Source organism: Mauremys mutica, chromosome 10, assembly GCF_020497125.1.
Source record: "Mauremys mutica isolate MM-2020 ecotype Southern chromosome 10, ASM2049712v1, whole genome shotgun sequence".
NCBI lineage: Eukaryota > Metazoa > Chordata > Testudines > Geoemydidae > Mauremys > Mauremys mutica.
In genome coordinates, this window is record NC_059081.1 from 63,693,220 (window position 1) to 63,757,985 (window position 64,766).

Consider the following 64,766-nt stretch of genomic DNA (forward strand, 5'->3'; position numbering starts at 1 on the left):
GGGAGTGCGTTCGGAGTTCGAACTACCGCGTCTAGATTACACGCGATAGTTCGAACTCCGAGAAGTTGAACTCTACACGTCGACCCGGCAGGTAAGTATAGACCTACCCTTAGTCTTTAAGGTGCCACTGGACTCCTCATTGTTTTTGTGGATACAGACTAACACAGCTACCTCTCTGATACTGTTTTTCTGAGGACATTATTGTGGGAAAATGTCTCATTTCTTGGGGCTTGTCTACACAGGGACTCTCAGTAAACATTAATCTGAATTAATTAAAGGTTTGAATTTAAAATGGATTAGTTAAACCCCTTTGCAGACTGTTATTCAGAATAAAAGTGGACTCTGGAAGTGAATTAAACTCAATCAAATTAAGGCCACATGAATGCTGAATAAGAGTGTCCACACAGGGGTTTAATGCAGTTTAACTAGTTCACTTTAAAAATTCATATGGATTAACGTTCCCAAGTGTCCCTGGGTAGGGGAAGCTCTTAGAGTGGGTAATGGATTTAAGGTACAGATGATATTCCCAGTATTTAAAAAAGCACATATCAAGAACATTACTTATGAGAACAGGAGTCTAGTTCCATTTATTTCTTCAGCTGATCTGCTATGATATATTACTACATGATGACCATGCTTTACTCTTCTTTCAGGAGTGAATGAGCCCATGGCTTTCCCCAGTGCTTGACATAGGAAATAACTGTATCATCTCTCATACCAAGGTTGGCAAATGATGAATTCAGTGTTAACACAGTAATGTGCTCAGGTCAAAATTACTGTGATGCTAAACAGCTTGAAGATCAGTAGTTTGTTCTTGGTTTCCAATTTGTCTTTTTGTTTGTTTGGTTTTTGCTTTATAATTAACTCTGCAGGAATTAATTTTGCTTGACTTAATTTTGTTCTGAACTGTGTATGCAGTTATTTTGATTTTCAGCTGTATTTTACACCTACTTGTTGTGTAGCTAGTAATCTAAGGATCAGCTATGTAAACTCCAGATTTTCCTTACAATAATAGCAATAATTATTTATATAGCAACGTACATGTTCATGGCCTTGAATCAGATGAGCTTTCCTTATGTGAGTCTGAAAGATATTTTTACCCAGGTGGGATTGATAATTTTTAGTCACCCAGATCTACTCGCTATACATTATAGACCTGTTTTCTTCTGGGAGCCTGTACCTATGAATAAATTGGACAAAATATTTAAGGTTGGGATTTTCAAAGACGTCTAAAGGCTTCTGTGTACAAACACTTAGTTTTCAGTGAGAGGGGATGTAAATCTGTCATGCACTAGCTGTTTGTGTGGACACTGCTGATGTGCACTAACGGTTCATTAGTGTGCTTTGATCTAGTCCCATTTCAAAGCAAGGTAGATCAAAGCACGGTAACAAACTGTTAATACCAGACGTGAAAGTAAGCTGGTCTGGTCCGGTACAGCGTACTGGCAAGAGCCGATACTCTGTGCCAGACTGGACCGGCTTCTCTGACAGTGCTTTAAAGGCCCCAGGGCTCTAGCTGCTGCGGGGAGCCCCAGACACTTGAAATCATGAAAGTCCTCGCCTCGTCTAGTTGAGGCCCCGCCTCTTCTGGTTGAGGCCCCGCCCCCTGCTCAGGACTCCGGCGTACCGGTAAGTCCTTTAAATTACTTTCACCCTGGTTAATACACATTAGCAGGATCCACATGGACAGCCTAGTGTAGGGTGGATTAACACCCCATATTGCCGCGAACTAACCCTTCCTGTTGACACGCCCCACGGGAGTTAGGCATGCAATGCCCGCTGAAATTCAGTGAGAGCTGAGCACCTAAATCTTCTTTGAAAACCCCTGACCCACCTCTGATCTTTTGCATGTCCGGTAGGCCAGATTCTCTGTTGTCCTGCACTTCATGTAGCCATGTTTATGGTGCTCAGTGAGAGCAGAATGGGCATAAAATGCTTCCTTTCAGACCCACTTTGCCGTGCTATGAATGACCGTACAAGGCCTCTGGGGATGGAGAATGAGGCCCACTGGGTGGACTGAGGTGCTAAGGAAGGCTCTGATCCTGCAGCTGGATGTGGAAAAGCTCCTTTTATATTTATTTATTTATATATCTATATCTGAAATATTTTGCCCCCCCTCTTTTCAAATTTCTGACATCATTATAAGGGTGGAACTAGATTGGCACAGTGCTTTTCTCTGACAGAAGTTTTTGCTGTTAAAAAGCAAAATGTCTTGTTTAATAAAAATTGATTTAGTGTTAAACAGCTTTGGCTTGACTCCCAGATCAGGTAGTTCTACTTGTGGAAACCACCTGTTACGGTAGGGTTTTTTTTTTTGTTTTTACTCTTCAGAGCACGTGGTTGTCTGACAAAGAAGGATTTGCACTGTCAGGAAAATTGGGAATGGTAACTACTTTAACATAGGACATCAATTTAAAAAAATGCAGCTTATGTGTTTGACTATAAGAATATTATTTCCCTGTAGTTAAGTCTGTATTTCCATTATAAAGGCCTATAGAATCTCCAGGGATTATAGGATAATAAAATCTTGGCAGTAAAAAAAATATGTGCTGTGAGTTGGAAGTTGGCTTCAAATGTGTCAGCTGGGGATGGGATTTTTTTTTTTTAACCACATTTTAAAAAAATCAGTTTGCTTATTTTTAGGTTATGTGAGATTTAAAAAAAGAAAAGCACAGTTGATTGTTTTCAGATTGATCTCTGTGCTGCAAAAGCTGGCATTCTGAAAGGGGAAAAGGAATTTCTGTGCTGTGCCTTGTTCAGGTAAAATCAATTGTTTACAGTGTAGAATTTTCAAAAGTGACTTAGGGCCTTAAAGGCCAGATTTTTTAAAAAGTATTTAGGCATCTAAAGATGCAGTCTTCATTGCACTGATTCCAGTGGGAGTATGGAGCCTAAGAAAGAAAGCTAATGTGCCAATATTTAATTGGTATCTGCAGGCACTACTAAAAAATACAGGCAGTGCTATGGGTAATGGTGACACCTTAGCTCTAAATATTGTATAAATTCTAAAGCTATATGTGACATCTTCATGGAGGATAGGTTCATCAATGGCTGTCAGCCAGGATGGGCAGGGATGGTGTCCCTCGCCTCTGTTTGCCAGAAGCTGGGAATGAGCGACGGGATGGATCACTTGATGCTTACCTGTTCTGTTCATTCCCCCTGGGGCACCTGGCGTTGGCCGCTGTCGGATAGGGTGACCAGACGTCCCAATTGTGAGGAGTTTGTCCCGCGTCCCGACCAGAGTATAGTCGGGACGCCATTTGTCCCGATATTTTGTTTCCTGTTCTTTGGCGACAATTCGGCAGAAAGTTCTTCAGTCGCGGACGGTCTTTGGCAGTATTTTGTTGGCAGGTGCTTCTTTCTTTGGCGGCAAGGTTTATTACTCGCCGCTGAAATACCGCCGAAGACCGTCCACAACTGAAGGGCTCTTTGATGAATTGCCGCCGAACTCCCGGACGGGTGAGTGTAAAAAAAAAAAAAAAAAAGCCCCCCCCCGCACGGCAGTCCCAATATTTTCCTCTTAACATCTGGTCACCCTACTGTCAGAAGACAGGATACTGGGCTAGCTGGACCTTTGGTCTGACCCAGTATGACCATTCATATGTTCAGAAGTTTTTTCCACTGGCATTTACTGTAATGCTAAAAGTAACAAATGTATTGCACTCAGTAAAAGTGCTTTTGTATGTACATTCAGCTGGACTTGCCTTTGAGTCTAATGATACTGTAAACAGCTTAACTAGAGTAACATTTCATCCAGATATTTCTTCAGTTGCCAAACTACAGCTGATGTTTTGCTACACATTTAGGGACATTAATTATTCATTCTTTGTGAGATGGAAATGTTTGTTTGACTACCTGTTTATTCCTTGTGCAGCTAAAAGTGAGAAATAACTAAATGTGTTCCATTTTCCCTCTGTTTTATAGTTTGTTAATGTGAGGATTGGTGGGGTTTTAAAAGGATAAAACCCTACTACATCTTTGTTGCTAATCAAAAAGCAGGAGCGATTCCATTTGACAATCAATAGTTAAAAGATTATCTCAACTGCTGTTTTCTCCCTTATTTGCTTAACGATTTTCTATTGCGACTCAAACATCAAATGTTTTATGGAAATCCCAGACAAACCACTATTCAGGGTGTTTTATGGAGCTGTTGATTGTCTTTATTTGGAGTCCTTAAATATATTCCCAATCCCCTAGGCAGGAGCTGTGTGCCTGGGCAAATAGCCAAGAGTTTAAAATCTACAAATATGTTTACGAGCAGAAGAATAAGACCTACAAAACTGCCAGGTATGCAACCCAAAGTTGAAAGAACACTTATTTTTCAAAGAGATACTAGTTATATTTGATTCTGTGCCTTGACGCTTGGCCTTTTCTGAATGGCAGTCCATGGAGTCAGTTCTCAATCTTGCTAAGTGGCATAACTCTTACAGTAGATGAGAAAGTAATGTATTTCCTGAGAAGGAAACTGGAACACAGTTGTTAGTCATAAATCAATAAGTTTGTTCTTTTTTAAAAGACTGGAAAACAGAGCAGCTTGTATGTCAAGTGAGAGAGAAAGTTGTTAATCCTTCTGAAGAGCCTTCTGGTGGTGAGGAAAACAACATAGATTGTAGAGAAGAAATAAAAAAAAAATCCATAATGATTTGCCCAGCTGAGAAGGCATGAAAAGGAAATAAATGAGGAGAGGTAATGGGGGCTGTCAGGACAGTCAGGAAGCTGAGACAATGGAGAAGAAAAACATTTTGGAGTTCAACAGCTAATTTAGGACAGAAGGACACCAAGGGCATTTCTGCTTGGAAATTCAGCAATGGTACTGTAAAGTGGTTTTGATGTGCCCGGGTGCAGTTTTCATTCCTGGTTTAATATTGCAGAGTTTGAAGAGATTGCTTAGCTCCAAAAACCAGAAGAAACTCTCGTGAGCCAAAACAAGAAAAAGCAAATGTTATCCGATGGAATTCCAACTGTGCAGAGATTCCGATCGATCAGCCCACTGTCTTTCAATGAGACTTACATGCCTAAGTGACTTTTGAAAATGAGACTTCTGCTCTTAAGTCACTTGGTCACTTTAAAATGTTAGTTGCAAAATTATTTGTATTACAGTAACCATTATAGGCTCCATCCAAGATTTGAGGCTCACTGAATTAGGCATTGAACAAACACATAGTAAGATACGGTTGCTGTTCTAAAGAACTTAAAATCTAACCAGAGCATGGAAGGGGAAACGGGCACAGACTTGCACAAAGTCACACAGCAGGTGTTTATATAATGCTGCTATATAAATCCATGGTGTGCCCACACCTTGAAGGCTACGTCCAGGCCTGGTCGCTCCATGTCTAAAAGGAGATAGTGGAACTAGGAAAGGTTCAAAGAAGGGCAACAAAGTTGATCAGGAGTATGGAATGGCTTCCTTATGAAGAGAGACTCAAAATATTAGGGTTCTTCAGCTAAGAAAAGAGACAACTGAGGGCAGATATGACTGGTCTATAACATCATGACTGGTGTGGTGAAAGTGAATAGGGAAGTGTTATTTACTCCTCATAACCCAAGAACCAGGGGTCACCCAGTGAAATGAATAGGCAGCAGGTTTAAAACAAACACAAGGAAGTACTTCTTCACACAACGCACAGTCAACCTGTGAAACTTGTTGCCAGGAGATGTTGTGAAAGTCAAAACTGTAACTGTGTTCAAAAAAGAACTAGATAGGTTCATAGAGGGTAGGTCCATCAATGGCTATTAGTCAAGATTGTCAGGTTTGCAATCCTATGGTTAGGGTGACCATAAACCTCTGACCGCCAGAAGGGGAAGACCGAGATGGATCCCTCCAACTGCCCTGTTCTGTATACTCCACTGAAGCTCTGGAACTGCTCACTGTCAGAAGATAGGATACTGGGCTAGATGGACCATTGGTCTGAGCCAGTGTGGCTGTTCTTATGTTATGAACAGGTCAGAGGCAGAGCTACGAATAGATCTGCTGACTCCTGGTCCAGTGTTATACTCACCACACTATCTCTGTGACTGATGTGCTTTCCATTGCCTGATAACCCAGGACTTGCCTGTCCAACGGCATCTTTGCTGAGAGTGTAGCTGCCTTGAAGGATCATGGAAGGTAGCCTCTGAGTTAGCCTGGTCCAGTCCATTAACGGCCTGACTCTCTAAAGGGCAGAGCACCTAGAGTTTTTACTGACATCCCCTTTGAAAAATCAGGCAGTTAGAGACTCATAGATTAGGGAGAGAACTCTGAACCCTTCTCAAAGCAAATACGGTACCAGGTGTGATGTGTTCATATCAGCCTTTGTGGCTAACAAGGCATGATACTGTGTGCTGTCCCAGCTGCTCACCATACCATATCATACTCTAGCTGAAGTTTAATCCTTGCAGCATGTGTTCTTCTGAAAAATCAGACTTTTCTTACCTAAGAACCTATCAGATATTTTGCTGGCAGGATCACTCCATCTTTTTCACACTCTCTTCCCATTTTCCTCTCTCTCCCCTCCCCCTTTCTCTCTCTTCCCTGCAATGTTCATTATTTCTTTTCTCTCCCTTTTAGTCTCATCAGTTGAATCTCGCCCCTTCCTGTCATTCCCACAGGGACGTGAGCCATAGCGCGCTGCGGCAGTCGCTTGAAAAGAGAGGCCAGCCTCAGTAATAAATGATGCTCATTACCTTAAGTGTGTCCGACAGCAGTGAACACCCAACGAGAATGCTTAATATTCTAACATACCCTCGATTGGGCCAAAATCATTTTTTAATTTAAATTGTTTTGTATTTTCTGTTTGTGTGAGGGGAGAGGTTTTTTCCCTTTCAAGCTTTTACATTCAGTTTTCTGGATCTTGGACGGTGTATGCTGCTTGACATCCTGAGAGGTGCTAAATGCCTGCAGGCAGGGATTTTCAGTACAAACCAGGCCAGCTTGATATTTAGATTTTAGGGGAAAAAATACTAGCAGAGAGACAGCTGTGCTTTAATCCCCTTGTCCTTGTTTTTATGGCAGCATAAGCTGGATGGGAAACCATGTGATTTTTTTCTAAGGGGAGGGTTAGTAAGACTCTAAGAAGTTATCTAGATGTCAGGGTTTTTTAATAACTAAATCGATTTAGTTGCCCAAGTGCAATCACCCAGTGTGGTTGTGTGGTGACTGCCATTTTGGCCGAAACACTGGGGATGGAAGATGAGATCCTCAGAACCAAAAGTGTGAGTCTCCATCAGCCTTTGTGGAATAGGCGGTGAGGAGTGATGTGTAACATACACTGACCAGTGAGGTAAAGATGTATTTAAACACTTTAAATGGCATTTAAAACTGGATTAACAAAATCTGATAATTTTTACCAAATTAAACCAAATCAGTATAAATCCAGTTTACACTGGGTTAGGTGCATTTACATTGGGAGTGGGGGCTTTGTATCAGTGTAACAAAAGCAAAGTAGTTACTCTAGTACAAGTTTTCTACCATGGACAAGCTCTGAGGATACAAAAGGTGGTCTAGGGGATAGGTACCTGAGTGGGCCTCAGGAGACCTGCGTTCAATTCTTGCCAGAGACAGCCTGTGTGCAAGTCATTTAATCTACCCTGTTCCTCAGTTTTCCCATCTATAAAATGGAGATAATGCTTCCCTACCTCCCAGGGCTATTGTGAGGATAAGATCCATTAGTGATTGTGAGGTACGTGGGGCCAGATTTTTAAAGGGATTTAGGCACTTAAAGATGCAGTAGGTGCCTACTAGGATTTTCAAAGCTCCTAGGCACCTAACTCCTATTGATATCAATCTGCGTCTTTTGGTGCTTAAATGCACTTACAAATTTGGCCCTCTGATATGATGGTGATTAAGTATCTAAGTACCTAGATAAAGGGTCAGAACCTAAGCTAGAGTAAATCAGCCTTAAAGTCAGTGGATCAGTAATTGACAACAGCTGGGTATCTGACCCTTCTTCTTTTAGGATCATGATGGTGCCTTCCAGTGCCAGTATAGCTCAAGTGGCATCAACGTTTCTATTCCAAACCTGTATATAGTTTTTAGAGGTGCATGACTTGGACATGGATAAAAACCCAAACAAACCTCTTAGGTCAGTCTGAAATTTGGAGTTCACGGGTTGAAAGAAAAAGTGATTTGAAGCAAAACTTGACATGAACCCAACATCAGAACAGACTTCTCAAAGAGTACTGCAAGGCAGCTAACATTACAAGTAGTGAGTGCAAAAGAAATGGTGTGATACCGCTGCTAACTGAAAGGATGAGCAGTGGTTGTGCCAGCGATTTGATTGGGAGACCACAGATGAGGCCAGCTCAAAATAAACGTGACCAGAAGTCTGAAAAATGTGGAGTGCAAAACACACACCATCAAAATGGAGCAATTAAAAAGGACTTTACTTACAAACACCTGTTCTAAGTGCTTTGGATAAAATGATGATTGTCGCTGTATGCAAACCTAAGAAAGACAGCTAGACAAAACCCCATGGGTTTCACATACATATCCTGCCCAAACAATGCAGTAGGCTTGATACAGTGTTCTTATAAAAGTGCTTGTTTACTGCTATCTTCTGGTGGCATGTATGGGGACTGTATGCTGTATTTAAATGCTGTTCTCTCTCTTCATATAGTAATTCTCATTTTAGAATGGAAAGGAGAGCCAGGGTCAGATTCTCTGATGTCTGTTTTGATCCAATCCTTTCCCTTTATGTAAGAGGAAGCCTTTGGAGGTGCATCCTACTCTGCTTTCCTCTCAACCCCTCGAACTAGGAGTGTTCCTGGGACAAAAGGTGTAGCGTGGGCATCCTTCAGCACCACCACTCCCCAGCTGTTGGAATGGCCCCTTAGGACTGTTTATAATTTATCAAAAATTAGAGCAGCCCTTAGGTTGCTCTGATTTACACTAGGAACTGGATTGGCGCACTGGCAATCCCCCTGATAGGGGAATGTAAAGATGGTTTAAAGCTGCCTTTGCCCCCCTTCCCTTGTCCTACACTGAGCCTCAAATGTTTAAGGTATCTATTTTATAATAAATGATAATTAGCCTTAATGTTATACTAATATACAATATGGTATAAATACACATAAGGAAGAAATAGGATATACCAATATTATTTCTAGTCTCAAAAGGTATCTCAGGGACAGAAAGCAGGAAGACTGTCAACACCAGTTGATGGTGAATTCAATATAATTGCCAAAGTGATAACACAAGGAATGAAATTCTATCCCCCCAGAGAGTGTAATATTAATAGAAAGCTACTCGTGTTTACAAAGTTTTCAGGTAGAGCCTCCATTTAAGCCCTTGATCTTATATGACAGTGAAAGTGGGAGCATTTTATAAGGCAAATCAAGATCTCAGGGGATCGGCATCAAGGGTAGTATTTCAAAAGAGAAAATAAAGATACTAACAACTCCAAGTCTACATGGTTTTGTGAACAGAAAGCATATTAAATGAAAGCTCCACTGCAATTTGAATGTGAGTTACTCTTTGCTGCTTCACAGCTCTGGATTGTAGAGAGTATTTGCGCAGTTTGCTATGCAAAATCTAGGCTATCACTTAAAACACAGATGGAACAGAGGCATTTGTCTTTGATGGACAAATTTCGAAAGCAGTATCCTGAGAGTTTTTGCGTTCTCATTATCTAAATGTAAATTCTTCTGTCTGTGGCAATATGATCTTCTCATTTCTGATAAATATCATATGATGGCAGTCATTGTACAGAAAACTGAGGAATGCCTGAACTGTATAAGTTAACCCGTGTGGAATTGCCTTATGTATATCTGCTTTCCTTTCGTGCTACAGTGTATGCAGTAAAGTCTACTTGTAAAGTTTTGAGCACATCTTTGCTTTTTGACTGGGTGGATCTGCATTATGGGAGACGCTCTAACCATGAACTAGAGCTGGTTAATTTCCGTGAATTGTTTTCACCATTTTTGTCTTTGTTTTCCTTCAAAATTCAGGATGTTGCCCATTTTTTTCCAGCTTAAAGCTCACTGAACTTTTATTGCTGATCAGAAAACGTTAAAAAAATCATGAAAACTAGTGGGGCTTTGGTCAAAATTAGAAATTTCATGAAAAATGTTGCCCTCCAAAATAGAATTTCTAAAAATAGTGACCAGTTCCGCTCTGCAGAGTGAGGGGGAGAGAGAGACCTTTTCTGCTCACCTTTGATCCCACAATGGATCCAGGTAAAGTTATCTGAGGTCAGGGAAATTGATACGTCTTTGAAAAAGAAAACTAGTTTGTGATACTTTCCTAACCTATAAACAATGGCTTGTATTACTTTTTGAGGCCAGTGGCATGCCCATTTAGATACCTTAGTGACGGCTCGGAGCAGGCCACCAAAGAATTCCCACCTTCATTTCCCACTTGGTTGCACTTGATGCATATATTGTAGCACAAGGACACAGACCTTAGTGAACATGTTACTGAACCACCCCAGGAGCATCCCACAGAATGAATTATGGCTCCTTCCCTGCTCTACCCCCCCCCCCCCGCTTGCTTCAGGGTAGTAATTATCTTCTGGCCCATAGTAATTTATTGTTAGTATTGCCTGTGTTCTGGCTCAGCTCTGTTGACTGATGCATTGGAGGCTGGTGCCAAGGCTCTGTGCCCATCCCACTCCTTTCCTGGTCCACGTCTGCCTATCAAGGTGCTTTAACCCATGCAGGGATTTAAGGTGGGGGCTTTTACTCCCCTTAGTGTCCCTGTGCAAACACACAGTCCAGGTCACAATCGAGCCCTTTGTCAGGGGGCATGTGATAGGCCTATGCTGTTGCAAAGGAGCCAAATGGCATTATTAAAAACAATGGCATAATGCAATGTAGTCCCAGTAATTGTCCTTCAGTGTCATGTACTGTCAGTGAGGCAGCAACTTGTGAAATAGTCTGTTTCCTTCTTGCCATGACCTAACCAGAAACTGAACCACTTTATTCAATGCACTTTTTCCCAAGGGCAATTACCAACTGTGGGCATTCTGCCTAATGTAATAAGAACAGAAGAAAATGTTGTTTACTCTCTACAGGCTGAGTAGACAGCAGTGAAGGCTTTTATTTCTTGAACAACAAATTGTATCACTATGTTTAAAATTCCCCTTTTCTTCTCAAACCGCTGTGCTCACAGAAATATCTTAATTATTTAAATTGTTCTCTCTTAACCAGTTGTTTAAACTTTACCATTCAATATAATTTGTCTTTGGAAGTAGCACATCAAAGGTTCAGACACCTCTCCCGTCAGTTGTGAAACATAAAACTCGTGCTTACTCACTGAAATACTCTCCCTAAAAAGGCAACTTGAAAGTATCTTGGTAGCTGGGGTGTGACTACATTAGCCAATTGACTTATGGATGTGTCAGTTTGGACTTCAAAGAGGCAAAAAGCTAATGTATTCACTTTTTAAAATAACGGAACAATGTCAAAATGTTTCAAATGAACAAGTTTTTTGACAAAAGATGGCCATTTTGGTAATTTAAACTTTTAGTTTCTGTCCAGTGTTGTTTGTCAGTTTTTCTTTAAAAAAAAAAAGTTTTGGATTTCATTCTATTGTCATAAAATCCAAATTTCTACAAAATTTAGGAAAAAACAACTTTTTTCAAACTTTTAAAAATTTCCATAGAAAGTACTTACTATTTTCCAGCCCAAAGAACTTATTAGAGCACTGCATTAGTGAGGCCAACTAGCCTTTTACTTTTTTCTTAAAAAAAAACAAAAAACAAAAAAAAAACCCTACATAGAGCTGCTGTTCGTTCCACATTCCCACCAGCCATCAATCTGAGTCATCTCTTCCAGGTCTGTATCTACTTCTGGCAGGGCCAGTCCAGACAGGCCTGCCATGCCCGCAGACGTAGGTGGTTCCCAGGTCATGAAGCCTCCACCGATTCAAGTGTGCTATTTATTTCTCACGCTCTAGCGCTGTGTGGTGTAGTGCAGGAGCTGCTTCGTGCTCACAGAGAGCTCTATCGAAATGATTTTCACTGGTTTAGGTTCTGACAATCAGTCTAGCTCTGTTGTGGGTCAGGCCCAATACCTTGAGCTCCCTCGGGATTCGAGATATCTCCCTCGTTACACCGGCCTTGGCAGAGACACATTGCCAGTCCCCATGTTTAACGGGACACCTGTGGGCACTGTTCCCCCTAAATACACAAATACTAACAGCAATTCTGCACATATTTCTTATCCTCTCTCCTCTCTATCCCCCATCCACTCATCTCCCACACTTTGCATGGCAAGGCACTCACTGAAATGTGCGTCTTCCATATGTGGCCTCTAACGAAGGTGACCAGATGTCCCAATTTTATAGGGACAGTCCCGATATTTGGTGCTTCGTCTTATATAGGCTCCTATTACCCCCACCCCTGTCCTGATTTTTTTGTTGTCTGGTCACCCTACCTCCAACTGAGGGACTTTGTACGTAACTGTAGATTGATTTAAACAGCCCTGAATGCTGATGTTCCACTGCAATTTTTCCAAATTTAGGGGAAAATCTTGCTCTTGGGTTTGCAGGGCAGAACTCCGTTGCACATTATGGGATAGGTCCCCCCCAATGGATGTAGTGTATAACATTCAAGAGAGATGGCCCCAGTATGCATAAGAGATCCATACTCTGTACCTGACTGCGGGATTTAGTCTTTTTCTATTGGAGGAATGATCAGTGTAGAATTCCCAAGGAATGAGATTAATACTTCAGCTTTAGATCCCATTTTGAGTAGAAATGGGCCAAAATTAGTACCATAGTGCCATTTGTTCTCTCCCTTGCCCCCAGATCTTGGTAGCTGGATAAAAATGGTCCTGGTCTGAATCACCCCTTAATTTCAGCTTGGCAAGCCAGAAAGTAAGAGAGAGAGAGAGAGAGAGAGAGAGAGAGAGTGTGTGTGTACAACATGTCCAAATAATACACACAGGTAAGTTTATATATTACATACCTGTGTTTACATGTATATAGAGGTTGGATTGCTAATTTTTCACTTAAAATTCCAAATTTTGGGTTTTTTTATTTAGGCCGCATTCCAGCAAAATTAAGGACTACTCAGAGCTTAAAATTAAGCACAAGCTCAGGTGCTTTGATGGGTGTTGGCACTTTACTTAACTGACAAGGGTTCTGTTTCTTATGCAATAGCTGATGACCTCAGTAGCTCTTAAAACTGTGAAAGGAATATAGAGATCTGCTTCATTGTAACTGAATGATGCCATTAAGTATGTAGGAGAAATTCAGAGCCCTGGACTCAGTTCTTGGCATATAAAAAGGTTTTTGGATCAGTTTAACATAAGATGTCATGGTTACTGTCATTTAACATTGATGAGATCTTCTGTTACCTGTAACACAGTTATATCTCTGGTATTGTCAATATGACTTACCTTAAACATCTTAAAGAACCTTCTCCTTTTAAGAATACAAACAATAAAAAATCATGCACTGTCAGTATTATACAGTTTGTAAGTGACATTTAGGTGCCAAAGTGATAGATGTCTTAGAAGAAATACTTTTAAAAACATTTTTTCTTTCAGTTTAATGATGTAACTTTTTAAGGGACTGATGATCTAAGGATACGTTTTTCAAAAGCACCTAAATGATTTAGGTGCTGAAGCCCCAGTCACTTTCCCAGTGACTCAGGGTAAAATTTTGAAAAACACCTATCTACAAAACTGTTCTAATGGCGCCATTGACTCTAACTCTGCTATGTATCCTCTGGCTAACTGCCATATCAACAAAGATCTGACAAAGAAATCTTTTAGCAAAATGGATTCCCTCTATGCCGAGGCCCACATGTTTAGCAGCTCTCTTGTAAAAAAGTTCTTGTTATAGCAGATTACCACATAATTAAGGCGCTTCAGAGATTGACAGGGAAGAAATAGCTGAATGATTTAAAGTGTTACATGAACATGAATCACTGCACTACACATTTCTGACTGATAAAGGAAAAGGTATCAATTCAGAGTTACCAGATGTTAGGAAAGTTAGAGATAATTTCAAATGTGTGTTTCATTTTTAAAAGAGAGTAATAGAAACTGCGATCATGATTTATCTCCACTTGGGGGCAAAATTGTAAATAGTTTTTGCAATTAATTTTTCATTCAGAGAAAATAGAAATTATGTTCAGGAATGAGAAGAATGTTCCCAGTTGTTTTTTGATAAGCCATTGCTTGTCCATATTACACACTGTATCCCTAATTCCTACTAGATACATGTACTATCAGGTTGAGAAGATGAGAGTACTTTTTAAGTTACCGAGTAGAGAGAGATACAACTGTGCAGGAAAAACTTGGATAAAGTGATCAGTAAAGAAAGCAGGTCACCTTTTGGTTGTGGTCCTCCAGGCATGTTTCACTGTCCCCCCATTTTTTCTCTTATCTGTGACCAGGGCCGGCCCACAACAGTTTGGCACCTGAGGCGGGGAGTTCAAATGACGCTCCCATGCCCCCTCGCTTGGGCCAAAACTTTGAAAGGTCTCAATTCTGCCATCCTCCAGCACAGCACTCCACCATCTCTATGCATCTAGAGCAGAGAAGATACATATGCACTAGCAACAGATACAGTTTTCTACACTCTGGGTAGTAGCGCCCCCCACCCCAGTTTGGCACCTGAGGCGGCTGCCTCTGTTCGCCTCATGGTAAGGCCAGCCCTGTCTGTGGCCTATGGCCATGTAACAGCCTCCCTAGGTATGCCAGATGTATGGCTGAAGGTTTTGTGCTATGGTATGCATTTCTACATCATCTAAAACATTGTTTCCATAAATCAACTGATCTGATGTTCTGCTTGAGTGATATTATAATTGCCATGATATGTCTATTGTTAGAGAGCCCCAACATGTATCTAGATCAGATGCACTATGGGTAATTAAATCTGATCAGTGCCTTCAGTTTCCATTACTCGATGGGTCCGGCAGACAATCAAAGTGCTTGGTGGTGGTGAAGCCTTTTCATACTAGGGGTCTTTTCTTCTTTTGACTGGTGCTCCTTCCAGTATAGTTTCTCTCTGGACAGACTTACCCAGTTACAATTCAGTTACTCTCACTGTCATGACGATTGCCTTTAAGTTAGGGAGCACAAAATAAGTGCTACCCATATTTATCAGCTTGATGAATCTGTGTATGTAACTATAACTGAACTTAGTTTAATAGTTATCCAGTGAGTTTTGTTTTGTTTTGTTTTTTGCCTGGCTATTTACTCTGTTGGACTCTCTTTTTGGTCAAGTACAGGATTGCCCTGCTTGGAGTAATCAGGAGTTCAGTGAAATAGCTGTTCACTGAGTGTCTACAGAATGACAGCAGAGAAAGAACTTGTCGCTATTCAGTTTATCACATCTAGCCTGTCTAAGGGCTAGAATTGGCAGGTGTTGCTTGGGAGAGAGAGCGTGATATTGTGATCAGCTCCCAAGGAGAGGCATCCGTACATCAGAGATATTGGACTGTGCATCTTTGTAACTTGAAACTCTTGAGATCAAATGTTGCCAGTGATAACTGGAAAAAAAAAACCTATAGAAAAACATGTCTAGTCATTTCATCCACTCTGCAACGTGCTCACCGCCCATTGTTATAACACCAGGCTTGCAAGTCTGGTAGCGATTTTGAAAGCAGTAAAGGAATGTTTGAAGAGCCAGACTACACTTGTCTATAATGCAGTTGGAAGACTGTCCAGAGTCACATGATATGGGGAAAGGTATTTGAAAACTGTAGGAGGAAGGAGGTACTAATCTAGTACTAATGGAGATGGGAGTGGCTGGTAATTACACACTGGGAAGTTGAATTTCCATCTGAGGGAGAAGTCTGGGGTAATATTACTAGGGATGAGAAAGGAGTGGCCCAGATGGAAACAGATGCTTAGGCTCTTGGCAGCATGAGCTCATTCTGGATAGATTTGGTCAAACAAATCTGAAAATGGGAATTAAACATATTGATGAAGGCCAGGCAGTAGGCCGTCACTCACCTGGATTTACCTGGGAGAGGAAGAAAAACTGAAAAAAATAAAAACCGTGTCAGTGCAAACAGGTAGCTCTAGAGTTTGGTGGTAGGAAGAGGCCAGAAAATCATCATTAAGAACGATAAGGCCCAGATGCTCAAAGGTATTTAGGTGCCTAACTCCCATTGAAATCAAATGCTGTTGAGCAATGTTTCCCAAACTGGGGTCGCCGCTTGTGCAGGGAAAGCCCCTGGCAGGCTGGGCCGGTTTGTTTACCTGCCGCATCTATAGGTCCGGCCGATCACGGCTCCCACTGGCCGCGGTTCACTGCTCCGGGCCAATGGGGGCTGCTGGAAGTGGTGTGGGCCGAGGGACATACTGGACGCCGCTTCCAGCAGCTCCCATTGGCCAGTGGGGGCCGCGATCGGCCGGACCTGCGGATGGGGCACACCGGCCTGGCCCGCCATGGGCTTTCCTTACACAAGTGGCGACCCCAGTTTGAGAAACACTGCTGTTGAGGATCTGGGCCTAAATCCCTATCTGCATGATTATTTGCTTGTAAGCTAATTGTAAGACAGGAAGGATAGTTGATAAAGTTGAGGGCACAGTCCCATTGCAATAACATTAAAATAAAGTTTCATGCCGCAGTCATATTGCTGAGCCCTATTTCTAGAGCAGTTCATCTTGGCTTACAAGTCAGTGCAGGTGAACAGCTGACTCAGTTACATGTATCAAAGTTTCAGCCTCAAAACTGAAGGGGGGAGGGATAGCTCAGTGGTTTGAGCATTGGCCTGCTAAACCCACGGTTTGGGAGTTCAATCCTTGAAGAGGCCACTTAGGGAGCTGGGGCAAAAATTGGTCCTGCTAGTGAAGGCAGGGAGCTGGACTCCATGACCTTTCAAGCTCCCTTCCAGTTCTAGGAGATAGGTATATCTCCAATTAAAATTAATAAAAACAATGTAGAGCTAAATTTTCAGGTTTGGGTGCATAAATATAAGTATCTGTATCAATATTTAGGGTCCTAAATAGCTGTTTTTGGCACCTGACAGATGATTTGGACACCCAAATGAGAGTTTAGGTGCCTATTACAGTTGTTTAGATGCCTCAGTTTAGGTACCTCCAACTTGTAGACTTAAGTCATCAGTAGTGCTCAGATACGTAGCATTTATCTGTACTCGGTGAAGAAGATTACAACTTTGAGTACGGACTTTGCAATGAAATAAACAATAGAACCTTCCTTCTCTTTTTGTGTCATCCCCCATGGCATTATGTTAATAATAATCTTGCTGGTGTTTTTTCACTACTGTTACTTGCTGAAACCTACAATTACAGTAGATCCCATGATAGATAAGGGGCATCAAACTTTTAATGAGATGAACAAAATATTTTCTTATTTACATGGTGTCAACATAAGCAGTACAGTGACACGCTTCACATTTGTTTGATTCAATGTGCACTGGAAGCTATAAGCAACTATGTGCAGTGTAGACATGATTTGGCCTTCTGAAAGAGATGTTGACCACCCAAAACCACCACTGAAGAGCAAAACCTCAGAGTTATCCAGAGTACGGGATTTTAAAATAGAAATCCATTCTGTCAGCCTGTGTTTAAAAGTCAAATTAAGGGGCCAAATGCTCAGCTGAGGTAAATCAGCACAGCGCAGCACTGATTTACATCAGCTGAGGAACTAGATCAATATCATTTTTCGCACTCTAGAAGTGTCTGTTGTGTTTCGGTGGGACTAGGAGTATTATGATTGCGACAGTGTTGAGTAACTACATGGTAGTTCCAGAATACTTGGTTATGGATGCTTAAAATTTCCAAGTTGTTTTATTTTAAAAGTATCTTTAGCACAGCTTGATCAAGTAAAGCTCCTCCCATTTATTTAATCAGTAATTGGAGAGGGAAAGGGTTAAAAATTGAACAATTTATAGCTTTCCAATAAACCATGTGCTCTTTGACATGGCTGCTGTTATGTAATCACTTCAAATTGCCTCAGCCTGTGTGCGTCTTTCGTCCCTCTGCCCTCTTGGGTGAGTGCCATTTGTCCTGTCAGAAGACCTATGTCCTGAATCAATAAATCTTCTATAATTTCTGTAATTATAGTCTAATTTTGTTAATATTGCAGTTACATATGCTGCTTCTAAGCCCTTTCACCCCAAACCCATTAAAAGATATACTTCCAAAGAGATTATTCTGCATGGCCTGTACAAGAAACTGAAAGTGTTATGTACCATTGCAAGTAAAATGCTGTATTCCATAATTTGTATGCAACACTCCATTTTCCTTTGTTAGGGACCGAGACCTCAGTCTTGCAAGCTGATATGCCTCATTGAAGCCAAAGGGATTGCTAGTGTGAGTAAGGACTTTTTTCATGGGTAAAGGTTTGCAGGGTCTGGGCCGAATTTGTTTTACTCATAAAATGGATAATTGTTTCAGTGGTTAGCTTAGGACTTTAGGGTAAAATTTTCAAAAGCACCTAATATAGGTGCCTAACTCTCATTAAAATTATTCACCTTGTCTCATTAAAATACAATGGCAGTTCCATGCTGGATTCCCCAGGTGCCTTTGAAAATGTCACCTTTAAAAAGTAGGAAGAATTAACTCATAAATTTGTCATTTCCAAATACACCAAAGCAAAGTCTTCATACCTGTAACCATAAAACAGTATTTTGAATCCTGAGGAGAGAGTACTACCGGGAGAGTCCATTCAAAACCACCCATTATGTCATGGATTGATTGACACCCTTTTAACAAAAGGTGTTTCCTTCCTTGTTCTCTGTATTGTATCTTCTTTCAAGTATTATTTCTGAATGAGGTATTTTTAAAAAATGGATTGGCAGTTGCCTGCACATTAAAAGTTTTAATATCTAGTAAATCAGCTTTCAAATGATTTCATAACCAGATTTGAACTAGTTTGCCTTTTTGTTGTATGTGAGTGGTTATTGGCTGCGTACGCTCTGAAGGCCTAATTATGCATTCCAAACACCCCAACTTAACTCTAACCCTCCGCAAAATTTGTAATAGGCTGTTATCTGTCGCACCATTCCTTTTCATTCATGATCCTTTTAGCCACTGAACATCATGAACAGTTTTTTTCAGATAAAAAATGGATTCTCTTATTAAAACGGTTAATTAAAAATTAAGCTTCCATTTTCTTAATGAACTCAAAGTCGTATCACCTTCCACATAGGCTTCAGGATGGCAGCGAAATAGCTTGGGTAACCAGTCAGCACCAATGACAGGGACAGTGCCTCCTCTCTCATATTATTGTGTAAAATGTTATACATGGATCCCTAATGCACAGACCTCTGTGGTGCCTGTATAATATATTACACACCCACAACCTACATTAAAAGAACATTTTTAAGGTTACAAAGTCAAACACTCAGAAGTTAGGAACCGCCAGAATTATAGTTGCCTGTGCAAGCTTAATTCAATCCCTGTGTGTGTATTATGAGACAGTCTTTAATTACGTGAGCACAGACTGTTTCTAACACAGGACCCTGACTTCATTCAGTGCACAGAATGGACAGTGCTCACTTAGGCCTGGTCTACACTAAGAATGGGGGTCGAACTAGGGTACGCAAATTCAGCTACGTGAATAGCGTAGCTGAATTCGAACTACCCTAGTTCGAACTACGTACCCGTCCAGACGCCGCGGAACCGAACTCCGCGGCTCCAAGGTCGACTCTGCTAACTCCAGCTGCCGAGGTGGAGTACCGGAGTTCGAACTAGCGCTTCCGGAGTTCGAACTATCGCGTCTAGATCAGACGCGATAGTTCGAACTCCGGAAAGTCGAACTCACCGCGTCGACCCGCGCGGTAAGTGTAGACTAGCCCTAAGTGAGCAGCTATACTATATTTTGTTTTCTCCTTTGTTGTCTGGTGTGTGCTTTATTTATTGCTTACTATTCAAACCCTGCTGTGGAGACTGAATTACTAATTTCTGCACAGGCTTTTCTATGGCACTCATATTATAGAATCCAAGTGCTTCACAAATATTAATGAATTTATTTTTACAACACCGCTGTGAGGTGAGTGGGTGGTATTATTCCCATTTCACAGAGAGCAATCTGAGTCAGAGAGATTAAGGTTAAAAGTACATAATAATTTTGGGTGCCTAATTTGAGATGCCCAGGACCTGGTTTTGCAGAATTCTTAGCATTAGCTAGCACTTTATATGTTCAAGCACTGTCCCCTTTGACTTAGTGATGAGTACATCTGTAAATCAGACCGCAGGGTCTCAAGTGACTACCTGTGAAAAGTTTGGTTTAAGTGACTTGCCTAGCATCATATAGGAACTTGGTGACACAGGCAGGGATAGAAACTGGTTCTCAAGGGCACCGTTACTATTGCCTTGATCATCCTTCTTCCTGCAATCCCCTTTCTCGTTTACTTTATACCTTGCAACTCGGAACCACTGGTGCCTCTCCCCAGCTAAGGAGGAGGGCCTTTAGTTATGAGCGGGCTTGGGCCTGCTGTTTTCCCTGGATCTACAATAGGTAAACACCTTGCAACATCTGCAACAAATGAGGCAGGTGTCCTGCAGGCAACAGTCTCCTTCAGTACACAGACCTGATTCATCCCCAGAACAGGTCCATCCTGTGCACTGAATGAGGCCGGGGCCCTGTGGAAAAAATATTATGTGATTGTGAAATTAAAGACTATCATAATGCATACGCAGAAGGCATTTCCTAACTTTTGAGTGCTTGACTTTACAATCTTAATATGTTTTAATGTAGTTTTTGTAGCTTTTTAGTAGGTTTTATGATTTTTATATATACATACACACACTCCTAAATGCAGAATTTTAATATTTCAGTATTTGTGGGTGTAAATTTCATTTGTTAGGTAAAATAATATGTTTTGCTTTGTGTGTCTGGAAGCAATTTGTTTTAAGACTAACACTTGAAGAAAGAGATTTGAGTTTTAATTTTTAATGGTCATTGGATACTTAAGTATAGATATATAAAAATGTTGAGTAGCCTTGGAAGGAATTCTATTTTTCATGTTTTTATAATTTTGAGAACTAACATTGATGTTTATATGTAATCATTTAAAAAGATATTTATTTAAATGTTCACAGTTGCGAGAAATTGGGTGGGGGAAGTTCAGACAGTAAGTGTTTAATACCGGCATTATGACACATTTTATACACAATAAGATGAGACTTGAATAAGTTGTCAAGCAGAATTTTTTGTATTTGCCTATGTACACATTTCAGTTATTATGGATTGGAAATATTTTTTTGTAGATTTGTGTGCCTACAGTGAAATCAACGCTTACTGACATTTATGAATAAAAATCGAATCCTTCCATGCCTACCTATAAGCAAGTGTCTGCTATATTCATGCAGATACATTGAGATGATCTTCCAGATCTCTCCACTGAGCTCAGTTCTGACCTGAAAGGAAAATGTCTCCAGGAGTATCTCACTTACAACTTCATCATGAACAGAGCATCATGCCTTAGAGTTTTCAAGCCAGGCTACCACTGAACAGGACAATCAGATATTTTGATTGCAATGCACAATTGATGATACTTTTATGCCTCCCATTTGCTAACATGTAGTGTTTTGCATTTGTTTTAAATCTATTTTTAATTATGTCGGCTGAAGGGCAAAATGCTTCCAACTTGTTAATTGTACATTGCAAATCTGCCAGGATAATTTATTTACAAAAAAATTAATTCAAAAGATGTACGTCGTCTGTTAAGAGAAAATCATGTGCCATTAATTATTTGCTGATCACCAACAATGTGTTCTCCATTGTACAAAGCAGATATATCAAGTCAGACAGTGCTCCAAAAAGCGTATGGCCTAGTATATATTCTTTTCCTTTTATCTTTATTAGCCCAGAACAGAAAAAATCTCAAATCCAAAAACCTGTCTTGTTAGTAGGAAGCCATCCTGTTTAATGCAATACAGTCAGAGCCAGCTCTACCATTTTTGCTGCCCCCAAAAAAGGCTGCTCGGACTGCTGCCCAAACTGCTGAAGCCAAAAAAAAAAAAAAGCCGCCTGGACTGTGCCGCCCCAAGAATGGACGGAATACCGCCCCTTAGCATGTGCTGCCCCAGGCATGTGCTTCCTCCGCTAGTGCCTGGAGCCGGCCCTGAATACAATATTTAAACGAATGACTGACTGAAAAAATACATTGATTGGGGCAGAAGTAGTACAGTGCTGCTTTGCCAGCTCCTAGAGATTAGGACTAAATTCTCAGCTGGTGTAAATCAGCATAACACCATGGAAGTCATGGAGCTTCACCCGGATTCAGGATTGGTAATGTTTCAGGACCTGATTTTGCAGCTCTAATCTAGGCAACAAGGTCATTCACAAGGGTCAGGAAGAGTTTTTCCTTCCAGTTATAGCACTACACAATTGGCTGGGTGCATCTCTGTGTGTGAATGGGTGCTGGGTTCACTTTCAGAGGACAAATTAACTCTTGGTTACTGCCGGAAGCTTGATATTGGACTGCACAGGCCAATGATTTATTCCAGCCACTGTTAAAAAGTCAGTATTTGCCAAGAGGTACCCCAGATTTCCTTTGTTTAGAATACATGTTAACTGTGGGAAAACTGTGTGGCTTCCACTGGCAAATGTCCTTTTTAGTGTGCTGTATGTTCCTGTTGTATGATGCATGGTTCAAAATGCACTTAAAGTTCGGGAATGTCTAGAAAGGCAGTGTTTGTCATGGTGGTCGAGATTCCTATTCACCTATTTTGGAGAGAGACACCCCACTGGAGTCTTTTAGGCTTGTAATGTGACCAGAAGCTAACTTGAATAATTTCATTAAGAAGAAAGCATTTCCCAGACTAATCCTTCACATTTGTGGCATTTAGAAACTTTATGGAAAGCAATGGATCTCCAGTTTGGAAACCTCTAACTGGACCTCATTCTTTAAAATGGAGTCGTTTGGCTCTTCCTTTGTTTCTGGGTTGCTTTAGTCTAGTTTTGCTTGATATAGTTCCATAATTTGGCAGTTGCCTAAAGGAAATGGCTTAAGGTAGTTGGTAACAATTTTTTCTCAACCATTAGGCCCTTAATTGGGGCCAGGGTTACTGACCTTGAAAGGTTGTGCAGCTCTTTTGTGGATTTTTTTTTTTAATAAGTGCCTTTAGCATCATTTTGCTGAACTCTGGAGCAAAATTCCGTTTGATTCAGAGGTCACTGGGATATAGGTTATGATTGCTAGCGATCTGAGGGCCTGATGGTATAAGGCTCAAACCAAATGGATGAGAGGCAGAGTGATCCTCTCAGCAAGAAAGGCGCAGTATTATTATTTTTAAGAATTTTGTCACAGCCATTGGGGAAATATTGAATAGGAGGAAGATCTGGACTTCCAACATGTAAGAAAGAGCTTGCCTGTTTCCTACATTAGTGCCTTTAGGGAGTGAGAAATCCCCAAAACATTTAAGGGACTTGTGCTCACTCCAGACAGAGGATTTCCTATTGTAATGCACCATTGTATCCCTGTCCGGGGTCCTTCGTTCCACAGCATGTTGCACAGGGCAGGGGGGAGAAAGGAGAAGTAAAGCCGTGTGGAAAAACGTCCCTTGCCAAGGGTCTCAGATGAATCGAGCATTTTTGAGTTCTTAAAAGGCCTGTGAGTGCTTTAGCTATAACTTAATTAAGCAAGTGAGGTAACTCTCTGCCTGAGAAGGCTGTAAAATGTAGGGCATCCCTCCTTGCAGGGCACAGGGTTGTGTACTTCTGCCAGCCAAGATGGGGAGACAAGGGGAAATTGCAGCTTGAAGGGAATGTTCTATCAGTGTTAGGGGATTTTTTTGAGAGCAGACCAATTGTAGTTCCTGTTGAGATAACAATATTGCCCTTTAATGTGAAACAAAATAAGGGTTGGATTTTCACTTCATTCCTAACTTCATTTTTGCTTAGATCACCTGTAAGGCCAGAATCAGTTTGTCTCCTTTGAGTATCCAAATAGCATCCAGCACACTCATGAGTAGCTCTCTTTCTTCTGTAGAGGAGGAAGGATGGTCCAGTTAGGGCACTGCCCTGGAACCAGGGCCGGTGCAACCATTTAGGTGAGCTAGGCAGTTGCCTAGGGCGCTGGCATTTGGGGGGCGCCATTTTCTTCGGCAGCGACCGCGGCGGCTGGATCTTTGGCCGTCCCAGTTGCCTCTGGCATTTAGGCGGAGAGAGCTGGGGCAGGGGAGCGCAGGGAGGGCCGCCTGCAGCAAGTGGGGGCGGGGCGGCATGCAGGGGAACTCCACGCCCCAGCTCACCCCTGCCCCGCCTGCTCCCCGAGCACACCATGGCCGCTTCACTTCTCCTGCCTCCCAGGCTTGCGGTGCCTAAGCTGATTGGCACCGCAAGCCTGGGAGGCAGGAGAAGTCAGTGATGAGCTGCCAAAATCATAACAACCAGTTCCCTCCTCACCCCAGGAGGAATCATGCCCCCCCCCGCCGAGTCCTGCCCCAACCAACCCCCCGCGTTCTTTGATGCCCCCCCCAGGGACCCCTGCCCCATCCACGCCCCTTCCCTGTACCCTGAGTGCCCTCCGCCGCCCCATCCAACCCCTCCTCTCATTCCTGATGGACCCCCAGGACCCCTGCCCCATCCAACCACCCCTTCTCTCTGTCCCCTGACTGCCCCTGGAACCCTTGCCCCTGACTGCCTCCCACAGCCCCATCCAACCCCTGATCCTTTCTGACTGCCCCACCAGGACCCTGGCCCCCGTTCAATCCCCCTGTTCCCTGCCCTCTGACCCCCCACCCCCAAACTCCCCTACCCTCTCTCCAACACCCCCTCCCTGCCCCCTTACCGCGCTGCCTGGACGTGGCTGGGCCAGGACAGGAGTCGCGCGGCCGGAGCCGGAGGATGTGGCGGGAGCCCGGCGGCCGGAGCAAGGTGGCTGGCCGGGTGGAGCGAGGGAGGGCTGCGGCCAGAGCTGGAGCCGGGCAGCCGGGGCCGCCGCCATGCCCAGACCCGCGCTGCCGGAGCCCGGCCCCCTGGCAAAACAGCAGGGGCGGCTGGAGCCACAGGGCCAGGCCGGGCCGGAGGTGGGGGTCCGTGTCCAGAGCCGGGCATCCCGGTAGGTGGGGGCACGGCAGGGCCGGGGGGGGTGTGCGGCCGGGGGGGTCGGGAGAGGTTCGGGGGGGTCACGGCCGGGGACGGGGGAGGGGACGCGGGGCCGTGCCGCGGCCGGTGAGGGTCGGGCGGGGGGGGGGACGGGGGGGGACGGGTGGCCGGGCAGGGTCGCGGCCGGGAACGCGGGGCCGGGAACGCAGGGGGGGGACGCGGCCGGGGAGGGTCGGGCGGGGACCCGGGGACTGGGGTGGGGGGGCTGCGGCCGGGGACGGGGAGGGTCGGGCGGGGACCCGGGGACGGGGTGGGCCGGGTGGCCGGGCAGGGTCGCGGCCGGGAATGCGATGCCGGGAACGCGGGGGGGGGGGGGGCGCGGGGAGGGTCGTTGCAGGGACGGGGAGGGTCGGGGACGGGCGGGGACCCGGGGACGGGGGTGGGGGCGGGGCCGGGTGGCCGGGCAGGGTCGCGGCTGGGAACGCAGAGGGGGACGCGGCCGTGGCCGGGGAGGGTCGGGTGGGGAGGGGGGGGCGCGGCTGGGTGGCCGGGGTGGTCGGGGACGCGGAGCCAGAGCCGGGCAGCCGGGGACGGGCCGCGGCACGGGACCAGCCGGGGCACACGGCCCCCCCTAGTTTCCTACCTCAGCGTCGTCTTCCTGGGCCAGGGAAGCCTGCTTGCTTCTCAGCCCTCCCAGGCTTCCCGCGAGAACAGCTGATTCGCGGGAAGACGTGGGGGAGGAGATGCAGGGAGGAGCGTTCATGGCAGGAGGTGGAGGCAGAGCTGAGGTGAGCTGGGCGGCAGCAGGGAGGGAGCGCTTGTTAAATTTAAATACCCTTTTAGAACCAGTTTGTCCCACGGGGAACAACCGGTTCTAAAGGGGGCTTCTAAATTTAACAACCGGTTCGCGCGATCCGGTGCGAACCGGCTGCAGCTCACCACTGGGAGAAGTGAAGCAGCCGTGGCGTGCTCGGGGTGGAGGCGGGGCAGGAGTGAGCTGCTTCATTTCTCCCACCTCCCAGGCTTGCAGTGCCAGTCAGCTTAGGCGCTGCAAGCCTGGGAGGCGGGAGAAGTGAAGCAGCCACAGCGTGCTTGGGGTGCTCGTGCGCAGAGCAGGGGTGAGCTGGAGCAGGGGAGGAGGGGTGCCTCAGGGTGGGGGCTGGGGAGCTGCCACAAGGGGGGCGCCTCAGGGTGGAGGGGGGGAGCTGCCATGGGGGGGGGGCGTCTCAGGGTGGAGGGGGGGAGCTGCTGTGGGGGGAGTACACAACCCTGTGCCCTGCAAGGAGGGAAGCCCTACATTTTACAGCCTTCTCAGGGTGGGGGCGCGGGGGGGAGGGCCAAGGTGGAAGTTTCACCTATGGCGCAAAACATCCTTGCACCGGCCCTGCCTGGCACATAGACGTCCTGTGTGACCTGGGGGAAGTCACTTATGTTCAGATCCTCAAAGGTATTTAGGTGTCTGATTCCTATTGATTTCACTGGGGTTATGTGACTAGATCTGGGCTTTCGTCTCTCTATGCCTCAGGTAACCATCTATAAATGGGGATAATGAGTAACAGTAGGGGGAAATTAGTATGGGGGAAATTAGGTTTAGATTTTGTAATCTCCCTGGTCACTCAATAACAGACCTAAAGAGGCAATTCTTCAAAAATGGACTCCAACGTGAAACTGCAGAACTGGAATTAATTTGCAAACTGGACACCATCAAATTAGGCCTGAATAAAGACTGGGAGTGGTTGGGTTGTTACGAAACCTAAACCTAATTTCCCCCATACTAATTTCCCCCTACTGTTACTCACACCTTCTTGTCAGCTCTTTGAAATGGGCCACTCTCATTACCATTGCAAAAGTGATTTTTCCTCCCTTGGTATCCTACTATTAATTGAATTGTCTTGTTAGACTGACCTTCCACTTGGTAAAGCAACTCCCATCCTTTCATGTGCTGTGAATTTATACCTGCTACTGTATTTTCCACTCCATGCATCTGATGAAGTGGGTTCTAGCCCACGAATGCTTATGCCCAAATAAATTTGTTAGTCTCTAAGGTGCTACAAGAACTCCTCGTTGTTTTTGCTGGTACAGACTAACACGGCTATCACTCTGAAACCTGTCACCATGCAAGGTAGAACAGGAGTAAAAACTTGTATTTTTTCTCACTGTAGTCAGTAGTTAGCACCTTCAGTACATACAGGGAGCAGATCTATTGAGTTAGAAAGTGTCATTGTTACATACTGCATGCACTTTTCCAAGGGATACTTCATTCATTTAATTGCTTGATGGTGTATATCCTTTAAGAGGCACGGTTCCCATTGCAGTCAATAGCAAAACTGCCACTGATTTTAAGGGTGCTGGATCAGGCCTTGTGAATATCTATAAGGAATCTCAAATAATTATTTTTGATACAATCCAATAATTCAGTTTTTGCAAAAAGAAACCAAAGATACATTTCAAACATCCTTTTCATTACCCCAGAACTAAGAACAACCTGTTTCATTGCATGGTGCATTGTGGTAAACATATGAGTCAGATCCACAGCTGGCTTAAATTATGTAGCTTGCCTCCTGGACTTCACTGGAGCTATGCTGATGTCTACTAACTGGACTCCTTGCCTTTAATATTTTATCTTGTGAAAGAGAAAATAGGTTCCAGTGAGTTCTGTAAGTCTCATCATTGAAAGTTGCACATCACATTTTGGATTGTAATAAAACTAGTAGTTTAATAGCATCATTGGGTCCTGTTTCATAACTAGGGCTCCTAGATGTTACAGTCATATGTACTGACATTCCACTTTCCCTGGGGGTGCTTGACCCCTGCCCCACCCCAGGCCCCGCCCCCACTCCATCCCTTCCTCCAGGGCTCCTGCCCTGCCTCTTCCTGCCCCCATTCCCCCCCCAAGCGTGCCCCACCCTCGCTCCCGCTCTTAGCCCCCAGTGCCTCTTGCACGCCACTAAAGAGCTGATCTGTGATGGGCGGGAGGTGCTGGGAGGGAGGGAGTGGGGCTGATTGGTGGGGCCACCGGCAGGCCGGAGGGCTGGGGGGTGGTGGTGGTTAATCAGTGGGACCGCTGTGGATGCTCCAGTCCTGGAGTACCTACGGAGTTGGTGCCTATGGTTACAGTAATACAAATAATAAATAATATCTGCATCTGTAAATGGATATGTATTGTATCTGTGGCCTTACTCTTAGAACAATTTAACAGAAAATTGAACCCTCTAGAAGTGGAATATTAGAAAAAGAATAAAGAAAACTACAAATGAAAGGAGTTGATGAATAAAACATTGTCAATAGCTTTTTTCTGATGTGCTAAAATCAAACCTGTGTGTGGCACAAACTTTCTTCTGTTCACCAAAACAATGCAGATGCAAATATGACTTGAAAATTATATAGACAAGTAATATATTTAGAGGACCTGATGCTGATCTTAATTTCACCAGTGTAAATCCAGAGTAATGTCATTAAAATAGGGAGAGTTACAAGGGAGCACATTCCATGCAAATAAGAACAGAATGTTTATGTAGGGTGAGATTTCCAAAAGTGCTTAGCGTTGGCCTAACTCTGCTCCAATTATAGTCAGTGGGAGTTTTACCATTGACTTCAATGAAAGCAGAATTAGGGCGACACTGATCACGCTTGAGAATTTTTAAAAGAGTAATCTGGAAATCATAGAAAGTTTTAAACAAAGAGGCAGTAGAGCTTTCTTACTGACAACTTACTGTGTGAAAACTTACAGATCATGTGAATTCCTTTCCCTAAAACTGAGAGATTAATGTTTAGGAAGTAAATTTTCAGTATAGCATACAGGAAACCAAACTCTGAGCTCCTATTAACAATATAATGTTGTGCGTCTAATCTGTTTTGCACTTCAGGGAAAATGCTCCAAATATCTGTCATGTTACTCGGTTCCTTCAACGCAGAGCTATGCTGTTACAGATTGTTCCTTATGTGCGGACAATCCAAATTGTTTTGTAACATTCTTCACAACCTGTAAAAGTTTGAGGGACTCAGAGAGGCTAATGAAAGTATTGAGGTAGTTGAGAATATCTTTCCCCCAAACAGATATAAAGTTGTGCTCCCAAGGAAATTCTGGTTTAAAAAAGTAACAGAAGATGCATTTTTTTTTCCCACATAGAACTCTGTCTGTGTCTGGCTGTCACAATGGGCTTCAGACATGAACCTTGTGAATTAGCCTTGTGTATTTTCTGGGAAAGGGCATTTTGAGTACATTCTTTCCTCATTCCACTTTGTTGTTTGACTGAGGACAAAGCAGTCTTGGACATTTCCACGGCTAGCAAGAGGCAGATGCAGTCTCTCTGTGAAACGTGTAGTGGTCTCAGTCCAGTTGCAGCGGATCGCATTGCTGATCGTATCTCTACATTTGTCACAAATTGGTACCTGTGTTTGTCAGTCTCTGCAGTGAGAAAAAGGGCATGGAGAATGACGAGGTATCTCCTTCAGCGCCTGACTGAGGCCCACCGATGGACCTTGTTGAGGGAATCTTGCACTGCTGTTGCTTATGCTGGATAGATGGAAGACGTCAACGACCAGAGCTGTCATTCTAACCTCTCTCTCATGTAGTTCACGCAAAAATGATAGCATTGCCCAATTTTATTTAAGGGAAGGAGGGTCAGAATTCAGTATAGGTGTGTCCTTTAAAAAACACCTCTAATTTTATTAGTCACCATGTGTGGGGGAAAAAATGCCAACACACGGAGTCGCTAATTGTTTTGCTCTGAGTCAGAGACATTGGTGTAGCCCTGTTTATTAGGAGTCGTTTCCTAAATTTGTACTGGGTGTGCACCAAAAGCCGATGAGTAAGGCCTGTGATTGTTAAAGCCCTTGAGGTGGTAAAAGAAATTAGGGCGTTTCGTTACTGTGAATGAAGAAGGTAGGCACACAGGTGCCTGTCTCTTTTTATACTGTGCTCACAACCTTTGTATATAGGAACCACCAATATTCCGTGAATTCTATGGTCCTCACCCTCTCAGCAACATCTCAGGACTGAGGTGTCAAACTTCTTGCAGATCCAGCAATATTAGCCTGGACATTTGTCCTTGTCAATGAGTAAACATGTTGTGGACTGTGCCTTTAAGGTGCAATAAATTCAGTTATGTCTCTGTTAGCTGCCTCTGTGTCTGATAAAGCGCAAGATACCAAACCAATGACCAGTTCCTTGTCTGAATCCTGACTGGGAGGAGCCTGAGATCCTGGCAGAGGTCAGGGACTACTGGACAGGGTTTGTTGCCCATTTCTCATCTGTCTTGCCCAGGAAAGGAAGGTTAGAGGCAAGTTGTTAACAGGCAGCATTTTTTCACTGGCAGTTACTGACTATTTTAGGGCAAGAAGCAGCATTGATAAAGAACTTCAAATCTTTAGTACAGAGCACTGCATTTTAGGGTGGGGCCAGTACAGCTGTTGAAGACAAATCTCATTTAGCGAGTCTGACAGGATTAGAGCTGATTTTCTTCTCAGACATATGGAGTTAACCAATGATAATAGGGTCCCTCCCAACTGACATATTTTAGGGAATGACTCTTCATTTGCTGGTACAGAGAGGAGGGAGGAAGCAGATCAGCAGGTTTTTCCCTCCTCTTGATTATGCCTCCTACCTTACATCCTCTCACAAGTACTGTCTGTATAGCTGACACGTGAAACCGATCTGTTTTTCTTTTCAGTGTGTTGTCTAATGATTAAAGCAGGAGACGGAGAGCCAGGACTCCTGGGTTCTCTTTGCTGACTTGCTGTGACTTAGGCCAGTCACATGTCCTGCCTGTCACTCAGTCTGACCCTGATCCAAAGCCCATTGAAATCAATGGAAAGACTCCCATTAACTCCAGTGGTCTTTGGATCAGGCCCTATAAAATGAGGATCTAATAATCCCTACCTCACAGGAGTATTGTGCAATGTAATAACTTTAAAAAGTTGGAATTCCTATTACTATTTGTCATCTTGTCTATCCTCCCCCCTTCTTTGCGTCGCAGTGAAGATTTTAATATGTTTTTGTTCAGTTGTGATGACTAAATAACAAAGACATTTTTGCCACTGGCACTCTCTGGCAGCGGTTAGTCATCTGGATAGCAGTGCAGTGGTTCAGGGCAGCTGTAAGCATTCCTGCCATGCCACCTGCTTTTCTTGGATTAAAGCTGGAAAGGAAACTTAGGCAGTGCAATGAAACACAGTGCATAAATAATGTTTAATACGTTGCTTGTATGTATAGTAGCTGCTTTCCTTCCAAGGACGGCAAAGCACTTAATATAACGAATTAAGCCTCATTATATCCATGCAGGGTGGTAGGGATCACTGTGCCCATTTTACATTGTGGGGGCAAGGGAAGTAGGAAAGAGAGAGTTTAAATGACTTCCTCTAGGTCACACAATAGGTTAGTTGTCGAGCCAGGAAGAGCACTTAGGAGTCCTTACTCCCAGTCCCTGTCATTTAAACACTTGGCAATGTTCCTTCCTTAAAGATAGTCTGTAGAACTTCTATATGATGCGCAATAAGAACCAGCATCTGTAGGTCTTGTCGCATTGAGTTGCCGTTTGTGAATATATTGTTTTGTTTGCCCGTGGGGTTCCCTGAAGTGAGTCAGCTGTCAGTAGAGCGATCAGTCAGGTCTGCCATTTTATCCACATTTTCTTCATTTGCTGGCCTTTGGTACTTCTTACTTAGTGCTCTCATTGCTACCTTTGCTAAACCAGTACCTTGGGCTTGATCTAGCCACAGGGAGGACTGTAACAGGGTGGCCTGCCCCTTTAATGGCCAGTGGCCTGTGGCTAAGCAGCCACATTCAATCAGCCCTGCCTGTGCCACAATTAGCTGCCTCCCATCCTAAAGGGGCAGCACTAATTGGGGTCAGGTGGCAGCCTGAAACACCTGGACCTCATAAAAGGGTTGAAGGAGAAACCCCAGGAAGCAAGCTGGGTTCATGAAGTGACTGGAACTCGGTGCTGTATCCCAGAGCAGAGAGACTGAAAGCTGGGAGCTCAGTTCATCGGATGGGCCTAAGGGAAGCCCAAGCAGGGTGGAAGAACTTGTGTGACCCTGGAAGGAGATTGAACTCTGAAAGTGACCCAGTTGGAGGGCAGAGCTACATGAATCCCTGGGAGAGGCAGAGAACCCAGGTGAGGGGGAACTGAGGTAGGGAATGCCTGCCGACCCACGCTCGGGCAGCAGGTGATGCTACAGGGCTGCTATGCCCTGTGACAGGGACCTTCTGCACATAGGTCTTCTCTCCACCATGTGGAAGGGAGAGGCTTAGCTTACCTTCCCAGTACCATCCTTGCCCCTCTCCAGACCCCACAGAGCCTGCGCAGGGAGAGGAGGGTGGAAAGTGAGCAGGCCAAGGGGAGGAGTGGGTGGAGGCAGGGAAAATGCTCAGAGAGAGTCCCTGGAGCGGGGGTGGGAGGACGTAGCCTGGGGCGGTACTGCCTTTTTGCAGGACTTTCCTTTGGGAGATCTGAGGGGGACCAGGACCTGGGAGAGTCTCCGGTATTGTGGCACGATGGAGCCAGAATGCCAGGCTGAGAGCTGGGGGTGGAACTCTTGTGGGGTGAGGTTTCCTGGGGATGTCTGAGGCAAGGCCTGTGGTCTCTCCCAGGAGTGGAAGGGTTAGTATGGGGGGATATCTGTGAAAGGATGGGGTTTAGGGTGGGAAGGGATGATCTAGCCCTTTTTACTAGCCAGGTTTCATGCAGTGTTTACACTAAGCCGCTCATATTGCCAACAGTGAGGAAAGCAATTTGTTTGTTGCTCAAATGTTACCGTGACATTTAGTGCTTAACCCATTATTATGAATTTAACAATGATTAGACCAGCAATAAAATATAATTTTGTAAGGATTTGCCTTAAACTTTGGCTTCCAGTATCTTCAAATCTAATTCTTTCAGTCCTGTGATCCATTATCAAATCAGGCCCTAGCTAGGGAAAATGGCCACCCTACTGAGAGGGAAATAGCTAGGGTGACCAGATAGCAAGAGTGAAAAATTGAGACGGGGGTGGGGGGGGTAATAGGTGTCTATATAAGAAAAAGACCCACATATTGGGACTGTCCCTATAAAATTGGGACATCTGGTCACCCTAGAAATAGGTCTGGACATTGCACAGAGAAAATGAAACACTGACCAGTATTTCTAAATAGTGCCTGAAAAATGACTTCGGAGAGGCAGTGTGTTCCAGTGGATAGGGTACTGGATGGCTCCTCTAGAGACCTGCAGGTCACTTCACCTATGTTTCCTCTCTCACCCTTTGCTTAATAGAGCCCTTCTTGGCAGGGTCTATCACTATTTGTCTGTACAGTGCCTAGCACAATGGGGCCTGATCTCTGTTTGACGCTAGAGGCTGCTGTAATACAGTTGTTAATTTACTTAGTTGACTCATATTTTAATTGCTGGCATTTTTCTTTCTTAAATATAGAGTCACAAATGTCTTATTCAGTGAAAGCATAAATAAGGGGTAAGATTCTCTCTCAACAGGGGTCCTGTCAACCCACCCAAAAGACAGTTTGGCCCAGGTCCTCAGCTTTGGGTGAGGAGTGCACACAGCGATTCAGAAGGGAGGAAAGATGTGCAAAGGTGGCTTGAAACCACCCCTGCTCCCCCAATCCTGGATCTGCAGTTCCCTGGCATAAGTCAGTGCAGCAGAAGGCAGAGCTGCTCTGACTTGACTGGCTGCCAACAGTCCAAGTGGGTGAAGCCCAGAAAAGCCCTGGCCACCCCCTCTACATTGGCAAGCAGGAAGGGTGGTATCCTCGGAGCCAGAGGCGGCTCCAGGCCCCAGCACGCCAAGCTCGTGCTTGGGGCGGCATGCCGCGGCGGGCGCTCTGCCGGTCGCCGGGAGGGTGGTAGGCAGCTCCGGTGGCCCTCCCGCAGGCGTGCCTGGTCCCGCGGCGTGCCGCCGTGCTTGGGGCGGCGAAATGGCTAGAGCCGCCCCTGCTCGGAGCTACAACACAGGCTTCACACCACAGCTGGGTCACCCTATGCTCATATGTTCCTCCCATTATAGCTGCCTATGCCCCTTCTAGAGGTGCTTTACTTTGCACCAGAATAAAGCAGCTGCCTCACAAGGCCTCTGAATCTCTTTATAACCTTCAACTGGACTAAATGACTGTTTAACATCAAAGAGCCTTTTCCTTTAGTAGCTGTAACTGACTGAGGTATTTGTTTTGTTTCAGACTCTGGAAATCTGATCTAAGCTATCCTGTGACTGACAACTTTACAGCTACACCAAGAGGTGGGTTTTCAGTTTGTGCTGATCTAAGATTCCCTTACTCCAGAGCTTGAACAACACTATACATCCCTGATTTTACTATGTCTGGTCAACTAGCCAATTCCTATGGACTCCCAAACAAAATGAAGATTGTTTCTCATCGAGTTCTGTGTGTGTGTGCTCACGTGTATTTTGGTGGTTTTTTAAATGAAATAATGAGCACATTTACTCAGCCTTACAGTGGATGGGTTTCTGAAACAGAGGAAACTCTAATGAAAACAAAAATGCACAGTGAATTTGCCAACTTCTTTGTACAGATGTTTCTGTTTTTAGTAGAAATTGTCTTACAGACAGTGTCAGTTAACATATCCAAGAGCCAGGCCTACTGAGCACAAGTACTGTAAACTGAATCGACAACAGAGCATTTTTCGATTCTCAAATATCACATTTTGGCGAAGCAGCTGCCAAGAACATTTACCGCAAAATGAACTGATAGACAGTCTATCAGTTACAACATGGAATTCATTGTCTGAGGTTTCTTTTCTCTCTTTTGCCCATCGGTTTTATTGGGGATGTTTATAGAATACACTAATGCATCCCAACCGCAGATGCAACCAGAAATGTTAGTCTGTGGAACTTAATGGAGCATCCTATCATTATCTACTAAGAAAAAGGGTGTAGACAGTTCTTCATTGGGGGAGGGGCTGGAGTTAAAAAAAATAATAAAACAGCTGCTGAATGTTGTTTTTACACTATCTAATTATTGTAGCAGGGACAATCCCCTGATAACTCCCAGTTTGCTCTTTTCAGTCTATGAGAGGTACCACCCTCTGATGGTCTCGATTGTTTGAAGTCTCTCTCTTTTTCCCAGGGTGTCAGCTGGCTGTTGTAGCCAAGGCCAGGCCAAAGGTCTCTCCTGCAGCAGGGTCTAGCTCTTTCTTCCCTGGTTGGGATATGGCTCAGCAAACAGTGTCTCCTCTCCTTGGGAAGGGGAATTTTCTGTACCTGGGTGAGGTTCACTGGCTGTGCTTCTCCCATTATTTCTGCAGCCAAGCTCTCTCTCTCTCTCTCTCTCTCTTTTTCTCTCTCTCTAGGGAGACCTGGATAGGTCCAGCCAGCTGCCACTCCTGTGGAGCTGACTCCCAGAGCCTCTTGATTGGCTTGTCTCTTTGTGGGTAAAAAAGCTCATGGAACTTGTGTGACTTGGGAGGCCAGGCACCAGGGAGCCCCCAGGATTCTTTGCTGTCCTTTTGCATCAGTCCCATCATGCCTGGCAGTCAAAGAGCCTCCCGCTGCCATCTTATTTGTAGTCATTGCCTTGTCAGCATCTCTGGGTGAGAAAGGAACCCAGGTGGTGAAATAAGCAAAACATCAAAGCAGTTGTTTTCCAGTGTAATCAGCTGTGGGGTGTTTCCTTTCTTCAGTTTGCTACATTCTAGACTGTCCTATAAAGAACACAGTGACTATAGAAAACCAAGAGGCCAGCTAAATGCTCCAGTTTGCCCAAAGATTGTGTGTTTTTAATTCTGAAATCCTATGCCATTCTTACTAAGCGAGGAGTGACTGAGTGAAGTACAAACAACATGTCTGTGTTTTCCAGGTGATAAAATGAAATCTTTTAATGCGTTAGGAAATACAGTAGAACCTTATTTATCCAAACCTCCATTATCCGGCCCTCTCTATTAACCTAACCGGGCAGCAGGGCTTGGGCTGTCAGTCCTGGGTGACGGGGCTGACGGTTGGAGCCCGGCCTCCTGGGGCTGACTGCCAGAGCCCTGCTAATTCTCCTGATCATCCGAATTTTTGATTCTGATCTTTCCCTCGTCCCAATTAGATTGGACACATGGATTCCACTGAATTGGGGGGGATGGACAGATAAAATTCCCCCCAAGCCATAGTTGTCCATGCCCATGTATAAGTTCAGACTGCTATTGGGCCTGATTCTGATGCCACTAAGTCAATGGCAAAACTCTGCATGACTTCAATAGGAGAGTAAGCAGGCATCATTTTTTTCTTTGTTAGCAGCTCTTTGTTTAGAAAAGAAAAAGAAAATAATTGGAGATATACCAATCTCCTAGAGCTGGAAGGGAGCTTGAAAGGTCATTGAGTCCAGCCCCCTGCCTTCACTAGCAGGACCAATTTTTGCCCCAGCTCCCTAAGTGGCCGCTTCAAGGATTGAACTCACAACCCTGGGTTTAGCAGGCCAATGCTCAAACCACTGAGCTATCCCTCCTGCCCATGTTTACTTGAACATGTGCAGTTAAAACAAGTACTGAACATTAGTCATTGCATGGCAAAGGGGCATTTATCTGTCTTTGTGGATGTGTACTGTGGGCCAGGCGCTCAGAAGCTGTAAGTCAGTCTAACGCCAACGATTTTAATTTTAAAAGTGCACCATTGAAGCCAGTCGGAGTTCTGCCTTTTACTTTGTGTGAGCAGGTTTGAGCACTGAGGTCCAGATTTTTAAGGGTACTTAGGCGTTGCTATCCTGAATGCAGCAACAGCTAAATACTCTTAGAAATCTGTGCCTAAATCCTATGTACTGAATGTGCTGTCTGCTATTAATAAAACCTAATCACAAATAACAATAGATTTTAGTTGACCTATCTGATCAATCTATTCACACATTTTGCCATACTATAACTTATATTACAGTAAGACCTAGAAGTCACATGGGGTGGGGTGGGCGGAGTATGAGATAATCCTTAGCCCAAAGATCACACATTGGCCTGCTAAGCCTGGCTTCCTTAGGAAACAGTGTGTTTGAAATTGGTTTTGCAGACTTTTAATTTGACCTCTGTAGAACTTAATAGAAAGAAATGAAAACACGTGAACATTTCCAGAAACCCTTCTGCTTACTCTGAGCCAGATTTTCCAGAAGTGCTTGGCTCCCCCAGGTGGGGCAAGATTTTCAAAAGTGCTCAGGTCACATTTAAGCATTTAAATGAAGAGCCAAGATTTTCCAAATTTAGAGGAATGTGTGCAGAACATTTCTGAGTACCTGGGTGTGGATTATCTTCTTTAGCCCCTTCCGTTCCATTTAATGTCTTCACATGTCCATGCACCTACGCACATGGGGCTATGACTTTTGAAGGTGCATTTGCTAACTTGAATGATGCAGTAAAGATATGGAAATGGCTTATGACCAGTGTACATGGAACCACACAGATGCTGCTTCACTGAAGTTAGTACAGGTTGATGAGATGTTAAGTGACCTTCTGAGGATGGACTGTGCTTCCCAAAAATGATTTCAGAAGAATGTTAATTCCGTTCTTTAACATCTGCTGTTAAAGGACTCACACAGTCCATTTAGCTTACAGGATAGATTGTGCTTGATCTGATGATATCCAGAAACAGCTGACCATGTGGAGAAGTTTTATTCTCTTCTATGCACAGAGGGAAGAGAAATTATCTCTTAATTAAATGGAGTAATCAATTATCTGAATTTTATTTTAGTAAACCAGACAGTACAGCAATTTCCATCTATTTGCCAAGGGCAGACACAGCGCCAGACCAAATGAAGATTTTTCAGTTGAAATTTTATTAGTTGCCCAACTTTTCTCTCTCACCAATATTATCTTCTTTCTCCTCTCCTCCCCGACCCCACAAATCCAGGCCATGTTCAGATCCAGCTGTTTCCATCTCCACAATACATATAAAACTTCACCTGTCCCCTTCTGTCTTGACTGATGAATCATCTCTCCCTGCCCTGATTGCCTCCCACCTGCATTACTGCAGCCTCCCTGATACCCATATTGCGCCTTCCTGCCAATCTAAAATCCAGCTACAAAAATTATCTCCTTTTTCTGTTATTCTGTCCCTGTCTCACCACTTTGTGGATACCTACGCTGGCTCCCTCTTGCCCAGCCCATTGAGGTTAAATTTCTTGTCTGGCCTTCAAGGTGCTACACAAATTCTCTCTCATCTGTGTATCCAAACTCATATCACTGCATTTTCCTCACCCCTCCACTCCACCCGCAATGTCGATTTCAATGCTGCAGCTTCCATGCCTTTTTCCATGCAGCCCCTTTGCATGGAACATCCTCTCCACCCAGTTCACCAAGCCATCCAGGTCCCTCCTAAAGACTCCCTGTAAGGTTGATTGAAAATTTTCAGTAGGGAAAATGTTTGGTTTGTCTATGAGAACCTGAAACATTTTCATGAAAACTCAACTTTTTCTGTTAAAACTTCCGTGTAATTAAAACGCCAGATAACTGAAAACTTGTAAAGTCAGTTTTAAGCTTAACATTTTTTTTTATTGGTTTGGTGTTTTTCTTAGAAAATTGTCATTGAAAAAACTTCTTTGTATCAACATTTCTCAGTGAGGAGAGGGAGAATAAGCATTTCCTGACCATCTCTGACTCCTTTAGAACTTCCACAAGGCATAAGCCAAAAATAACGATAAGATTTTTTTTTTAAAAACACAAAAGGCATTTAAGTCAGTGAAAGGCCTATCGATGGTCAATGGGGGGCTGGGTACTTAAATCCCATTTGTTCCTTCCTCTAAAAATGCTACACAACCTCTGTTCTCAGGGCATCCCATCTTTTCTGCTTCTATCTTTGAGATTTCAGGCTCTTCAGGTCAGGGACTGTGACTGTTTTATCTGGCTCCCAGACTATTGGCAGAGCTTAGCAAATTCTAGTTAATTTGTTCTGTCTTCTAGACTGCCGAGCTGTCATCCCACTGCAGAATAGTAGTTCACCACTGTCACTTTTCTCAGATAATATAGTACCAACAAAATTCATCCCTGGTGTAATTTAATTGGTTTAAACAGAAGTAATACACCTTCTCTTACTGTTTTGTTTTTAATGGTGATGTCTGTATTTTCGATGTCAATACGCAGCAATAATTTAAAACAGTGGTTTTCTTACAAACAGTGGTTCAGATTGTGCTCTGTCTGATCCTTTGTCTTTCAATGAAATGGGTATTCTGTTTGTTTCTGTGTTTGTTTTAAATTATAAGGATCCAGGAATTAACAGTTTAGTTATTTTTAGAGGCATTTGTTCACATATAAGTGTGAGGTCTTCCGAGATGTCTCTGATAGGTTCTCTTTAATGCCTTAGAGAAATTAAAGGCTTTCTCGAAATACACATGGCATATGAGAAACAGAAAGGAAAAATATACACACTCGGTAAATGAGAGCCAGGGAGAAATATAAACACATTCTCACACACATACTTTGGCTATAGTGTCATCAAAAGTGACCCACACAATATGCCACAAGGTTCCATGTGCTGATTAATCATTACAGATATTTCTTTTATCTGTAATGATGAGGGCAATTATATCAAAAATAATATTCACACATAAGAGGCATTGTAGTGGGGAGTACCACTTACGAGTTAGTGAGCACAAAGCACAAAGGCAAGGTAGTGCTAGGTGAAGGGGAGGATAGGAAGGATGTCCCAGTAGTTAGAATGCTAGCCTAGGACTTGGCAGACCTGGATTAAAGTCCTTGTTCTGCAACAGGCTTCCTGTGTGACCTTGGACAAGTCAGGAGGGTTTAGGCTCCTAAATGTGTTTTGAAAATGAGATTTAGGTGCCTAAATCAGTTAGCCATTGCAATGTTGAGCACAGCAATGCCTGAGTAGCTTTAAATGTTTGGGCAGTAGTCTCTGGTCCCCGTCTATAAAATCGCCAAATAGCGCTTCCTCACCTCACAGGGAGGTTACCAGGGGCGGCTCTAGGTATTTTGCCGCCCCAAGCACAGCAGGCAGGCTGCCTTTGGCAGCTTGCCTGCAGGAGGTCCCCAGTCCCGCGAATTCGGCGGCAGCCTGTGGGAGGTCCGCCGAAGCCGCAGGACCAGCGGACCCTCCGCAGGCATGCCACCAAAGGCAACCTGCCTGCCCCCCTGGCGGCGACCGGCAGAGCGCCCCCCGTGGCTTGCCGCCCCAGGCACGCGCTTGGCGTGCTGGTGCCTGGAGCCGCCCCAGAGGTTACAATACGCTAACAATTGTGAGATACTCAACTACTGTGATAATAGGGGGCCTGATAAGTGCCTTAGATGGAAATGTATTGTATCTGTAATGCCTAGGTTTGCATAAGCACAAACAGGGGAATCTCAAGTAGGAAGTAGAGAGGTTAGTGTACCCCTATAGTTGGCACTGTGCAACTGCTGCTGGGTTACTGTGTCCAGTTCTGGTGTCAATAATTGAAGCAGGCTGTTGGTAAATTGGAGAGGGCTCAGAGAAGAGCCACGAGTGATTAAAGGATTAGAAAACATGCTTTATAGTCGTAGATTCAAGGAGCTCAGTCTATTTAGCTTAACAAAGAGAAGGTTAAGGGGTGACTTGACTACTGTCTATAAATACCTACATAGGGAACAAATATTTAGTAATGGGCCCTTTAATATAGCAGAGAAAGGTGGAACACGATCCAATGGCTGGAAGATGAAGCTAGACACATTCGGACTGGAAATAAGGCACACATTTCTAACAGTGAGGGTAACTAATCATTGGAACAATTTACCAAGGGTCGCGATGGCTGGCAATTTTTAAATCAAGATTGGATGTTGTACTAAAATATCTGCTGTAGGAATTATTTTGGAAGTTCTATGGTCCATGTTATACAGGAGGTCAGACTAGATGATCATAGTGATCCTTTCCGGCCTTGGAATCGATGAAGTTGCTGAACCCTGATCAAGAGAGCACACGCAACTAGCTGCCTGTGACATTAAGCGCTATTTGTGTTTGCCTGTTTTTCTGAGCCTGGCAGGTTTTCAGTCCATTCCGAGGAAGTGAGCAGGTACCAAGTGGTAGTGGGTGGAGTCAGTGAGACAGAGTTCTTGCATTTAGAACGGCAAATCTGAAGCAGACACTTTAATGTTGCCTACCATCCCAACAAAACATTGCAAGGATATGCAGCATGCTGATTTACTGCGTGTGTGTGGCACTCTCATTAACTGTGAGCAGCAGTGAAGCTGTTAGCAGGTCAGTAGTGGTGAAGGGTTATAAAGGTGCACGCAATGGATGGGATCTGTTATGGGTACAGAATCACATGGTTAACAGACCTTATCTGTGGGCTGGACTGTGCCTTAAAGATGTGTGTGTGTGGATCCCAACTGTTACCATGTGGGAGGATAGGTCACATGCCTCTGTGGCCCCTGCCCTATTTCATTCTTAGGGGCCAGTGGAAGGCTCTCTCCTGTGTTTGGATCTGCATTAAGGAGGGTACAGGCATTGGGTGGGGGGTGGGGTGGTGATGTCATTGAACAAGAGAGGACTACTTATGTGAATAATGGTTGCAATATTAGGTCCCATGGGCCAGATGCCCAATTGGTGGAAACTGACATAATGCCACTGAAGTCAATGCAGCTACACTGATTTACACCTGCTTTGGGCCTGGCCTGCTGTCTGTTCCTTTTAGCGAAGTCTGGACATTCAGACTGTTTTTGCTGATGCCACGGGCAAGTAGACATGCTGAAGCCCGGGAGTAGGGAGTTTTGTTTTTAATGTTCTAAACCAAGGGTAATCAATTATTTTTTGTCAAGATCCAAATTTCTTGATCAAGGTATAGTAAAGGTCCAGACTCCAGAGAAAATAATAATAATAATAAAAAAATGATAATAATGAGTCAATGAAAATATTTTGAGGTCCATTCAAAAGTGTCCGGCGGTCCAGGTCTGCATATTGACTACCCCGCTCTAAACTACATATTGTCTAAACAGGCGGAGCCGGGAAAGAAGCATCCTGAGAGTCACAGCAAAGGCTGAAATGAGCGTCAGACCGAGCATCAGATTGCTAGATGTGGAACTCAGAGGCAGGGCCAGAAAAATGTTATTGAGAGAGCGCCTGGGAAGCTCTCCATATTGAGGCCAGGCCAACAGCTCCTTACTGCTGGCTACTTAACAAAGTATGTGTTCTAAATTTTTTTGATGACAAACTCAATTGCCGGCGATGTCTTCAAGCAGAAACAGTAAGCGAAAGGGACAGGTGGTACAAGACCTTGAAAAGGAAACAACATATTGTAAGAGTGAAACCGTCTGCTGCTAGTTAAGGCTCAGTGTAAAAACTAAGCTTTGATGGGGTTTGTTGAGTGTGGTGAATAATTTACTGGAGAGGTCATTAGGGCCTTATACTGCTGCTACTTTCCCCTTATTTTACTAGCTCATTAGGGATGGAAAATGACATGTGAGGGATGCCACATACCATTCCAGCAGTCTGGCAGGCAGAAGGATAACATTTAAAGGCAATTTGGCCCTGATCCTGCACTAGAGTAGTCATTGACTCAAATGGGAATAGGACCAAGCCCTTTCTTTTTAATATAATAAACCCCCCTATAATAGATCTCTCTTTACCAGTAGATCTCAAAGCATTTTAGAAAGATGATCAGTATCATTATCCTTGTTTTACAGATGGGGAAACGGAGGCAAAGAGAGGTGATGTGACTTGCCCAAGGTCACCCATCCAGCCAGTGGCAGAGACAAGAATAGAATCTTGGTCTCCTCATTTCCTGTCCGATGCTCCACTAGGCCACACTGCCCCCTTAAATAAAGTGTAATGAGATAATATTAAGGAAGAGACATCATAAGTTTAAGGTGAATGTGAAATGTTTAGATTGAGTCAGTGGGGAGAGAACATTTCAATATCGGGTGGTAGCTCACAGTTGGAAGCTTTTCTGTGACTTATAACCAAATCAGACTCATTTACTTCTACTAAAGAGACTATAGGTCTGACCTTCGTGTTTTCATGCAGACAAAAGTCTTTTAAAAGATCAACCCCAATGGCCAAGCTGTACATAAAGAGCAATTTCTTGCTCCCTTTGAAGTCAATGGGAGTTTTTCTGTTGACTTCAGTAGACGTAGGAGTGGGCTCTAAGTTATTTACTAGGGTAGAATATGGAGGTTTTTTGTGTCAGCTGCCTACATTGAAGGTGTATAGAGGGAATGTCAGATTTTTCCATACTGCAAGTCTGTTAAGTGTCACAAGATGAAAACATGTCACAGCCAAAAAAGGGAAAATGTGATGACAATCAAAGGGACAGTTGGCTATTTTTATTTTTCTTACTGTCAGCTGTTAACTGCTGCAGGCGTAAACATGCATCACCACAAAGAGGTGTTATAGTGTCTCCTAAGGGTAGCCTCTCACTTTGGTGTATGGGTAATTACACATGTTAATGGGAATGGCACACCAAATTCCTGTGTTCTAAACTGAGAGATATACTGCTGAGTATCCGCTCCAGCCAGCTCCCATTAAAGCAATGCACAAAGCTAGCATTTTAAGCTGAAATTCTACTTTTTCTGTTAACATTTAGTTAAAAATCTCTTTACTCGTCAATGTGCTAGCCTTTTTGATACCATTAGAATAACCAGATGACAAAGTTAAAAGAACTAAACATGTATGTATTGGAGAACATGCAAATAATCACTCTACTGTAATGGCTGTTGTGTATTTGTTTGCATCCTTGTAGCAGAGACATGGAGCACGCGTCACTTGCTGGAGGATTCTCTGCACCTTGAGGTCTTCAAACCACAATTTGAGGACTTCAATAACTCAGACATAGGTTAGGGGTTTGTTATAGAAGTGGATGGGTGAGATTCTGTGGCCTGCATTGTGCAGGAGGTCAGACTAGATGACCATAATTGTCCCTTCTGACCTTAAAGTCTATGAGTCTGACATCTGTTTAGTTGTGAAAATCATCAGGTTTGAAATACCTAGACTGCTGAAAGAAGAACAGGAGTACTTGTGGCACCTTAAAGACTAACAAATTTATTTTAGCATGAGCTTTCGTGAGCTGCAGCTCACTTCTTCAGATGCATAGAATGGAACACACAGACAGGGGATATTTATACATACAGAGAACATGAAAAGGTGGAAGTATGCATACCAACAGGCAGCGTCTAATCAATTGAGATGAGCTATCGTCAGCAGGAGGAAAAAAAACTTTTTGAAGTGATAATTAAGATGGCCCATAGAAGGTGTGAGGAGAACTTAACATAGGGAAATAGATTCAATTGGTGTAATGACCCAACCATTCCTGGTACACCTGCACATCTACCATCTACCAACGTGATATATGCCATCATGTGCCAGCAATGCTCCTCTGCCATGTACATTGGCCAAACCGGACAGTCTCTACGCAAAAGAATAAATGGACACAAATCTGACATCAGGAATCATAACATTCAAAAACCAGTGGGAGAACACTTCAACCTCTCTAACCACTCAGTGACAGACTTGAAGGTGGCAATTTTGCAACAAAAAAACTTCAAAAACAGACTCCAAAGAGAAACTGCTGAACTTGAATTAATATGCAAACTAGATACTATTAACTGTGGCCTAAACAAAGACTGGGAATGGTTGGGTCACTACACCAATTGAATCTATTTCCCTATGTTAAGTTCTCCTCACACCTTCTATGGGCCATCTTAATTATCACTTCAAAAAGTTTTTTTTCCTCCTGCTGATGATAGCTCATCTCAATTGATTAGTCTCTGCCTGTTGTTATGCATACTTCCACCTTTTCATGTTCTCTGTATGTATAAATATCCCCTGTCTGTGTGTTCCATTCTATGCATCCGAAGAAGTGAGCTGCAGCTCACGAAAGCTCATGCTAAAATAAATTTGTTAGTCTTTAAGGTGCCACAAGTACTCCTGTTCTTTTTGCGGATACAGACTAACACGGCTGCTACTCTGAAACCTAGACTGCTGAGGACAGCAGATTCAAATTCTGACATGAGCAAATCAGCCTTTTATTTCTAGAGAGGGCAGGATGGTCCAGTGGTTAGTTTTAACCGAGATCTTGGGAGACTAGAGTTGAAGTCCCTGCTCTGCCACAGACTTCCTGTGTGACCGTGGGCAAGTCATTTCGTCTCTCTGTTCTTCAGTATTGCCTCAGTAAAATGGGGATAATCCCGTTCTCCAGGGGCAAAGGGAGGATAAAGGCTTTTAAGATTGTGAAGTGCTCAGATGCTATGGTAATGGGACCTATAGGTACCTCAGACTTTCTGCAGTGGCTCCATTGAGTTCGGTGCAAATTTCTATAAAGAAGGCTTTGGGGCAAGACCTTGGAAACGCACCCTATCTGCTCTGCCTGGATAATAAAGACCCTGTTGCTTTTGTTGGTTTAAAAAAAAATAGAGGCTTGCCCTGATGCCCTTGGCAAAATAGTTCCTGCCTAGCCTGCTATTATACAAAGTGCTGCATTCCAGTTATACACCTTGCTACCACTCCCCAGCTCAGAGGTGGGTGCATTTCAGGGGTGAAGTAATTCAGGGGTGTGTATCATTTATAAAGTGCTTTGGGATGACAGACACCGCATGCATAAAAAGATGTTGCCGTGTTTGGGTCTGTTGCTTTAAGCTGAGATTTTTCAAAAGGGTTAAGGGAGTCAGGTGCCCAATTTCTGTTGAAAGTCAATGAGAGTTGGGTACCTGCCTGAAACTTCAACAGATCCGGAGAGACCTCAGAGACAAGCAATCAGTTGATGTGTTTGCTGTTAGCTCAGTTGTGGGACTTGGAACACACTATTTGAATGTTCAGTTCAAAAAGTTTTGTTGCGTCATAGTAGTGCATTCAAAATATGAAGCCTCAGAAATAGTTATTCCCTTAGTTAATAAAGTTTCGCAGGTGCTTTTGTGTAATCTCCCTTTAGGAAAAGATTCTAGAAGTGGTGGGGCTTACGACTGTCAGCATTGGTTGGTTTAGGTCAGGGGTCGGCAACCTTTCAGAAGTGCTGTGCCGAGTCTTCATTTATTCACTCTAATTTAAGGTTCCGCGTGCCCGTAATACATTTTACCATTTTAGAAGGTCTCTTTCTATAAGTCTATAATATATAACTAAACTATTGTTGTATGTAAAGTAAATAAGGTTTTAAAATGTTTAAGAAGCTTCATTTAAAATTAAATTAAAATGCAGAGCCCTCCGGATCAGTGGCCAGGACCCAGGCAGTGTGAGTGCCACTGAAAATTCAGCTTGCGTGCCGCCTTCGGCATGCGTGCCATAGGTTGCCTACCCCTGGGTTAGGTGTCTCTCCACTTAGCATGCTGTCTTCCAGATCCCATTCTGAGGCTCCTCTTTCTCTCCATTCATTGTAGAGGGAGCCTTGGTTTGTAACTCTGGGTTTTTGGAGTCCAGTAGTTTTCCAGGTGCTTAAGTCCCATAATCCTCAAAGATATTTTGGGCTCCTGACCCTGGTTGTCAGTGAGGCGGATCGAACTGAGGACCTTGGAAGCTTAGTGCATGCACCTCTACTGCATGAACTAAAGGTCAATTGCCTGTTAGTGAAGGCTGTAGAGCAGACTCATTAATTGCCTTCTTTCTCTCTAAGTGGTCTCAGTGCCACTAGATGGGACAGAACACCCCATCTAGGAGGTGTGTGGGTTACATTTGCACCAACCAACTTGAAGCAGTGGAGCCAGATCCTCATCTGGCAACAACTGGCCCTGTTCCACCGAAGTCCCAGCTGAGAGAATCTGTCCCCTGATCTTCAGAAATACAGGAAGTACAAGGCAACACTGGTAACATAGCAACAGAAATGCCTCAACACAATTTTTATCATTCCTGGTATTGTAAGTTAGTTACAACAACAATCCTACAGTGGAGGGCCTGTTTTCTTTTCAGCAAGACTCCCTGCGGCATTCTTGTAAAGAAAAGTCAAATTGTCTGGAAGTGTGATACCTGCTAACGTTAGAGTAATGGCTATGAGTACTGCTAAGAGGCTATAATTAAAATACAAAGTAGGTAGTGAAGAAAATGTTACTTTTATTTAGCTTTAGGTGGAACTGTCCTCCTTACTGGAAAGTATTTTCCGTTAGATTCTCATGTTTGGTTTGTTGTTGCATGTGAAATAGACTTTATCTTAACTGTTTAAAAATTTTAGGGCAAAACGTACAGAGCCAACTGCCTAAATGTGGGCACGTAAATCACAGTAGCCTGGTTATCAAATGTGCTACACCAAAAGCTCTCACTGCCTTTAATGATTGTTGTGAGTGGTCAGCACTTCAGAAAATCAGGGTGCTATTACTTAGATGCCTTAGGCACCCCTGTTTAAAAAAAAAAGATGGCTTTAATCTTTGCATAGTTACATTGAAGATCATCGTATGTTGAATTAAGACCAAAGGATGAAAAAATAATTACTTTTGTTCAGTTCAAGAATTTATTTAACCTGCATCAAAATACAATGATTTTAGATTCCAAACTGCATGGAATGAATTCCCATTTGGTATGTTTCTTTAAGCAACAGTACACTCTTGAATTAAGACATGTAATTAAAATACTGTGCATTGACTTACGTATAACCACCCTGCACACAAATGTTTGATTATTTTAGTCATACTTTCCCCCCAATAAAACTGTTAAATACAAGGGGCAAACTGCTAGGAGTAAATTGACAACATTGTACTGAAAATATTTGTAGAAGCAGCATGGAAATTAAATAGACACTAACTTAAAAACTTCAAAAATGAAAACTTGTAAGTAAATTTCTTTTAAAACATTGTGGTATTTTCCCCCTTCCACCTCCCGTTTGTTTGTAAAACACTACCAAATATGTGTAAACTCCATCACCTCACAAGCACCACCTCCTCTCCCTTCTTTCCGGCAGCCCCTGCCCCTGAAGAGCGTATCATCTAAATAGCCGAGACAAATGCTTGAGAGAGAGGGAGATTTATACCCATTTTACAGATGTGGAACAAACAGATCAGGTGCCTTGCCCCAGGAATCAGTGGCAAAATTGAGAGTTGAACCAGCATCTGAGTCTTAGTCCAGTGTCTTAACCACAAGACTGTCCTTCCGTGCTAGAAAGCAGATTACAGCTGCTGTAAAGATGCATTATGCTGAAGAGCTCTGTGCCTTAGTTCTAAAACATCTACTTAAACCCAGTAGTTAATTGGCCTGATAATCTTTTCTTTAAGGAGGACCCGTAACCCGTTCTCTCTTTTGAGTTTGCAGTTATTTGCTGGAGCAAATAAGGTCGTGTTGTTGGTGGGGGAGGGAGGTTGGATGAAATTAGTTAAATGTCGACATTACCTCATTTACAATAGTTGGTTCATGTGGAAACAGCTTTTAGCAACAATAGCGTTGAGCACATGGGGCTGTATAACCTGGGAACATCCAGCACAGCAGTCTCTTTGCAAAATACATTTCCTCTGCACCTTTTTTTAAAAAGGGAGTGGAATGGCGAGGGTGTGGGGGGCAGATTCGCAGCTGCCCCTTCAAAGAGGCACAACTCGTGGAGCAGTCACTACAGTGGTCCTCATTTTAAGTTAGAGCTGCCCCATGGGCTACTCTGCCTTATGACGGCCTCCTTGTGGCTGCCTCTGGGATGCACCAGACTCTCCCTCCATGCCACAGCCTTCGAAGGGCACAGTTTAGGCTCCTGAGCTGGGGGAGTTCTCCCTCCGCGTATTGTGCTTCCTTTACAGCCCGGAGACTCCGGTAGGGCAGGAGCCAAAGTTGGAAGTTCACACTGACTATTTTAAAAGGAGTCCTTTGTCCTTTGTGTTATTCATAATTATACGTGCGCTGCTGTTGGCATACGAGTGCTTTACAAACACATCAGAAGACAAAGTCCCTGTCCTGAGGAACGTACAGTCTGATCCAAACAGATAAGTACAAATGATTAAAGGATCAGGAAGATCTATCCTCCATGGCTTCCTTCCACCTTCCACAGGATTAAACCCCTTGGGTGGAACTCGGTCCCCGTTGATGTCAGTGGGAGCTTTCCTGTTGTATTTCAGTGGGGCCAAGATTTCACCCCTTCTTCTCTCTTTCAGGGTGCTGCACAGCTCCACTTTGGGCTGCAGTCTCTTCTTAGGCCTATCCCCTTTTGTTGGACGCACACACTTTCAGTGCTAAAATAGGGCATTAAATGTTAGTTCTTTCTCGGCTGACTTGACTTCACAGATACCATTAACGAGCTGGCATTTAGCTGTGCGACTCCCATGGATGTTACTGCAGCAGAGTCTCGCTGTGTTATACTTTGATCCTAATGCAGGGCCATTGATTCCAGTGCAACAATTTCCTCTCCACCCCTCCCACAAAGTGGAGTGTGTATTTGCACAGTGAAGAGTCAGCCACAAGGGACTGGGAGAGAAGCCATTGAATAGGAGCAGTCTGTATGATGTGTGGCAACTGTACGTTCCATGGGACCAAATCCTCCACTGGTGTAAATCAGCGTCGCCCTACTGAGATCAGAAGAGCACCTGATGAGGATCTAGCCTGTATATTTTGCCTTGTATAAAGTGTCTGACATTCTCACACAAATGAACCAAATGAATTAAACCCCGACGCAGTATTCTTACATATGTGATTGGATCAAGTGCAAAACCAGGCAGATGTCTCGAAGACCTACCATATTTACCTTATATGCAACATCTTTGCACATAGATTGTAACATCTTTCCAGATTTTCGTGTTGTTGGCCTAGTATTTCTTGAAGGGCAGAGGAGCTAGTGCTCATTCAATAACTGCTGGCTGTAATTACACAGCAGAAAAATTCCTCCACGGTGCTCCTCCACCTTGGGATTTATTAGCTGTCTCATCTGCTAAAAGAACAAGATGCAACATAGTTCCTGATGTTCACATGCCAGCGAATGTGAGACAGAATCAAGTAAGTCTAGTAAAAGTCATGGGGGCCGGGGAGTGGGAAGATTTTTTTTTCCCCCTAGGCTGAGTATGGTTCCTTGTACATTTTCCAGGACCTCGATCTTTCCTAAAAAATAAATAAATAAAATAAATACCATTTTTTTTCAGGTGCACTAAAAAGGAGAGTAACCATTTATTGTTTAATTTCTAGATACTGTATTGTAGTAACAATGGAACCAGAGTGTGGGTCTGTTTTTTTGGGGTTTTTTTACTGCACTTTAATTCATTTAAAAAATAAAATGAAGTGTGCATTTAGGAAAACTTTAACCTTATTTTCCCTGTGTTCTCCCTAACTCCAAGAATAAGGATAAGTGAAATCAGGTGGAGGGGGGAAAGAGCTCTGTTGCATGTCAAATGAAACAACTCTGCATATTCTTGTCAATTAAAGTGAAATACAAAAATGAAGACGAGAGGGCATGTAAAGTATATGTAAATGAGTGTTGCCCAAGGACAACCGTGATTTCCTGTAGCCTCCCTCCATCCTCCACTTCCACTGAAGTCAACATGAATAAAGTTATCACACAGGCAAATGTATAACTGTTTATTCAATGACACCATCATCGCCTCAGTGATCCGTTTCTTCCTTCAATCATTTAGCTCTCCTGCAAATTTTGAATGGGGGTTCAGATCACACTTGCTATCAAGTTCTTCCCCTTCCTAATATTAATGGATGTGCCTAAATTTAAGGAGCCAGTTCTCTTGCGTCTCTAGATTTTCCCTGTAGATCACTTTTTCCAAACCTTTTATCATTTTTATTGTTCTCTGGCCTTTCTTTGGTTTATCGACATCTTTCCTACAGTATGGCACCCAGAATTGGACACAGTACTCCAGCAGAGGCCGCACCAGTACCGAGTAGAGCAGAATGATTACCTCCTATTTCTTACATACAACACTCCTGTTAATACACCTGCCTTTTTTGCAATTACATCATGTTGCTGACTCATTCAATTTCTGATCCACTCTAACCCCTAGATCCTCATCGGCCGTATTACCAGTTAGCCAGGTATTCCCCATTTTGTGATTGTGCATTTGGGTTTTGTCCCTTCCTACGTGTAGTACGTTGCACTTGTCTTAATTGAGTTTCATCTGGTTGAATTCAGACCAATTCTCTAATTTGTCAAGGTCATCTTGAATTCTAATCCTGCCCTGGAGGGTACTTGGAACTTCTCTCAGCTTGGTGTCATCTGTAGATGATATAAGCATATTCTCCACTCCATTATGCAAGCCATTAACTACTGAAAATATTGACTAGTACCGAACCCAGGACTGACTCCTGTGGGACTCCACATTTGACAGTGATTCATTGATTACTAGTCTTTGAGTATGGTTTTTCAACCCGTTGTGCACTCACTTTATAGTAATTTCAACTAAACCATATCTCCCTACTTTGTTTATGAGAATGTCATGTGAGACTGTGTCAAAAGCCTTACTAAAATCACAATGTATCCCATCTACGCCTTCTCCTTTAGGTTGGTTCGGCATGATTTGTTCTTGCCGGTTATTCCTGATAACCATAGTCTGCCCTAGGTGCTTACAAATTGATTGTTTAATAATCTGTTTCAGGTATCTTTCCAGGTATCAAAGTTAGGGTGACTGATTTATAATTCCCTGGGTCCTTTGTTCCCCTTTTTAGAAATAGGTATTATGTTTGTCATTGTCCAGTCCTCCAGGACATCACCCGTCCTCCATGAGTTCTCAAAGATCATTGCTAACAGTTCTGAGATTGCTCCAGCTTGTTCCTTAGGTACCCTGGCATGAATTTCATCAGGTCCTGCTGACTTGAATACATTTAAGTTATCTAAATATTCCTTAGTCTGTTTTTTCCATAGATTGGCTTGCGTTCCTTCCCCCTTGTTATTAGTATTAATTACTTGTTATATATCTGGTCACTACTAATTTTTTCAGTGAAGATTGAAGCAAAATTGGCATTAAGCACTTTAGCCTTTTGGACGTCATCAGTTATTAGCTCTCCTTCCCTGCTAAGCAGAGAATCTACACTTTCTGTCATCTTTCTCTTGCTCCTAATGTATTTAAAGAACCTCTTCTTACTGCCTTTTATGGTTCTTGCTGGGAGTTTCTTATTTTGTCCCTACATCTTGTGCTGTTCTTTTGTACTCCTCTTTAACAATTTGTCCATTTGAAGGATTCTTTTTAGATTTTCAGGGCATTAAAGTGCTCCTGATGGCATACTGGCTTCTTACTGTTCTGCCTATCTTTCTTTTGCATCAGAATAGTTTGCTGTTGTGTCTTTGATATTTTATCCTTGAGAAATTGCCAGCTCTCCAGAACTCCTTTTTTCCTTTAAATTTTCTTCCCATGGGTCCTTACCAACCAATTCTGAGTTTATTAAAGACTGCTTTATAAAACAAATCCATTATCCTTATTATGCTGCTCTCACTCCATCCTTTCCTTAGAATCATGAAATTATCATTTCATGATCACTTTCACCCAAATTGCCTTCCACCTCCAGATACACAATCAATTCCTTCCTGCTGGTCAGAATCAAGTCTAAAATGTCTGTCCCTCAGGTTCCTCTGTTCACTTTCTGAAACAAAAAGTTGTCCCCAGTACATTCCAAGAACTTATTATACGTCTTGTGGTTTTTATATTATTTTTCCAACAGATGTCTGGGTAGTTAGTCCTCCATTACAAACCCGACACTGAAATACACTACTTCACATAAACAAGCAATGACGGTACTCCTAGAGTCCACAATGTCCTCATCCCAGAACACACTTTGGCCTTTTCTATTTTGCCCTTTTTGTATTTTCTCCACAACAGCCTTAGAGGCACCAGGGCTAACTGGGAACAAATCACACGAGCATCCATATTGTCAAGTCCAGAAAATGATCCAATAATGGGTATACGGTAACAAAGTGAGCATGAGGGAATCCCCTTTATCCTGAGACCAAGGTGAAAGTATTGTTGGGATGAACAGAGCTAAAGCCTCCTCTCAATTGCACACGTGCACCATGTTGTTTTCTTCTGCATCTCTCTCCCTGCCCCCCATCAGCTTCATGGAGATTACCCGAAAAAATGATACAGCATGGGTCTGTACATCTTCTATCTGGAGGGCCCCGAGGACTTCTGTCATTGGTGGGGGGGAGTCCTTGGTAGCATGGGTCCAATGGGGCAGCATTGCAAGGAGGGCAGGGGCAGAGCGAGTGCAGGGCCGTTATTATTCTTTGCCCAGTTTGAGGATGGACCTCCCAGCCTGTTTCCTGGGGGCGGGGAGGGAGATGAACTCCATTAAATTATCCTCACCCAAGTTCTCCCCTGTGGGTTTCACTGCAGATGGGGCAGTCCAGGCCATACAAATGATCTACCCATTGCTGCTACAGAGTTGATTTGGAATAACACCATGGCCTGGCGGTGGCGCGGATGGAATATTGAACGTATGGGTTCCTATAAGTAAATACACTACGGTATATCAGGGTGGACAAAGTAAGTATTGCCATATGTCGCCGCCTTGGCCATTCATGTTTCTCTTTCTTGGTAGCTTCCTACCTGGTTAAGAGAAGTAAGAGAGTTTCTTTAGTTAGCAGAGAAGATACTTGTGTTGTCTGTTGAAGACCCCCCCCCCACCAGCAAGGACTTAACCATCTCCTTTAAGGTCAGTATTTGTTTGAGAAATTGCATTCACTGGCCATCGGAAGACTTATGCCAAGTCTTTTTCAACTGAGAACTCCTTGGGTTTATTCAAATGCTAATAAAATGCCATCTGCTACTCTAGCTGGGTCATGTAACTAAATCACGTGACCTCACCTATTATAACTATAAGCTTTCTGAGAGCTCATTCACTTTGTTATACCCTGAGCGAGCATCTGCCAGTTATAAACTGATCAGGACTATTAGACATGTAGGGTTGTGGCGTTTTTTTTCCAGAATCCCAATAGGACACACTTTTGCGAGTGTGTGTGTGTGTGTGTGTGTGTGTATAGTGACAGAATATGCATAAATGCTGAGAAGAAAGTTGTAGTCTTCTGAGAGTGAATTGCTTTTACATTGATATACATTTATTGAACTGATTTGTTTGTCGGAGGGCAGTGGAAGCATAGGGAGATTTGCATAGGGGGTACATCTACAGAAAGACATTCACAAAGGAGAGATTGCAACTTGCCTGCTTTTTTGCACCCATAATTAACCAAATCTGAGTATTTATATCTCTAATTACCGTACTGTGGGCATGAAACAACTGCTTAGAGGCACAATTAGTCATCTTTGTGGCCTTATTTCATTTTGTGGGTGCGAAACTTGTTCCTGCGGAAAGGGAGGCTGGGTCTCAGCTGGGCTAAAATTATAACCCAAAAATGTATGTGCATAATAAATGACTAGCCTAAAATTTCCAAAATGATCAGTGGTTTTGAGTGCTCAGTCTGAAACTTCTCTACAGGGCTTGAGCATCAAAGTGCTGAGCACCCAGCCTGAGAAAGTGAGGGGTTTCAAATTGGGCAATCAAAATTTGAGGCATCCAAAATCACTCGTCACTTTGGAAAATGCTGGCCAAATATCTTAAATCTGTTTGTTTCCTTTAATACAGTTGCATTTACAGTAGATGCTCACCAAAGGCAGAGAAAATAAGAATTTTAATGGAATACAAAACAAACCCAATATTTTAAAAATGATTGTTTTGCAGAAAACTGCCTGCATATTAGCTTTCCCCTCCCATCTTTCTGTCTTTTTTGAGGTGTCGAATGACGGTTCATATTTGCTGCGCCTTGGTACGCAAGGGCTCTTATTGATCATTTGATGTTTCTAAGATTTCGTGCTGGTTGCAGCAGTGCTTACCGGGTCCCTTCTTAGAGAAAGGTTTGTTTGTACATTTGATCAGCACTTTAACAAGCATTGGGTTCGATGGGCTGCTTTGGAGGCTGTGTGCATTGATCATTATACATGCGCTTGTCATTCGCTTCTAGAAATAATGGCCGTATCTCTTCAGGTTCTCTCTACTTCTCCTTGAAGTAAAGCTCCACAGAGCAGCTTGTGAGGCAGGATCTGGGGATGTTTTACACTACCACTAATCCAGAGGGGAGTGTGCCTTGACAGGCCAGCCGGGCCTGTGTGTCTGCACTTCCACAGTAAGGTTAAAAGATGATTAATGTGCCATTTAGCTTTAATACCATAGAGCAGTTTCCCTCTAGATTAGGCAGCAGTACTGGCATATAGTCATTGGCTGAGCAGTTAGGGTTCAGATACAGATTCAGCTTAGGTTTGGGTTTGTAGGTGCAGAAACCCTACAGAAACCCTCAGGCTGTTGCCATGAGAGTTGTAGCCTCACAATGGGAGAAATCTCACAAGATAGACGTATTCATGAGATGTCATCAGCATCCAATCAAGGATCAGAAAATAGGCCCAGGGGGCAGATTCAGACCCAGCACCTTATATTGGACTCTCCACATCCTTTCAAATTAGGTGTTCGGATTTTGAGGGTCTAGTTTAGCCCATCTTTAGTAGGGTTGCCACCTGTCTGGGTTTTACCCAGACAGTCCAATTTTGGGCTTCTGTGGCTGGGTGCCATTTAGGGTTGCCAGGTGTCTGATTTTCAACTAGAAAGTCTGGTGGAAAAGGGGGCCCTGGCGGTGTCTGGTCAGATGTGTTGACCAGACACCAAAAGCCCAGTTACTATGGGATGGGGGGAGGCACTGGGCCATTAACTCATGCCAGCCCTTGCTCATCCAGGGCTGCCTCCTACCTGCAGGCAGGCTTCTTGTCAGGCTGCAGCAGCTCCTGTCCCAGCCCTGGAGCAGAGAGAGCCCAGCTGGGGAGGGAGAGGGAGGAGGAGAGGATCCAGTGAGTGACTGGGGGGGGTGAGGGAAGAGGAGTGAGTGCTGGAAGCAGGGTCTTGTAGGAAGACCGGGAGCAGGGGGTAGGGCCTCACCTGGAAAGGAAAGGGAGGGGTCTTGTTACCAGCCATTAGAAAGGTGACAGCTGTAATCTCTAGTTCTCCACAGTGGGTGTGAGTTACCTAATTAAACAGTATAAAATGAATCTTTGTTATTCATAATGTGGGCTGTAAAAAGTCAGTATTTGCATCTGTGGAGTTGATACATTCTCCAATAGTGATTTGATTGCCATTGAAGCATACTGTTGTTGATTACATTGAGACCTGTTCCCCTGAGTCATATGAGATGGGACAATTGTATATTTACTTCTTTGATTTGAAGCTATTTTTGACACTCCTTTTTAAGCCCCAAACGCCTGGATAGCTTTTTGATCTCCTCTAGATTGAAAAGTTCCTTCTGCATGACCCCCTTCTCCAGCTGGGAAGTCAGGATGCATAGCAGCCTTTTCTATGATTGCCCCCAGACAAACTATTGCAGAATCAGCAGGAGATGCCTATTATGTGTGCTGGTTCATCACCTCACATATCCTATCCCATCTCACAGAGACCAAGCACATAATCTTTACAAGGCCCCGGATCTCTGCAGACAGTGGATGCCGGTCTAAACCTGCTCTCACATATGGCAGTTCTCCTAAGACATCCTAAAATATGCTTTCAGACTTCAGGAACTTTGCACAAGGAGACTTGTTGGGGTCATCAGAGGAAAGGCATCGCAGCATATGATCTTTCTCCTCTTCTCATTGTATAACTGTGTTTTTGCTGTAGACTCCTTTTGGAAGAAATCAGTGAATTGTAGCAAAGCCGCTGATGCATAAAAATCCTTCTTCTGGAAGCCTACAGAAGTCTCAGTAGCAAAGAATTCAGTGCTGCCTTGGAAATGGGGTGGAATGGACAAAGAAGAAAAGAAATGAGAGAGAAGATCAACAGTGATGCGGAGATGGGAAATAATTTATTGAGGAAGGAACAGCAAAGACAAGGAAAATACTGCTAAATCAGAGCAGTGCACACAAATGTTCCACATGCACCCGAAGCACGGACTGTGAACATTAATCATTATCAGGTTAGAGCGGGGGGCGGGGTAGTAAAAATTGTAGCGAGGGAGAGAAAACTGAAGAAAAATAATCATGAGGCCAGTATATAGACTGGGGTAAATGAGCCATGCTACAGGACAATGGCCATCTAAGATATCCCCTCTGGAATCATGATTCCAGAGGTAATATCTCTCTTTGAAGAGCTTGATGAGGAGACCTTTACTGTCAGTGACTTTCTGTACCTTGCATATTATTTGAATTAATGGGGATATGAGCATGCCCATTGTGAAACCTTTTAAGGACGTCAAATCTCATACTTCCACAACGTGAGCTGCCACTCTAACGATTTGTACGTGACACTGTTAAAAAAGCACAATTAAATGCTATACTGGGACCCTTAATTTTTATATATTTCATATTATAGTACATCGATAAATATTAGCTGATGATGTGCCACAAGAATCAGTTCTGGGTCCAGTTCTGTTCAATATCTTCATCAGTGATTTAGGTAATGGCATAGAGAGTATGCTTATAAAGTGTGCGGCCGATACCAAGCTGGGAGGGGTTGCAAGTGCTTTGAAGGATCGGATTAAAATTCAAAATGATCTGGACAAACGGGAGTGTAGACGTTCCGGTGTGGGGCTCGGCCCTCTCAGGTGCGGCTGGGAGCCAGGCCGCCTCACTGTGTGAGGCTTAGAGCGCAGTTAAGTCTCCCAAAGTCCAAACCCTCGGTCCAGGCAGACAGTAAATAGTAGTCCCCAGGCTCAGGCAGGGTTGAGAAAACCCAACAGGAGTCAAGGCCCCAGCCCTAGGTCAGGGCGGGGCAACAAACAGTAGTTTGTGGGCTCAGACCCTCAGGCAGGGGCTGAGCAAAACCCACGGCAGTTCAAGGGCTCAGACCCTCAGGCAGGGGCTGAGCAAAACAAGCAAGCAGTCTTTTAAGCCCTAGCCCTAGGTCAGGGCGGGGCAACAAAACTGCAGTTCAAGGGCTCAGTCCCTCAGGCAGGGGCTGAGCAAACCCACAGCACTTCAGGGGCTCAGACCCTCAGGCAGGGGCTGAGCAAACAGTCTCTTTTGCCCAAGCCCTAGATCAGGGCGGGGCAACAGCAATAGTTCACAGTCTCAGACCCTTAGACAGAGGCTGAGCAACAAAGTCAGTAAAGCCATAGGCCTCAGTCAGGGCGGGGCAACAAACAGCAGTTCTGGGCTCACACCCTCAGGCAGGGCCGAGCAAACAAACTGTAGTCCAAGGGCTCAGGTCCTTGGGCAGGAGCTGAGCAAAACAACCAGTTAGTGAAGCCCAGCCCTAGGTCAGGGCGGGGCAACAAACAGCAATTCACAGGCTCAGGCCCTCAGGCAGGAGCTGAGCAAACAAAACAGTTCAAGGGCTCAGGCCCTCAGGCAGGGGCTGAGCAAAAACAAACAGTTCAAGGGCTCAGGTCCTCAGTCAGGAGCTGAGCAAACAGCAGGTAAGTCCAGACTTCTGGGTCTGAGCGCTGGTGTGAGGGGGAGACTGCCACCCGTGAGTGGGGTGGCAGGGGGGACACAGGCCCACCCACTCCACTGTGTCCCAGCCTGGGGCCCTAACAGCGGCAGTTAGTCTGCTGCTGTGTCAGTGGGGTCCTGACCGCAACACACCGACATCGGCTCGAAATCTGTGGTAGCCAGACTGGGGTCAGCTACCCCCGGGCTACTTCCATTCTCCCCCTCCATTGGTACCTGTTCATCTGTAGCGTCCTCCGCCGGGTCCCACACCATGGGCTCCTTGGGGTGCTGAGCACTGGATCGGTCGGGTGGCTCCTCCGGACTCTGGGCTAGGGGACGCTCGGGCAGCTCCTCGGGGTACCGGGCTCGGGGAAGGCTCGGTCCAGCAGGAGCTCGGGCAGCAGCGTCTGTCCTCTCTGGCGGTCGAGCAGCAACTGAGCGCTGGGGCCGGGCCTTTATACTTCCTGTCCCGCCCCTTGACTTCCGGGGGGTGGGGACAGGCGGTGGTGGCTCCGCCCACTCTGGCAGCTGCTCTGGCTCGGCCCTCTCAGGTGCGGCTGGGAGCCAGGCCGCCTCACTACACGGCCCCCCCGTCAAGGCTGGCTCCCGTGCAGCGGGGCCAGCCCATTCCATACCCACCCCCCAGACGGGAGAGGAAGTCCGCATTTGCATGGTCCTTCCTGGCCCTATGACGGACAGTGAATGCATAGGGCTGCAGGGCCAAGTACCACCGCTGCAGCCGCATGTTATGGTCCTTCATGCGGGCCAACCACTGGAGGGCGGAGTGGTCGGTGACCAAGGTGAAGGGGACTCCCAGGATGTAGTACCGCAGAGCTTCACAGGCCCACTTCCTGGCGAGGGCTTCTTTTTCGACCACCGCATAATTTGTCTCTTGGGGGAACAGCTTCTGGCTGATGTAAAGAACCGGATGCTCTTCCCCGTCTACCTCTTGGGAGAGGATGGCCCCGAGTCCCACCTCCGAAGCATCTGTCTGCAGGACAAATGGCCGGGTGAAATCGGGGCTATACACGACCGGCTCCCTGCAGAGGCTGGTTTTCAGTGTCTGGAAGGCCTTGTCACACTTGCGGGTCCATTTCACCTGTCGCGGGCTGTCCTTTGTCAGGAGCCCCGTTAAGGGGGTGGCAATTGCCGCGAATTGGGGAATAAACCGTCTGTAATATCCTGCCAGCCCCAGAAACTGGCGCACCTGGCGTTTTGTGGCCGGCAGGGGGCAGGTTGCGATGGCCTGAACCTTGCCGACAAGAGGTTTTACCTGCCCATGCCCGATAGTATACCCCAGGTACGTGGTCTCTTGCCAGCCGATGCGACATTTCTTAGAGTTGGCTGTTAACCCAGCCTTCCGCAGAGACCTCAGGACAGCTGCGACCCTTTCTAGGTGGTTCTCCCACCGGGGACTGTAAATGACCACGTCATCCAGATAGGCGGCCGCGTAGTCCTGATGTGGCTGGAGGAGGCGGTCCATCAGGCGCTGAAAGGTAGCCGGGGCCCCATGGAGGCCGAAGGGCATCCGGGTAAATTGGTACAGGCCCGTGGGTGTGGCGAACGCAGTCTTCTCCCTGGAGGTTGGTTCCAGGGGGATCTGCCAGTACCCTTTGCTTAGATCAAGGGTGGTGATATAGCGGGCCTCCCCTAACCGGGCCAATAGCTCATCGATCCGAGGCATGGGGTACGCGTCATAGAATCATAGAATCTCAGGGTTGGAAGGGACCTCAGGAGGTCATCTAGTCCAACCCCCTGCTCAAAGCAGGACCAAACCCAACTAAATCATCCCAGCCAGGGCTTTGTCAAGCCTGACCTTAAAAACCTCTAAGGAAGGAGATTCCACCACCTCCCTAGGTAACCCATTCCAGTTCTTCACCACCCTACTAGTGAAAAAGTTTTTCCTAATGTCCAACCTAAACCTCCCCCTCTGCAACTTGAGACCATTACTCCTTGTTCTGTCATCTTCTACTACTGAGAACAGTCTAGATCCATCCTCTTTGGAACCCCCTTTCGGGTAGTTGAAAGCAGCTATCAAATCCTCCCTCATTCTTCTCTTCTGCAGACTAAACAATCCCAGTTCCTTCAGCCTCTCCTCATAAGTCATGTGCTCCAGCCCCCTAATCATTTTTGTTGCCCTCCGCTGGACTCTCTCCAATTTATCCACATCCTTCTTGTAGTGTGGGGCCCAAAACTGGACACAGTACTCCAAATGAGGCCTCACCAGTGCTGAATAGAGGGGAATGATCACATCCCTCGATCTGCTGGAAATGCCCCTACTTATACAACCCAAAATGCCATTAGCCTTCTTGGCAACAAGGGCACACTGTTGACTCATATTCAGCTTTTCGTCCACCGTAACCCCTAGGTCCTTTTCTGAAGAACTGCTGCCCAGCCATTCGGTCCCTAGTCTGTAGCAGTGCATGGGATTCTTCCATCCTAACTGCAGGACTCTGCACTTGTCCTTGTTGAACCTCATCATATTTCTTTTGGCCCAATCCTCTAATTTGTCTAGGTCCCTCTGTAGCCTATCCCTACCCTCCAGTGTATCAACCACTCCTCCCAGTTTAGTGTCATCTGCAAACTTGCTAAGGGTGCAGTCCACACTATCCTCCAGATAGTTAATGAAGATATTGAATAAAACCGGCCCCAGCACCGACCCTTGGGGCACTCCACTTGATACCGGCTGCCAACTAGACATGGAACCATTGATCACTACCCATTGAGCCCGACCATCTAGCCAGTTTTCTATCCACCTTATCGTCCATTCATCCAGCCCATACTTCTTTAACTTGCTGGCAAGAATACTGTGGGAGACTGTATCAAAAGCTTTGCTAAAGTCCAGAAATAGCACATCCACTGCTTTCCCCTCATCCACAGAACCGGTTATCTCATCATAGAAGGCAATTAGGTTAGTCAGGCATGACTTGCCCTTGGCGTCAAACTTGGAGATAGCATTAACGCGCCTGAAGTCGATACAGAACCGTTGTGAGCCGTCGGGCTTCGGCACCAGCACTACAGGGCTGCGCCACTCACTTTGCAATGGTTCAATCACCCCCAGATCCAGCATAGCTCGTACCTCCTCCTCAATGACCCGCCTCCTGTGATACGGCAAGGGCCTGGTCGCGCCCCGGATCACCACCCCAGGCTCCGTCTGGATCCTATGGTATACCAGGGAGGTGTATCCCGGTTGGCCCGTAAAGGTGCGGGAAAAGGCTCGCAGGAGGCACCGGGTCTGCTTGAGTTGGTCGTCTGTTGGGGTCTCCCCAAGCTGGGGTTCCCCGGGGTCCTCGGTATGGGCGACCTGGGGTCCTAATTCTGGTTCTGGCGGGTAGGGGTTAATCAGGAGCCCTTTGCGTTCCCGCCAGGGCTTGAGGAGATTGACGTGGTACCGCTGGATCTTCTTTTTTCGGTCCTGCTGATTAATTTCATAGGTAACCGGGCCCACCTTCCGGACCACCTCATATGGCCCTTGCCACCGGGCCAGAATCTTGAATTCACTGAAGGGCAGGAGGAGTAACACCCGGTCTCCGGGTTGAAAGTCCCGAGTCTGGGCGTCCCGGTTATAAGTCTGGGCCTGCGTGTTTTGGGCGGCTTTCAAATTCTCCCGCGCCAGAGCCCCCGCCTGCTTAAGGCGCTACTGGAGCTGGAGTACATACTTTAAGAGGCCCTGGGCTGGTGATGGGGCTTGCTCCCAGGTTTCCCTCATGAGGTCCAACAGGCCCCGGGGTCGCCGGCCGTACAGCAACTCAAAGGGTGAGAACTTGGTTGATGACTGGGGGACTTCTCGTACTGCCAGGACCAGGGGTGGAAGTAGCTGGTCCCATCGGCGAAGGTCCTCCTGGGGGAACCTATGCAGCATCTCTTTCAGCGTCCGGTTGAATCTTTCAACCAGCCCATCGGTCTGGGGATGGTAGACGGACGTTCGGAGTTGCTTTATCCCCAGGAGTTCGCACACCTGCTGGAGCAGCCTTGAAGTAAAGTTGGTCCCCTGATCCGTGAGGATCTCCCGGGGCAGGCCGACGCGGACGAAGACCTTCATCAGCTCAGCTGCGATGGTGCGGGCTGTGATGTTCCGGAGAGGGATTGCTTCGGGGAACCTGGTAGCATAGTCCATTATGACTAAGATGTATTGGAACCCCGCATTGCTCTTGGGGAGAGGCCCCACCAGGTCCATGGCCACGCGCTCAAAGGGGGTCTCAATTAAAGGCATCGGGACCAGCGGTGCCTTGGGGGTCCATGCGGGGGTGGCCAACTGGCATTCCGGGCAAGACTGGCAATAATTCTTTATCTCCTGGTGTACCCCTGGCCAGAAGAAGCGCCCCAGTATTCGAGCCAGCATCTTCTCGTGACCTAGGTGTCCAGCTGCTGGGACATTGTCGGCCAACTTCATGACCGCCCGGCGGTGGCACCGGGGCACGAGGAGTTGAGTCCTGGTATCCCCCGTGTGGGGGTCCCTCTCGACCCGATACAGGCGCTCCTGCTGCAGCTCGAAGTGTGGTCACTGCGCCGCTCGATGTGGGTTGAGGATAGTTCCATCTACGGTGGCCAGCTGGTCGTATGCCCCTTTGAGTGTGGGGTCGGCCCGTTGATCCCGGCAAAAGTCCGTGGGCACCGAGGGATCCTCCCCCACTCCTGGGGGGGCATTTTCAGGTCTTCCTGTCGGGTTGGCAGGGTCGGGACCTTCTCCCCCGTCTTCCTCGGACTCTGTTGCCTCCCCTTCCAGGGCAGGCGTGACCTCGGCGTGGCGGCGTAGGACTGCTGGAAACTCGGGCCAGTCCCGACCCAGGATCACCGGGTATACCAGCCACGGAGCGAGTCCCACTACCATCTGCCGGGTGACCCCATCAATTGTCAATTGGGCCCTTGCGCTTGGGTAGGGCTGTATGTCCCCGTGTCTGCATTGTAGCTGAATCGCTCCCAGGCGGGCGCCCTTCAATAACTGTCGGGCGCCCTTCAATAACCACAGGCACGGTGATCTTGGCCGCTTGCGGACGCCGGGCACAGCCTTCCCCGGAGTAAACCTGGCCAAAGGTACACTCCAGTCCTGGGCAGTCCCGCAGTAAATGGCCACGCTCCCCGCAGGAGAAACAGGACCCCAGGTCTGCCCGTCCCGTCCGTGACCGGGTACCAGGGTTACCTCCTGGAGGGCCCCGGTAGTCCCCTCTTGGCGCGGGGGTTGGAGTCCGAGTGGGTCTCCCGGAGGACGCTGCGGCCTGGGTCCGGGCCTCCGCTCCACGGGAGGAAACTCGTACATCCGTCGGGGTGGGCGCCTCCTTCTTCTCGGGGTTAGGGCGCTCCGTCCGGGGTGGGGCGGTCCGGCCAGCCGAACTCAGCGGGGCTTCAGCCGCGAGGAAGTCCTCCATTAATGTAACGGCTGCGGCCACTGTTGCTGGCCTATGGCGGAGGACCCAGGCTCTTCCTCGCGGCGGGAGTACATGGGCGAACTGCTCCAGTACTACCTGCTCTATTAGCTCCTCTAACGTCCGGCGTTCGGGCTGCAACCACCGCTTGCAGCTCTCCCGGAGCTCTTGGGCCACCATCCGAGGCCGGGCCCCTGGGGAATAAGTCAGGCTTCTAAAGCGCTGTCGGTATGTCTCCGGACTCACATCCAGGGCGTCCAGAATGGCGGCTTTCACCTGCTGTAATCCTGGGCTGCCTCGACAGACAGGCCTCGATAGACCATCTGCGCAGTCCCAGTTAAGTACGGGGCCAGGATGGTAGCCCGTTGGTCCTGGGCCCAGCACGCGACAACGGCCACCCGCTCGAACGTGACAAGAAATGCTTCTGGGTCGTCACCGGGTCCCATCTTCGTCAGCCGAATTGGGGGGCTGGGCCGCGAAGCCCCTGCTGGGCCTTCCGGCTGGGGTTCCCCAGGTCGAGCCAGCGCCGCTGCGAGCTGCTGGACACATTGCCTCTGGAAGTCCTGGTGCTGGGTAACCAGGTCTTGAAATAGCTGCCGTTGTTGGGACCCTAGCTGCTTGTTGGGACCACGAGCTGCTGCTGCTGTTGGAGGTGGGCGGCCTGCTGCTCCTGTTGCTGTCGCAACTGGGCCGCCTGCTGTCGCTCCTGGCTCTCCGTTACCAGGGCCAGGAGCTGGGACAGATCCATCTCTCGGGAGGGCGGTCTCTCTCCCGCGGCCCCCTTCTCACCAGCGTCAAGAGCTCGCGCCCACATCCTGGGCGAGACTCCTCAGAGAAGGCACCACGTGTAGACGTTCCGGTGTGGGGCTCGGCCCTCTCAGGTGCGGCTGGGAGCCAGGCCGCCTCACTCTGTGAGGCTTAGAGCGCAGTTAAGTCTCCCAAAGTCCAAGCCCTCGGTCCGGGCGGACAGTAAATAGTAGTCCCCGGGCTCAGGCAGGGCTGAGAAAACCCAACAGGAGTCAAGGCCCCAGCCCTAGGTCAGGGCGGGGCAACAAACAGTAGTTTGTGGGCTCAGACCCTCAGGCAGGGGCTGAGCAAAACAAGCAAGCAGTCTTTTAAGCCCTAGCCCTAGGTCAGGGCGGGGCAACAAAACTGCAGTTCAAGGGCTCAGTCCCTCAGGCAGGGGCTGAGCAAACCCACAGCACTTCAGGGGCTCAGACCCTCAGGCAGGGGCTGAGCAAACAGTCTCTTTTGCCCAAGCCCTAGATCAGGGAGGGGCAACAGCAATAGTTCACAGGCTCAGACAGGGGTTGAGCAACAAAGTCAGTAAAGCCCAAGCCCTCAGTCAGGGCGGGGCAACAG

General features: G+C 45.4%; 1 long non-coding RNA gene across 1 annotated transcript; it reads left to right on the forward strand.

The window, feature by feature from the left end:
• The first annotated feature begins 31,825 nt into the window (after nt 1-31,825).
• Nucleotides 31,826-56,908, forward strand: LOC123378872. Its single transcript, XR_006582771.1, has 3 exons — nt 31,826-32,016; nt 34,065-34,123; nt 56,291-56,908. It is a non-coding gene; the product is annotated as an uncharacterized LOC123378872 (long non-coding RNA).
• Nucleotides 56,909-64,766: the final 7,858 nt, after the last annotated feature.